Source organism: Gallinula chloropus, assembly GCF_964237585.1.
Source record: "Gallinula chloropus genome assembly, chromosome: 1".
NCBI lineage: Eukaryota > Metazoa > Chordata > Aves > Gruiformes > Rallidae > Gallinula > Gallinula chloropus.
Genome location: NC_140085.1, coordinates 93,332 through 154,279, shown reverse-complemented (window position 1 = coordinate 154,279; position 60,948 = coordinate 93,332). Strand labels below are relative to the sequence as shown.

General features: G+C 60.0%; 2 protein-coding genes across 4 annotated transcripts in view; both read right to left on the bottom strand.

The window, feature by feature from the left end:
* Positions 1 to 431: 431 nt before the first annotated feature.
* Positions 432 to 35,677, bottom strand: STRIP2 (striatin interacting protein 2). Of its 2 annotated transcripts, XM_084267989.1 has the most exons (21): positions 35,529 to 35,677; positions 33,781 to 33,850; positions 31,107 to 31,181; positions 30,864 to 30,998; positions 30,597 to 30,717; positions 28,749 to 28,817; positions 28,355 to 28,461; positions 28,133 to 28,260; positions 27,623 to 27,808; positions 21,209 to 21,432; positions 18,101 to 18,166; positions 16,832 to 16,895; positions 15,861 to 15,932; positions 15,536 to 15,610; positions 12,587 to 12,684; positions 12,001 to 12,127; positions 10,164 to 10,264; positions 7,811 to 7,877; positions 3,951 to 4,055; positions 2,809 to 3,013; positions 432 to 1,451 (listed from the first exon to the last, which is right to left on the bottom strand). In XM_084267989.1, the coding sequence occupies exons 4-21, from the start codon at positions 30,943 to 30,945 to the stop codon at positions 1,201 to 1,203; spliced, it is 2,148 nt and encodes a 715-aa protein (XP_084124115.1). In that variant the 5' UTR covers positions 30,946 to 30,998; positions 31,107 to 31,181; positions 33,781 to 33,850; positions 35,529 to 35,677; the 3' UTR covers positions 432 to 1,200. The 2 variants fall into 2 exon arrangements, with proteins under 2 accessions (XP_084124115.1, XP_084124114.1); XM_084267988.1 differs by lacking the exons at positions 30,597 to 30,717; positions 30,864 to 30,998 and having other exon boundaries at positions 35,529 to 35,582.
* A 7,014-nt stretch (positions 35,678 to 42,691) lies between these two features.
* Positions 42,692 to 60,948, bottom strand: part of LOC311197858 (putative adenosylhomocysteinase 3) — a gene marked incomplete at both ends in the record, with an annotated part of 92,312 nt that continues 74,055 nt past the window's right edge. The window contains 10 exons of one of the 2 annotated variants that reach the window (XM_084271691.1): positions 42,692 to 42,871; positions 45,440 to 45,560; positions 47,092 to 47,170; positions 47,242 to 47,310; positions 48,397 to 48,495; positions 49,190 to 49,284; positions 49,818 to 49,888; positions 52,103 to 52,191; positions 53,302 to 53,365; positions 59,751 to 59,867. In XM_084271691.1, the coding sequence (XP_084127817.1) occupies positions 42,865 to 42,871; positions 45,440 to 45,560; positions 47,092 to 47,170; positions 47,242 to 47,310; positions 48,397 to 48,495; positions 49,190 to 49,284; positions 49,818 to 49,888; positions 52,103 to 52,191; positions 53,302 to 53,365; positions 59,751 to 59,867 (811 nt within the window). Of the gene's footprint in view, positions 42,872 to 45,435; positions 45,561 to 47,091; positions 47,171 to 47,241; positions 47,311 to 48,396; positions 48,496 to 49,189; positions 49,285 to 49,817; positions 49,889 to 52,102; positions 52,192 to 53,301; positions 53,366 to 59,750; positions 59,868 to 60,948 lie in introns of those variants that run through there. The other variant, XM_084271692.1, reaches the window with a different exon arrangement.

Here is a 60,948-nt window from a genome sequence, read left to right as displayed (position 1 = left end):
GTGAGGGAGCCCTGGGACAGGCTGCCCAGGGGGTGTGGAGTCTCCTTCTCTGGAGAGACCCCAGCCCCTGTCCTAGGGACCCTGCTTGGGCAGGGGGTGGGACCCCATGGGCTCTGGGGGGCCCTTCCCACCCCTACAGCTCTGTGGGTCTGTGTCCCCCGTGCTTGTCAAGGAGGGGAGCGCTGGGGGGGTGTGTGTGGTGTGTGTGTCCTTTAAGCCCTTTTGGGCAGCTCCTGAGGTGTCCAGAGGCTGCTGCACATGAAAAGCTCCTGTTTGTTGACTTCCTCTTTTGCTCTCGGGATGTTCTGGACACTGAGGCCGTTGCTACTCCAGATTGGGGCTTTGAGCTTGTAAATACTTAGGGGTGTCCCCCCCACCCCCACCCCAGCAACACGTCGCTGTCACAGCACAGGGAAAGCAGAGGGGCAGGAGATAAAGTCTATTTTCCAGCAACGTGGCATCTGAATTTCTGGGGCTGTTGGTGGGTCTGTGAGGGGACAGAAGCTTTTGGGCCAGATTTATGTATTTTTCCTTTTTTCTTTTTGCGCCCCATTCCCTCCCCCCACCCACCCCAAGAGTTGTGGGGCTGTGGCACAGGCTGCCCAGGGAGGGGCTGAGTCCCCAGCCCTGGGGGTGTTTAACAGAGGGGAGATGAGGTGCTCAGGGGGCTGGGGCAGCTCAGGACAGGGACGGTTGGACTCCAGGGGCTCAGGGGGCTTTTCCAGCCTGGGCACTCTGGGATCTGAAGCACCTCCAGGGCTGGGTAAATGAGATCAAACCGGGCAGAGCAGGGGGCAGTGGGCAGGGGGTGAAAACCTTCCACAGCTGAGCTGCTCTCCTGCATCTCATGACATGCAGGAGCCAAGCTGGGGGATGAGCCTGGACTCTGAGCTCCCACACACTGATCCCAGGCTGGAGATACAACCCCAAGTGCTCACTCAGCACCCCCCCCCCACCATGAGCTGTGGCCTCTCTGCAGGACCCCCTGTGGTCTCCCCAAAGTCCCAGGAGGGGGATGACCTCCAACAAGGTGCCAGTCACGTACTCAGGGGTAGGCTGGTCTCTTTGGAAGGGCTGTAATTCCTCCTCCAGCTGTATTTTCCACCACCCAGGTCCAACATGATCCTCCCCCCTCAACCTGCAGCCCCTGAGCCCTGTCTGAGGGCACTGGGAGGGGGGGGGGCAGGGGGTGTGGGGCTCTCACTGGGAGTGCAGCAGCTGCTCCCAGCGAATGGGCTGGGAAAACACCTCCCGCTCCAGCCAGAGCTCGTAGGAGCCCTGGAAGCCGCGGGGCAGGTCCAGGCGCTGCCCCAGCACGCTCTGCAGACAGTTGTCCACCGGCGCGAAGTCCGAGGCTCCAGCCCGCTCGTACCGGCGGCTGTTGAAGGTTTCGATGGAGGCTCTCAGGGTGCATTCCTCAGCCTGGAAATCCCACGGCCTGGCGTCGATGTCTACAGGGAGGAAGCAGAGTCAGAGGTTGGAAAAGCCCTTTGAAGATCATCCAGTCCAACCAATCCCACCCTGAGCTGCCCCAGCTCCCTGAGCACCTCATCTCCCCTCTGTTCAACACCCCCAGGGCTGGGGACTCAGCCCCCTCCCTGGGCAGCCTGTGCCACAGCCCCACAACTCTGCCAGGGAAGAACTTTGCCCTCCCAGCTGAGCTGACCCTGCCCTGGGGCAGCTTGAGCCCATTGCCCCTCGGCCCAGCTCCTGGCCCCTGGCTGCAGAGACCATCGCCCACCTCTCTGCACCCTCCTGCCAGGGCAGGGCAGGGCAGGGCAGGGCAGGGGGGAGAAGGGCTCCCCTCAGCCTCCTCTTCCCCAGGCTCAGCTCCCTCAGCCTCTCTCCATGGGGAGCTGCTCCAGCCCCCTGAGCATCCCCGGGGCTCCTCTGACCCCTCTCCAACAGCCCCACATCCTCCTTGTGTTGGGCCCCAGCTCTGGCCACAGGACTCCAGCTGGGGAGGGCAGAGCAGAGAGGGACAATCCCCTCCCTGTCCCTGCTGCCCCCCCTCTGCTGATGGAGCCCAGGATCCCATCGCCCTTCCCAGCTGCAGGAGCCTCTGCTGGCTCAGGGGGAGTTTCTCCCCCACCAGAACCCCCAGGTCCTTCTCACAGGGCTGCTCCCCAGCAGCTCTTCTCCCAGCCTGGATCCATGGCTGGGATTCCTCCAGCCCAAGTGCAACCCCTCACACCTCACAGTGTTGAACCTCACCAGGGTCGCCTGGGTCCCCCAGTTTTGGGGAAACTCCTCCAGCCCTGAAGTGAAGTTAAACCCAGCAAGTCTAGTTTGTGATTCCTCTGAGTTACTGTCACAATGGTAACATGACTATGGGAAGCACAACAAGCCTTCAAAACCCAGATTATATCATAGAATCCAGACTGGTCGGGGTTGGGAGGGACCCCAAGGATCCCAGAGCTCCAACTTAAAGTCTTCAAGATCTTAAAGGTCTGTTCCAACCCTGTGATTCTGAGGAACAGCAGAGACTTCATGAGATCCCTCATCCCTCCACGGCCACCCCAAGCACACAGCAGGCCAGTTTAATGGCATGATGAGGACCAGAAGGTGGGAATGCCAAAGCCTTGCTGGACAGTCTCACCTTGAAGACCCACACTGGGGTCCATCCTGATCTGATGACTCCCACCGGTCCTCCCCCAGTTTGTTCCCTCCTTGAACGGTGCCACCAAAGTCCCCAGTACCAACTCAAACGGGTTTATGGGGTCCTCACAGGTCCCAGCCCACCACAACCCCCCTCCATGTGCTGATGTCAGCCTGGCAGGGTGAGGATGCTTCCCTGGAGCTGCTCACCGTTGCCGTACGCCCAGTCGTCGTTGATGCGGTGCCGGACCCTCTGGTAAATGGCAGACATGGTTTTCATGTTGCTCTTTCTCCACTGGCGCCCCAGGTACTTGGTCTGGATCTTCAGCAGCTTGAGGACGTAGAGCTGCAGCGTGGCCTGCTTCACCTTCAGAGCCCGTTTCAGGATGGGCGCCGACTTAAAGACCACCAGCATCTGGCAAGGAGCCAGCACGAGGGGTGTGAGGAGCCCACGTGAGGGCTGGACCCAGCTCTGGGCTCCCCAGCACCAGGAGGACATGGGGGTCCTGGAGCGAGTGCAGAGAAGGGCAACCAGGCTGGGGAAGGGGCTGGAGAGCAGCAAAGCTTCCCAGGAGCGGCTGGGGGAGCTGGGGGTGCTGAGCCTGGGCAAGAGGAGGCTGAGGGGAGCCCTTCTCCCCCCTGCCCTGCCCTGCCCTGCCCTGCCCTGGCAGGAGGGTGCAGAGAGGTGGGCGATGGTCTCTGCAGCCAGGGGCCAGGAGCTGGGCTGAGGGGCAATGGGCTCAAGCTGCCCCAGGGCAGGGTCAGCTCAGCTGGGAGGGCAAAGTTCTTCCCTGGCAGAGTTGTGGGGCTGTGGCACAGGCTGCCCAGGGAGGGGGCTGAGTCCCCAGCCCTGGGGGTGTTGAACAGAGGGGAGATGAGGTGCTCAGGGAGCTGGGGCAGCACAGGACAGGGACGGTTGGACTCCAGGGGCTCCCAGGGCTTTTCCAGCCTGGGCACTCTGATCCCATCACACTGTCTGGGCAGCTTTGGGCTCAAAGGCCTGGGCCACACATAGTACAACCTCCCAGCAGGTGCACAGGAGTGTTCACCACAACCAGCCCTTGCTGTGGGGGGCTTGAGGGTCACAGAAATCAGTATTATTAGCAGAGGAAAAAGTATTTCTTCATGTAAAGCTGAATCTGTGGCAGAGAATCGGGCAGGTTATGGAGAAGCAGGAGATGCAGCCCTGCCAGGAGATCACAGAATGGCAGGGGTTGGAAGGGACCTCTGGAGAGACCTCCAGCCTCCCTCAGAGCCCCTCAGCAGGAAGGCTGGGCTGAAGCTGCACAGTGTGGGGCTCAGGGTGCCTCACTGGCACCCCACAGCAGGGCTGGGCTGACACACCAGCTCACCATTGTCCTGGAGTGCTTCCACTTGGTCAGCTTGTTGAGGATCCTCAGCAGGTTAATGCAGGAGAATAAATTCCTCCAGCAGAACTGGTTGTTGTCTCCAGCTTCCTGCAAAGCACAGAAGGAGAAGCAGAACCCTAAGGGCAGCGTTCTACACCCCCTCCCACCTCAGACACATCCCTGAGCAGAAAGTCCCCATCTCCACCTGTCCCAGGGACCCTGCTGTGGCAGGGGGGTGGACCTGATGATCTCTGGAGGTCCCTTCCAACCCCTGTGATCCTGTGAGTCTGGAAGTAGAAGCATCCCACAACCAGCCTCCCTGGGGATGAGTCCTGCTTAATTTACAAACCACTTAGGAGAAGCTACAGGCTTCACTGCCCATGACCAGAACTGAGCCTGATGCACGATTCCAGGCTCTGGGCATCCTTCAGAGGAGGGTTTGGGGATGGTCCCAGGGACCCCCTTCTGTCAGTGTGTAATCAGGTCAGGAGTGGTGTTCCCCAGGGCTCGGTGCTGGGGCTGGTGCTGTTCAACATCTTCATTAACGCTCTGGATGGGGATGGAGTGACCCCCAGGACAGGGGCTGGGGTCTCTCCAGAGAAGGAGACTCCACACCCCCTGGGCAGCCTGTCCCAGGGCTCCCTCACCCTCACTGGGAAGAAGTTCTTCCCCACATTGGGGGGAACTCCCTGGGCTCCAGCTTGAGCCCATCGCCCCTTGTCCTGTCCCCACAGACACTGAGCAGAGGCTGCCCATGGCCCCTGGGTCCCACCCTTCAGCTCTTGAGAACCACTGATCAGATCCCCTCTCAGGCTCTTCTCTGCAGGCTGAACAGCCCCAGCTCCCTCAGCCTTTCCTCCCAGGGGAGATGCTCCAGCCCCTTCAGCATCCCTGTCCCTCCTCTGGACTCTCTCCAGGAGATCCCTGGCTGGTTGATCCCAGGGAGCCCAGACCTGGACACAACACTCCAGTGGGGCCTGAGCAGGGCAGAGCAGAGGGGGAGGATCCCCTCCTGTCACCTGCTGCCCACAGAGATGTTCTTGGGGCTCTGGGGGATCCAGCTGAGGACCAGTGCTCACTGCCCCATCCTCACCTGCTCCCTCTGCACCACACAGCTCTTTCCCAAGACAACCCCTAGAGAACAAGCTGGTTGACACCCTGTGGGGACAACAGTCCCCCCACAGCCAAAGGCTCCCTTCTTTGGGGCACTCCTGACCTCATCCACGGTTCAATCCAACACCCACCAGCCTGTCTTGGCCCCACTGCAGCCATAATCATGTTACATCTGCCAAGAGAGGGATGTGGGGCACCTGAGGCGTGAAAACGAGCGCAGCAGAGTAGTGAAAAAAGGAGGAACAGCCCAAAAAGCACCTGAAACGTTGGCTGAAGGAACTTAAACACACCCAGGCACCTGCCCTGAGGCCCAGGGCACGGCTCCTCTCGGTCACCCCCCGTGTTCAGGGGTGTCCTGCCCAACACAGACACACCTGGGAAGAGCCACGTTGGTTTCTGTTGGTTTTCTACCCAAACTGGTCTCCCACGAGGCCACCAGCCGGTCTGCTGGAGGAAGGCAACGAGGCTCAGCTCCCAAACTGGGAGCCAGGTGCTACTGGGAAAGGGGGACTGGGAATATTTTGTCCCAACAGGTTCCGGCTCGTGCAGCCCCAAAGCTCCAGGATCAGCAGGAGCCACGGGGATGCTCAGGGACCTGTCGCTAGGTGTCCCCATCGGGCCAGGAGCGAGACAGGACACAGCACTGGTGTCCCCATTGGGCCAGGATGGGGATGTCACAAATCACAGATGTCCCCATCGCACCGGGATCGGGACATCACAGGTCACAGATGTCCCCATCATGCCAGGATCAGGACATCACAGGTTGCAGATGTCCCCATCACACTGGGATCAGGACATCACAGGTCAGAGATGTCCCCATCACACTGGGATCAGGACATGACACATCACAGATGTCCCCATCACACTGGGATCAGGACATCACAGGTCGCAGATGTCCCCATCACACTGGGATCAGGACATCACAGGTCGCAGATGTCCCCATCAGGTCAGGATCGGGACATCACACCAGGATAAGGACATCAAACATCACAAATGTCCCCACTGGGCCAGGAGCAAGGCATCACAGGTCACAGATGTCCCCATCAGGCCAGGATCGGGACATGACACATTGCAGATGTCCCCATCACACCAGGATGGGGACATCACACATTCCAGATGTCCCCCTTGGCCCAGGATCAGGACATCACAGGTCACAGATGTCCCCATCAGGCCAGGATGGGGATGTCACACACCGCAGGTGTCCCCATTGCACCCAGACTGGGACATCACAGGTCGCAGATATTGGGCCAGGATCAGGACATTGCACATCACACATGTCCCCATCAGGCCAGGATGGGGAGATCACAGGTCACAGAGGTCCCTATTGGGCCAGGATCACGACATGGCACATCACAGATGTCCCCACTGGGCCAGGAGCAAGGCACCACGGGTCACAGTTGTCCCCATTGCACCAAGATCAGGACATCACAGGTCACAGGTGTCCCCATCAGGCCAGGATGGGGATGTCACACGTTGCAGGTGTCCCCATTGCACCCAGATTGGGACATCACAGGTCGCAGATGTCCCCATCACACTGGGATCAGGACATCACAGGTCACAAATGTCCCCATCACACCAGGATGGGGACGTCACACATCCCAATGTCCCCATCACACCAGGATGGGGATGTCACACATCCCAATGTCCCCATCACACCAGGATTGGGACATCACAGGTCACAAATGTCCCCATCAGGCCAGGATCAGGACATCACACATTCCAGATGTCCCCCTTGGGCCAGGATCAGGACATCACAGGTCACAAATGTCCCCATCACACCAGGATGGGGATGTCACACATCACAAATGTCCCCATCACACCAGGATGGAGATGTCACACATCCCAATGTCCCCATCACACCAGGATGGGGATGTCACACATCCCAATGTCCCCATCACACCCAGCCTGGCCAGGACACCCAGCCTTTGGTAAGCAGCCCATGGGCCAGCACAAAGCACAGGCCTGATGCTGCTGGTGAGGAAGGGGGTGGTGTCCAGGAGCAGCACCCACAGGGAGGGGAGAGGTGCTGGTGGAGAGGCACAGGACAGTGGCACAGGACCCAGCCAGCACAGCAGCCACGTGGGATGATCCCAGACCCACCCCCACCCTCCAGAGAGGGTCATTTATACATGGTGGCAGCAGCAGCTCTCAGCAGAGATTTGTGTCGTGGTGCCACGTCAGGAATGGGCTGCACCATCAGCTCAGAGGGGCTCAGGAGCAGCTTCAGCTCAGAGCAACCAGGGGAAACCTGTCATACAAAGAGTTGGGTGGGAAGGGCCCTTTGGGTCCCACCTCATCCCACCCTGCAGTGACAGGGACATCCTCACTGCAGCAGGTCCCTCAGAGCCCCATCCAGCCTGACCTTGGGTGTCTCCAGGGATGGGGCCTCCCCCACCTCTCTGGGCACCCAGTGACCCACCCCCCTCAGAGGGAAGAGCTTTCCCCTCATCCCCAACCTCAACCTCCCCTTTCTGAGTTGAACCCCTTACTCAGGAATCTTGAGTGCTCAGAGCAGTTTAGACCTGGGAGGCAGCAGCCCCTGGGCAGCTCCTGCCCTCAACACAGGCTCCCTTCCCTGGAGAAGGGAAATCTCTGAGCCCAACTGGTTTTATGGGCTGCACACCACCAGCAGAGCCTTCCCCCCCTCTCCCCATCGCTGCCAGCCTGGCAGAGGAGCACAGGGAGGGCTTTCCAAGGCTGGAGGAGGGAACACCACACTGGTGGGGTCAGCCCCTCTCTGTGCTGCTTACCAGGCTTTCAGCAGTGAGCTCGGGCAGGTCACACACTGTGCACTGGGGATAATCCAGGACAGAGATGCTGTGGAAAGGCAGGAGAGAGAAAGGGCTTGTTAACACCCAGGGAAACCCAAAAGCTGTTCTTAAAGAGCATAGAATCAGAGAATCCCAGAGCTGTAGGGGTGGGAAGGGCCCCCCAGAGCCCATGGGGTCCCACCCCCTGCCCAAGCAGGGTCCCTGGGACAGGGCACACAGGTCCTACAGCCCTGGGCTGGGCAGGAGAGCTGAACCTCCCTGGACCAGCTCATCCAGCTCCAAACCCCACCTCATCTCCCAGGAGCTCGTCCTGCCTGTGAACCCCCAGCAGAAACCAGAAGAGGATTCTGAGAGCTCCTGGGCTGCGTTTCCAAGGGGATCCTGGGGGCATCAGGAGGAGTGTGGGCAGCAGGTGACAGGAGGGGATCCTCCCCCTCTGCTCTGCCCTGGCCAGGCCCCACTGGAGTGTTGTGTCCAGGTCTGGGCTCCCTGGGATCAACCAGCCAGGGATCTCCTGGAGAGAGTCCAGAGGAGGGACAGGGATGCTGAAGGGGCTGGAGCATCTCCCCTGGGAGGAAAGGCTGAGGGAGCTGGGGCTGTTCAGCCTGCAGAGAAGAGCCTGAGAGGGGATCTGATCACTGGGGATCAAGAGCTGAAGGGTGGGACCCAGGGGCCATGGGCAGCCTCTGCTCAGTGTCTGTGGGGACAGGACAAGGGGTGATGGGCTCAAGCTGGAGCCCAGGGAGTTGCCCCCAATGTGGGGAAGAACTTCTTCCCAGTGAGGGTGAGGGAGCCCTGGGACAGGCTGCCCAGGGGGTGTGGAGTCTCCTTCTCTGGAGAGATCCCAGCCCCTGTCCCAGGGACCCTGCTTGGGCAGGGGGTGGGACCCCATGGGCTCTGGGGGGCCCTTCCCACCCCTGTGATTCCTCCTCACTTAGGTGCCTTCAAAGCACAGGACCAGAGTGGGACTCATCACCAGCACCAGCACGACTCTCATTCCTTTCTGGTTCTCCATGTGTGCCAACTCACACATCCCCACCCCAACCACACCAGGCAGGAGACAGACCAGCCCACACACAGCTGAAGAGCAACGAAAAGAGCAGCAGAAAGCAGGAAAAATGGATCTTTGCATCATCCCAACAGCAACATCCCCTGCAGTGCTCCCCTCTGAGCAGGGACATCCTGCCCCATCCTTCCCAAGCTCTGTGCTCCTGCTGCTCCTGCCCTGATGTGCTGCAGTCCAGCCAGGCCCTATAGGGACTTGACATGGGGATAGTGTCCCCCTCAGAGCAGGAGGGAGAGGCAGTGGCAGCCATCCCAAACCTGAGGAAGTCAGGAAAGCTGAATGATAGCTATAAAAAAGGGGAAAATCATGGAATCCCAGCCTGGGCTGGGCTGGGAGGGACCCCAAGGGTCCCAGAGCTCCAACCCCCTGCCACAGGCAGGGACACCAACCTCCAGGCCTGGAGCTACACAAGGTTGCCCAGGGCCCCAGCCAACCTGGCCTTGGACACCCCCAGGGACGGGGCACCCACCCCCTCTCTGGGCAGCCCCTTCCAGCCCCTCACCACTCTCTCTGCACAGAACTTCCCCCCAGTCTCTCCTCTCCCCCTTCCCTCCTCCAGCTTCACTCCAGCCCCTTGTCCTGCCAGTCTCTGCCCTTGAACAAGCCCATTCCCCTCCTGTTCCTGGGGTCCCTTCAGGGACGGGGAGGCTGCAGGGAGGTCCCCCCACAGCCTTCTCTTCTCCAGGCTGACCCAGCCCAGCTCCCGCAGCCTCTCTCCCTAGGGGAGCTGCTCCAGCCCCCTGAGCATCCCCAGGGCTCCTCTGACCCCTCTCCAACAGCCCCACATCCTCCTTGTGTTGGGCCCCAGCTCTGGCCACAGGACTCCAGCTGGGGAGGGCAGAGCAGAGAGGGACAATCCCCTCCCTGTCCCTGCTGCCCCCCCTCTGCTGATGGAGCCCAGGATGCCATTGGCAGGAGACTCTACCCCTCTCCAGGCTTTGTGAGGCTGTGGCCCCCAGATGCCCAGCACCACTGCACTGCTTTCCAGGAACCCACTTAAAGATGAAAACAACTCTGCTGTCAGCAAGATGGGTCTGTGTGCATTTTAGTCATCCAGCAAGGGATTGGAACCCCCTCATCCAGCCCTCCCCACTAAGCAGAAGGGATTTGCTCCCATCCAGCATGTTCCTGCAGTGGGGAACATCCTGCCCCACAGCCACGCTTGGGACCAGAGGCCCCTTGGTCCCACCACGTGTTTAGGGTTCCCCATGCACAAAGCCTCCCTGCTCCATCATCTCTCTCCATCCCCCCCAGAAGGGGCTGTACCTGTTTTTGGCAGTGATGTAAGACATGATGTTCTGATTGAAGAACTTCAGGATCAGGGGGATGCAGTTGGCAAACACCAGATGCTGGGACACGTACTCAAACTGAGGGAGAGAAGTGAAATGAGTCGTAGAATCCCAGAATCCCAGACTGGGCTGAGCTGGGAGGGACCCCAAGGGTCCCAGAGCTCCAGCCCCCTGCCACAGGCAGGGACACCAACCTCCAGGCCTGGAGCTACACAAGGGTGCCCAGGGCCCCAGCCAACCTGGCCTTGGACACCCCCAGGGACGGGGCACCCACCCCCTCTCTGGGCAGCCTGTCCCAGGGCTCCCCCCCCTCAGAGCACAGAATTCCTTCCCAATGTCTGACCTCACCCTGTCCTCGTTCAGCCCGAAGCCATCGCCCCGAGTCCTGTCCCTGCACCCCCTGGTGACCAGTCCCTCCCCCACCTTCCTGCAGGACCCCTTGAAGTACTGGGGATTGAGGGGCTTCCCATCACAGATGACTTTGTATCATGCTGACACCTCTAGAAGAAAGAATCACAGACTCACAGGGGTGGGAAGGGCCCCCCAGAGCCCCTGGGGTCCCACCCCCTGCCCAAGCAGGGTCCCCAGGACAGGGGCTGGGATCTCTCCAGAGAAGGAGACTCCACACCCCCTGGGCAGCCTGTCCCAGGGCTCCCTCACCCTCACTGGGAAGAAGTTCTGCCCCACATTGGGGGGAACTCCCTGGGCTCCAGCTTGAGCCCATCGCCCCTTGTCCTGTCCCCACAGACACTGAGCAGAGGCTGCCCATGGCCCCTGGGTCCCACCCTTCAGCTCTTGATCCCCAGTGATCAGATCCCCTCTCAGGCTCTTCTCTGCAGGCTGAACAGCCCCAGCTCCCTCAGCCTTTCCTCCCAGGGGAGATGCTCCAGCCCCTTCAGCATCCCTGTCCCTCCTCTGGACTCTCTCCAGGAGATCCCTGGCTGGTTGATCCCAGGGAGCCCAGACCTGGACACAACACTCCAGTGGGGCCTGGCCAGGGCAGAGCAGAGGGGGAGGATCCCCTCCTGTCACCCGCTGCCCACACTCCTCCTGATGCCCCCAGGATCCCCTTGTCTCTCTCAGCCCCAGGACACTCTGCTGGCTCATGGCCACCCTGTCACCCACCAGCACCCCCAGGTCCTTCTCCTCAGGGCTCCTCTCCAGCAGCTCCCCCCAGCCTGTCCTGATTCCAGCCCTTATCCCTTCCCAGGGGCCAGACTCTCCACTTCTTTTCTCAAACCCCACCTGGTCTCTCCCTGCCCAGCTCTCCAGCCCCTCCAGGTCTCTCTGGATGGCAGGGCAGTGTCCTGCCTGCCAGCCTCTCCTCCCCAAACAAGACAATTAAACCAGACAACACTAATTGTTTGGCTTGTGGGGTGGGTGGAGTCCCAGCCACAGCTCAGATCAGCCCTTGGTCCTATTTTCATCACCCTGACTGGTGACCACAGATGAAACCCAAGTCAGATGCACCAAGGGTGAGGAGCTCAGGCTCTGCTGAAACCAGAGCCCCAAGAACTTGATCCTGCCAAGGGACAGAGGACCAGATTAGTTGACCTCACGAGGTCCTACCCAGCACTATTTCTGGCTGTTGGAGATGAGACAGAGCAAAAGGGTGCCCTTGTCTGACCCCCCTCCCCTCCTCCCTCCTGCCAGGGCGGGTCACACTCGTTGGGTCTCCCAAATATCAGCCATGGCATGAAGTTTTCTCCTCATGGAAACTGCTCCTGGGGAGATCTTTGAGGAGAAGGAGGTCTGTTGGGACACAGGGGCTTCAAGAGCAGCGTGGTGATGGCCAACCCCTCCTCTGGGCTCACCTGGTAGACGTGGTTCAGCTTGAAGTGCTTGAGGAGCAGCAGCAGCGACGCTGAGATGCTCTTCACAATGATCTCTTTGTGCCTGTTCACGTCCATCCCCAGCTTCATGCTCTGGAGAACCGTGATGCTGGGTTGGGGGGAGAGAAGGTGACCCCACGGTGGGTGTGGGAACAAGGACAACTGAGGGGCTGGTGAGTTCTCAGTCACCTGGAGAGGCTCTGAGGCAGCACAGCCCCCCTGGGGCTCCCACTGGCAGCCCCTCCTGCCTGGGGACACCCAAGTGCATTGAATAAAAGCTGATTGTCCCCCACCAGGGATCCTCAGGGAGTGGGATGAGGGACACCTACCATATGCTCAGGTGTCTTTATGGTTTGTGTTAATTAGCATGGTTGGTGTTAATTAGCACGTGTCACTTAGCTGAGCACGGCAGCTCAAACCCAGCGTCCCTCCACCCCCAGCAACAGGAGCTTGCACCCATCCAAAGAGACATCCCCAAATCTGGAGCCCCCCCAAACCCAACTGGCAACCCCCAGCTGGCTCTGTAGTGAAGCTGGGCTGGCTGGTGGGCACCTCCTCAGGGACTTACGGCATCTCCTCGGGCAAGACGTCTGCCAGGATGTTGATGGAGTCGGTCTTGGCTTTGGAGGTGGGTGCTGCAGCAAGGAGGATCTTCAGCAAAGCTATCTGCAGGCAAGGACAGGCGTGGGGGGATGCTCCCAGGATGGGACAGGCGTGGGGGGATGCTCCCAGGGAGGGACAGGCGTGGGGGGATGCTCTCAAGGGGGGATGCTCCCAAGGAGGGATGCTCCCAGGAAAGGACAGGCGTGGGGGGATGCTCCCAGGGAGGGACAGGCAGGGAGGGATGCTCCCAGGCAGGGAGGGATGCTCCCAGGGAGGGACAGGCAGGGAGGGATGCTCCCAGGCAGGGACAGGCAGGGAGGGATGCTCCCAAGGAGGGATGCTCCCAGGGAGGGACAGGCATGGGGGGATGCTCCCAGGGAGGGACAGGCAGGGAGGGATGCTCCCAGGAAGGGACAGGCATGGGGGGATGCTCCCAGGGAGGGACAGGCATGGGGAGATGCTCCCAGGGAGGGACAGGCATGGGGGGATGCTCCCAGGATGGGACAGGCAGGGAGGGATGCTCCCAGGGAGGGACAGGCAGGGAGGGATGCTCCCAAGGAGGGACAGGCATGGGGAGATGCTCCCAGGGAGGGACAGGCAGGGAGGGATGCTCCCAGGCAGGGAGGGATGCTCCCAGGGAGGGACAGGCAGGGAGGGATGCTCCCAGGGAGGGACAGGCAGGGAGGGATGCTCCCAGGAAGGGACAGGCAGGGAGATGCTCCCAGGGAGGGACAGGCAGGGAGGGATGCTCCCAAGGAGGGACAGGCATGGGGAGATGCTCCCAGGGAGGGACAGGCAGGGAGGGATGCTCCCAGGAAGGGACAGGTGAGGGGGGATGCTCCCAGGGAGGGACAGGCAGGGAGGGATGCTCCCAGGGAGGGACAGGCATGGGGGGATGCTCCCAGGGAGGGACAGGCAGGGAGGGATGCTCCCAGGGAGGGACAGGCATGGGGGGATGCTCCCAGGATGGGACAGGCAGGGAGGGATGCTCCCAGGGAGGGACAGGCATGGGGAGATGCTCCCAGGGAGGTACAAGCATGGGGGGATGCTCCCAGGGAGGGAGGGATGCTCCCAGGGAGGGACAGGCAGGGAGGGATGCTCCCAGGCAGGGAGGGATGCTCCCAGGAAGGGACAGGCATGGAGGGATGCTCCCAGGAAGGAACAGGCAGGGAGGGATGCTCCCAAGGAGGGATGGTCCCAGGGAGGGACAGGCAGGGAGGGATGCTCCCAGGCAGGGACAGGCAGGGAGGGATGCTCCCAGGGAGGGACAGGCATGGAGGGATGCTCCCAGGAAGGGATGCTCCCAGGAAGGGACAGGCATGGGGAGATGCTCCCAGGAAGGGACAGGCAGGGAGGGATGCTCCCAGGCAGGGACAGGCAGGGAGGGATGCTCCCAGGGAGGGACAGGCATGGAGGGATGCTCCCAGGCAGGGACAGGCAGGGAGGGATGCTCCCAGGGAGGGACAGGCATGGGGGGATGCTCCCAGGGAGGGACAGGCAGGGAGGGATGCTCCCAGGGAGGGACAGGCAGGGAGGGATGCTCCCAGGAAGAGACAGGTGAGGGGGGATGCTCCCAGGGAGGGACAGGCAGGGAGGGATGCTCCCAGGGAGGGACAGGCATGGGGGGATGCTCCCAGGGAGGGACAGGCAGGGAGGGATGCTCCCAGGAAGAGACAGGTGAGGGGGGATGCTCCCAGGGAGGGACAGGCAGGGAGGGATGCTCCCAGGGAGGGATGCTCCCAGGAAGGGATGCTCCCAGGAAGGGACAGGCAGGGAGATGCTCCCAGGGAGGGACAGGCAGGGAGATGCTCCCAGGGAGGGACAGGCAGGGAGGGATGCTCCCAGGGAGGGACAGGCAGGGAGGGATGCTCCCAGGAAGGGATGCTCCCAGGAAGGGACAGGCATGGGAAGATGCTCCCAGGAAGGGACAGGCAGGGAGGGATGCTCCCAAGGAGGGATGGTCCCAGGGAGGGACAGGCGTGGGGGGATGCTCCCAGGGAGGGACAGGCAGGGAGGGATGCTCCCAGGCAGGGAGGGATGCTCCCAGGAAGGGATGGTCCCAGGGAGGGACAGGCATGGGGGGATGCTCCCAAGGGGGGATGCTCCCAAGGAGGGATGCTCCCAGGGAGGGACAGGCAGGGAGGGATGGTCCCAGGGAGGGACAGGCGTGGGGGGATGCTCCCAAGGGGGGATGCTCCCAAGGAGGGATGCTCCCATCAAGGGACATTCCTCCCTTCCTTCTCCTTCACTTGCTGAAACTGGACAACTTGAAGCCAAGTCTCCAGGGTTTCCCCACCCCAAGCTCTGCTCAGGATGGACTGACTTCTCCTTTCATAGCCTGGACAGACAGACCAAGGGTGGGGAGCAGGGCAGCTCCTTCTGAGCTTTGAGGCATCAGGAGCTCTGGGGGCACAGGTGGAATAACCCCAGGGGCACGTGGAGCTGAATGGGGTCGGGTGGGTTTGTCTCTCCACAGGGATGGAGAGCACCTGACCAGCATCCAGGGTTCCTGGAACCTTGAAGGTTCCAGCATCATGGAATCTCCAAGGTTGGAAGAGACCTCCAAGAACATCCAGTCCAACCATCAACTCACCCCCCACCATGTCTACTAAACCCCCCAGGCTGGTTGGAGTTGGAAGGGACCTCCAAGCCCACCCAGTGCCACCCCCTTCCATGGGCAGGGACACCCCCCTCCACCACCCCCTGGCGCCCCAAGCCCCATCCAACCTGCCCTTGAACCTTTCCAGGGATCTGGGGGCAGCCACAGCTCCTCTGGGCACCCTGTGCCAGGACCTCAGCACCCTCAAATCTCACCATGAAGTCCTTGAACACAGCCCAGCAGCCCTGTAGCTCACAGATGGACACCACTGCCCCCTCAAAAGCCCTTCTTCACTCTGGAGGGACACAGACTTACCATGTACTGGGGGAGATGGTACAACATTGCTCGATACAGGATCTCACAGGGGGTTTCTTGGACTTCCTCTTCCCCCTGGCACAGAGAAAGGTGAGAAACAAGGGAAAATGAAGGATTTCCAGTCCACACAACTTGAGATAGGTCAGTCACCTCCACTACACCCCCTCAAGCACCTAAGGATGGGCACAGCCACGTGGTGACTGCAGGAAGCCCCAAGCTCCTCTCCACTCCTACATGGACAGATAGAGCCTCCAAGGTGTGCCCAAGGACAACACCTTGGGTATCCACACCTCTGCCTAGAGATGGGGAGCCAGCAACTTCTTACCAGAGACATGGGGCACTTCTCTAGCTCCTCCTCGTTCTTGATCTGGATGTCTGAGATGGAGATGTACTTGTGCTGGCCAAGGAAAGAGGCAGAGCAACGTCATAACCAAGGATGAGGCAGAGACAGCGATGGCATTTGGTGATCTCAGTCTGAGTTAGGTTTACAGGTCACAGCAGATGAGAACTCATCGTTGTATGGGACATCCCTCCATCCCTGAAGCCCCTCAGGTTATTCCCACCTACTCCTCTTGGTAAGTAAGGAGGAAGGAAATGGAAAGGAACAGGAGGGGAATGGGCTTGTTCAAGGGCAGAGACTGGCAGGACAAGGGGCTGGAGTGAAGCTGGAGGAGGGAAGGGGGAGAGGAGAGACTGGGGGGAAGTTCTGTGCAGAGAGAGTGGTGAGGGGCTGGCAGGGGCTGCCCAGAGAGGGGGTGGGTGCCCCGTCCCTGGGGGTGTCCAAGGCCAGGTTGGCTGGGGCCCTGGGCACCCTTGTGTAGCTCCAGGCCTGGAGGTTGGTGTCCCTGCCTGTGGCAGGGGGCTGGAGCTCTGGGACCCTTGGGGTCCCTCCCAGCCCAGCCCAGGCTGGGATTCTATAAAACAAACCCCTGCCAGGGTGCAGCAGAGTTACACCCGGGGTAAAGGGAAAGTCCAAGAGCTGGACAATCTACTTGGAACCTCAGAGGACTCAGCTTTCCATTTTTTCTGGCCCCAAATCCTGCAAGAAGCTCCAGTAGCTTCTCCTGGGACAGTTAACAAGAAGGAACCCCCTAGATGGCTGCACCATCAAGTGTACGTGAGCGAGCCTTGATCTCACTTCCATGAGATCCCTGTGGGTCTGACCCCACCTCAGAGCACCTGCTGAGTGCCAGGGAGCCAAAATAGCCAGGGCTGAGGTGAGACAAGCTGGGTGCTGCTCAGCAAGGCCTTCCTGGGCTGCTCCAGCCAGGGCTGCGCACGGAGCCACCACCTCACCTGCTTCAGGGTCCTCACGCTCTCGTGGATGGGCCGTGGCAGCCCGATCAGGGTCTCGGTGTCTCTGTGGAGGGTGAGAGAGGGGAGACAGGAGGCTGGGAAGAAGACCTGGGTTTAACACCTCCAGGTCATACGAAGTTGAAGTGAGATCCTGGAGCCTGCGGAAGCTGCTGAAGGAATCCCAGCTCCTTCCCACCTCCTTCCCACCCTTCCACCTCCTTCCCACCCTTCCACCTCCCTCCCACCCTCTTCCCACCCTTCCACCTCTTTCCCACCCTTCCACCTCCTTCCCACCTCCTTCCCACCCTTCCACCTCCTTCCCACCCTCCTCCCACCCTTCCACCTCCTTCCCACCCTCTTCCCACCTTTCCACCCTCTTCCCACCCTCCCACCTCCCTCCCACCCTTCCACCTCCTTCCCACCTCCTTCCCACCCTTCCACCTCCTTCCCACCCTCCTCCCACCCTTCCACCTCCTTCCCACCCTCTTCCCACCTTTCCACCCTCTTCCCACCCTCCCACCTCCTTCCCACCCTCTTCCCACCTTTCCACCCTCTTCCCACCCTCCCACCTCCTTCCCACCCTCCCACCTCCTCCCCACCCTTCCACCCTCTTCCCACCCTTCCACCCCCTTCCCACCCTTCCACCTCCTTCCCACCCTCCTCCCACCCTTCCACCCTCTTCCCACCCTTCCCACCCTCTTCCCACCCTCCCACCTCCTTCCCACCCTTCCATCTCCCTCCCACCTCCCCCCCACTCTCCCACCTCCCTCCCCAGACCAGTCTGCACCACAGAGAGTGACGTAGGGGTGAAGAACTGGGGAGAAGTCAGGTCTCTGCACTGGGAGCCCAGCACTGCACCCACACTGACTGCACCAGGATGACTCTGCACCCACACCTTGACTGACTCTCAAGCCCAGCAACTCCCTCTGGGTACCAGGTTGTCCCAACTCCCACCTGCACCAAACCAGTCTCTGGCTTGGCCCAGTGGTCACTTATTGCAGGCTAGGCCTGATTTTTAATAGGAAGAGCTCCTTGGAGACCAACATCTCCAAGAGCACATCTCCAAGAGCACATCTCCAGGAACACATCTCCAGGAGCACAGGGTGCACTGCAGCAGCCCCAGCAAACCCAGCGCCGCATCGTCCCACGAGCCCCTTAGGCTGCAGGGGCTGACAAACCCCAAGCCCTGCAGACACCTCCCACCAGTCAAACTGCAGGGATGGGAGCTGAGGAGACAGACTTTGGAGGTCCTACAGCCACGACACTCACTGGCCCAGCGTGAAGCCGATGAACTTGTTCCTGCTTGCCTCCAGGAACTGCTCGATGTCCTTCTGTCTGGGGGGAGCAGCAGAGAAACTGCACTGAGAAGGTGGGAAAACAGACGTACACCAGGCTCAGAGAGGACAACAGCAGGGACTAAAGACCAGTTGTATCTGCTGGGCAACTCCCCAGGAGCATCCCCCTCTGCTCTGCCCTGCTCAGGCCCCACTGGAGTGTTGTGTCCAGGTCTGGGCTCCCTGGGATCAACCAGCCAGGGATCTCCTGGAGAGAGTCCAGAGGAGGGACAGGGATGCTGAAGGGCCTGGAGCATCTCCCCTGGGAGGAAAGGCTGAGGGAGCTGGGGCTGTTCAGCCTGCAGAGAAGAGCCTGAGAGGGGATCTGATCACTGGGTGTCAAGAGCTGAAGGGTGGGACCCAGGGGCCATGGGCAGCCTCTGCTCAGTGTCTGTGGGGACAGGACAAGGGGCGATGGGCTCAAGCTGGAGCCCAGGGAGTTCCCCCCAGTGTGGGGAAGAACTTCTTCCCAGTGAGGGTGAGGGAGCCCTGGGACAGGCTGCCCAGGGGGTGTGGAGTCTCCTTGTCTGGAGAGATCCCAGCCCCTGTCCCAGGGACCCTGCTTGGGCAGGGGGTGGGACCCCATGGGCTCTGGGGGGCCCTGCCCACCCCTACAGCTCTGGGATTCTTTCTTCTAGAGGTGTCAGCATGATACAAAGTCATCTGTGATGGGAAGCCCCTCAAGCCCCAGAACTTCAAGGGGTCCTGCAGGAAGGTGGGAGGGGGACTGGTCACCAGGGGGTGCAGGGACAGGACTCGGGGCGATGGCTTTGGGCTGAACGAGGGCAGGGTGAGGTCAGACATTGGGAAGGAATTCTGCACTCTGAGGGTGGTGAGGCCCTGGCACAGGCTGCCCAGAGAGGGGGTGGGTGCCCCGTCCCTGGGGGTGTTCAAGGCCAGGTTGGCTGGGGCCCTGGGCACCCTTGTGTAGCTCCAGGCCTGGAGGTTGGTGTCCCTGCCTGTGGCAGGGGGCTGGAGCTCTGGGACCCTTGGGGTCCCTCCCAGCCCAGTCTGGGATTCTGGGATTCTAACTGTGATTCCCAGAGGTGCTGTGACCATCGCTGATGGGTTGGATGGGGCCTTGAGCAGCCTGGGCTGGTGAGAGGTGTCCCTGATGGTCTCTGGGGGTCCCTTCCCACCCCTACGGCTCTGGGAGCCTGTAAAGCAAACAGAGAGGAGTTCTCTCCAACCAGCATCTTTTCCTCCACCTTCTGTGCTCCCAGCACACGCCTCTTGGAGCAGCATCTGCTTGCTTGGAGGGAACAAATGTTATCTGCAGTGTCTGGCAGAGCTCCTGCTGCTCCAGGAGAAGGAGCTGACATCATGTCCACCCCGGGTGTCTTTCAGGAGCCGGTCAGGATCTCAGCACTGCAAGCAGGCTGTGAGCTGTGAGCCAAGGCTCTCACAGGAAGAAAGAAACCCAGCTGGAGCCCCAGGCACCAGCCAAGGAAAACAGGGAGCATTTGAGGCTGAGAGCGTTCGGTTACCCGGAGCAGGATGAGACCCACGTGGGAGCCCAAATCCTGCCATGCTCTGCTCAGACACACTTAACCCCATCACTGCTCCTCTGCTGAAAAGATGGATTGGCTGCTGTGATTCACAGATACCACATTAAATCCCAGGATCCCCAGGCTGGAAAAGCCCCGGGAGCCCCTGGAGTCCAACCATCCCTGTGCTGTGCTGCCCCAGCTCCCTGAGCACCTCATCTCCCCTCTGGTCAACACCCCCAGGGCTGGGGACTCAGCCCCCTCCCTGGGCAGCCTGTGCCACAGCCCCACAACTCTGCCAGGGAAGAACTTTGCCCTCCCAGCTGAGCTGACCCTGCCCTGGGGCAGCTTGAGCCCATTGCCCCTCGGCCCAGCTCCTGGCCCCTGGCTGCAGAGACCATCGCCCACCTCTCTGCACCCTCCTGCCAGGGCAGGGCAGGGCAGGGGGGAGAAGGGCTCCCCTCAGCCTCCTCTCCCCAGGCTCAGCACCCCCAGCTCCCTCAGCCGCTCCTGGGAAGCTTTGCTGCTCTCCAGCCCCTTCCCCAGCCTGGTTGCCCTTCTCTGCACTCGCTCCAGGACCCCCATGTCCTTCTGGTGCTGAGGAGCCCAGAACTGGACCCAGCACTCCAGCTGCAGCCTCCCCAGTGCCCAGCCCAGGGGCACAAGCCCCTCCCCAGCCCTCCTGGCCACGCTGGCTCTGACACAAGCCAGGCTGCCCTTGGCCTTCCTGGCCCCCCGGGCACACTGCTGGCTCCTGGGCAGGCTGAGCTCACCCCACACCCCCAGCTCCTTCTCCCAGCAGCTCTCCAGCTGCTCTGCCCCAGCCTGGAGCTGCCGGGGGTTGTTGTGTCCCCTGGGCAGGACTCTGCCCTTGGCCCTGGTGAACCTCATCCCCTTGGGCTCAGCCCATGGCTCCAGCCTGGCCAGACCCCTCTGCAGACCCTCCCCACCCCCAGGCAGACCCACACATCCTCCCAGCTCAGTGTCACCCCCAAACTGACTGAGGGAATAAATCCAGGCTTCAGGTCAACAACAAACTCCTGGCACAGACTAGAGGGAGGGGACAGAGGATTTCCCCCCCTCTTCCCAATCCTCCCCCTGTATCACAGGTGACAGAACCAGTGTTGGGAAGAGAAGGCACCGAGTTCTCCGTCCTCAGATGTTTCCCTCCCACTCAAGAAGCAGGAGGTGATGTCATTAACCAGTTCCCCAGGTGATTAGCCCAGGACCCTGCCCTCTGAGGTCCCTTGGTGATGGTTGGGACAGCTGACCCTGCTCCCACTGTGTTCCAGCACAAGCCTCCTTCCCAGTACAACCTCCAGACTGGGATTGTCACTTACTGGCCGAGCTTGGTCCTGCTTGGTTTTGTAAAGCCTGAGGAAGGGCCCAGCTAAACCCAGACCAGACAGGACCAACTGAGACAACAACAAGAGAACCGGACTCACTCCAGTTCAACTTGCCAGAGGCCAACACACTGGCCCATCTCATGTTCCACCTGCAGTGAACTCCAGGACACAGAGAACTGGGAGGGTGGCAACGAAACCAGAGGCCTTTACCTGACTTTGGGGGCCCAGGGGAGCCCTTTGGGGAACGACACCCTCTCGATGGGCGGGCGCTGAGCGGGGACTGTGGGGATAACGGTGTCGCGGTCCAGCAGGTCCAGCTCCCCCTCCATCCCACTGTCCACATCATCGTTCTCCTCTTCGTCAACTCCTCCGTCGTCGCTCTTGAAGGGGTCTCTCTCGTTGTAGATGTCCAAACTGTCCTGCTTCACCAGGGGCTGCAGCAGAAGGGGAAGGAGAAAGTCCAAGTTCATCCGTGGATCTCATCTCCCTGCCAGCTGCTGGACCACACCTCCCCACCCTGGAAGGACCGAGCTCCTGGATGGTCCTCAGGTGAGGGGTGGCTTCCCAGCCATTGCCAGGAGAACGTGGACACGGAACAGCCAGCTCTGTCCATCCAGCCTTGCTGCTCTGGGAGGTGTGACCCCGTTTTCCACCTTAGCTTTCAGAGCTCCTGTCCTCTTGGAAGAGGCACGGGGATTGGAGCCAGTGCTGGGGGACCCAATGGGGCTGGAGCTCTGTGATCCTTGGGGTCCCTTCCAACCCATTCCATTCTATGACTCTATCTCCTGGGGTCCCTTCCAACCCCTACGATTCCCTGACTCTCTGATTTCCCACCCTGGGCCCATAACACAGCAAGTCCAAGAGTGGAGCTGAGAAGAGATGAGCTTGCTGTGAGAGGTTTGCTCCTCAGTGCTTGTCAGCCCTCCACCACAGGGCCAGGATGGCCTCTTGCTTCCTCCAGACCAAGCGCATCGCGGGCCTGATCCACCACAACTGAAATCAGGGGGTGACAAGGGCAACCTGGCCCAGCAACGTGTGCTGGAAGCCCAGAAAGCCACCAGTGTCCTGGGCTGCGTCCCCAGCAGTGGGACTGGCAGGGCTGGGAAAGGGGGATGCTGCCCCTGGGCTCTGCTTGGGGACACAGACCCCCCCCCAGTAGCTGCCTCCAGCTTAGGGGACCCCAGGACAAGGGGGACATGGAGCTGTGGGAGTCCTGAAGAGCCCCGGGGATGAGGAGAGGCTGGATGGAGCCCCCCTGCTCTGGAGCCAGGCTGGGGGAGCTGGGCTGGCTTGGAGGAGAAGGAGAGAGAAGGAAGGAGGAGAGAGAAGGGAGAAGGAGAGAGAAGGGAGAAGGAGAGAGAAGGGAGAAGGAGAGAGAAGGGAGAAGGAGAGAGAAGGGAGAAGGAGAGAGAAGGGAGAAGGAGAGAGAAGGGAGAAGGAGAGAGAAGGGAGAAGGAGAGAGAAGGGAGAAGGAGAGAGAAGGTTGCTTCTGGGGAGATCTCAGGGTGGCCTTTCAACACTGACAGGGGGCTAAGCAAGATGGGGAGAGACTTTGTGGCAGGGCCCCTGGGGATAGGACAAGGGGTTGTGGTTTTAAGCTAAAAGAGGTTGGATTCAGACTAGATAGAATCATAGATTGGCATGGGATGGAAGGGACCCCAGGGGTCCCAGAGCTCCAGCCCCCTGCCACAGGCAGGGACACCAACCTCCAGGCCTGGAGCTACACAAGGGTGCCCAGGGCCCCAGCCAACCTGGCCTTGAACACCCCCAGGGACGGGGCACCCACCCCCTCTCTGGGCAGCCCCTTCCAGCCCCTCACCACTCTCTCTGGGAAGAACTTCCCCCAGTATCTAATTTAACCCTTCCCTCCTGGCTGGATGTCAGCAGGAACTTTTCTATGAGGGTGGTGAGACCTCACACAGCTTTGCCCAGAGAGGTGGAAGATGCCCCATCCCTGGAAACACTCAAGGCCAGGTTGGATGGGTGGCTTGGACTCGATGATCTCTTGATGTCCCTTCCAACCCCCCCCCAGTTCTGTGATGGGGCTCTGAGCAACCTGGTGTAGTCAAAGATGTCCCTGCCCATGGCTGGGGGTTGGACCAGATGATCTTTAAGGTCCCTTCCAACCCAAACCGTGGAAGGGTTAGTTGGAAACACCCATTTCCATGGTTCCCATGGGAAAAGCACCCTGGTCCATGCACCAGGAGCTGGAGCCATGCACCAGGAGCTGGAGCCACGCACCAGGAGCTCGAGCCACGCACCAGGAGCTCGAGCCATGCACCAGGAGCTCGAGCCACGCACCAGGAGCTCGAGCCACGCACCAGGAGCTGGAGCCATGCACCAGGAGCTCGAGCCATGCACCAGGAGCTCGAGCCACGCACCAGGAGCTCGAGCCATGCACCAGGAGCTCGAGCCATGCACCAGGAGCTCGAGCCATGCACCAGGAGCTGGAGCCATGCACCAGGAGCTCGAGCCATGCACCAGGAGCTGGAGCCACGCACCAGGAGCTCGAGCCATGCACCAGGAGCTGGAGCCACGCACCAGGAGCATGAGCCATGCACCAGGAGCTCCAGCCACGCACCAGGAGCATGAGCCATGCACCAGGAGCTCCAGCCATGCACCAGGAGCTCCAGCCATGCACCAGGAGCTGGAGCCACGCACCAGGAGCTCGAGCCATGCACCAGGAGCACGAGCCATGCACCAGGAGCACGAGCCATGCACCAGGAGCTCGAGCCATGCATCAGGAGCTGGAGCCACGCACCAGGAGCTGGAGCCACGCACCAGGAGCTCGGGCCATGCACCAGGAGCTGGAGCCACGCACCAGGAGCTGGAGCCACGCACCAGGAGCTGGAGCCATGCACCAGGAGCTCCAGCCATGCACCAGGAGCTGGAGCCATGCACCAGGAGCTCCAGCCACGCACCAGGAGCTGGAGCCACGCACCAGGAGCTCGAGCCATGCACCAGGAGCTCCAGCCATGCACCAGGAGCTGGAGCCATGCACCAGGAGCTCCAGCCACGCACCAGGAGCTGGAGCCACGCACCAGGAGCTCGAGCCATGCACCAGGAGCACGAGCCATGCACCAGGAGCACGAGCCATGCACCAGGAGCTCGAGCCATGCATCAGGAGCTGGAGCCACGCACCAGGAGCTGGAGCCACGCACCAGGAGCTCGAGCCACGCACCAGGAGCTCGGGCCACGCACCAGGAGCTGGAGCCACGCACCAGGAGCTGGAGCCATGCACCAGGAGCTGGAGCCATGCACCAGGAGCTCCAGCCATGCACCAGGAGCTGGAGCCATGCACCAGGAGCTCGAGCCACGCACCAGGAGCTCCAGCCATGCACCAGGAGCTCCAGCCATGCACCAGGAGCTCGAGCCACGCACCAGGAGCTGGAGCCATGCATCAGGAGCTGGAGCCATGCACCAGGAGCTGGAGCCACGCACCAGGAGCTCGAGCCACGCACCAGGAGCTCCAGCCACGCACCAGGAGCTCGAGCCATGCACCAGGAGCTGGAGCCACGCACCAGGAGCTGGAGCCATGCACCAGGAGCTCGAGCCATGCACCAGGAGCTGGAGCCATGCACCAGGAGCTGGAGCCATGCACCAGGAGCTCGAGCCACGCACCAGGAGCTGGAGCCATGCACCAGGAGCTCGAGCCATGCACCAGGAGCTCGAGCCATGCACCAGGAGCTCGAGCCACGCACCAGGAGCTGGAGCCATGCACCAGGAGCTCGAGCCATGCACCAGGAGCTGGAGCCATGCACCAGGAGCTCGAGCCATGCACCAGGAGCTCGAGCCACGCACCAGGAGCTCGAGCCACGCACCAGGAGCTGGAGCCACGCACCAGGAGCACGAGCCACGCACCAGGAGCTCGAGCCATGCACCAGGAGCTCCAGCCATGCACCAGGAGCTCCAGCCATGCACCAGGAGCTGGAGCCACGCACCAGGAGCTCGAGCCATGCACCAGGAGCTCGAGCCATGCATCAGGAGCTGGAGCCACGCACCAGGAGCTGGAGCCACGCACCAGGAGCTCGAGCCACGCACCAGGAGCTGGAGCCACGCACCAGGAGCTGGAGCCACGCACCAGGAGCTGGAGCCACGCACCAGGAGCTGGAGCCATGCACCAGGAGCTCCAGCCATGCACCAGGAGCTGGAGCCATGCACCAGGAGCTCCAGCCACGCACCAGGAGCTGGAGCCACGCACCAGGAGCTGGAGCCATGCACCAGGAGCTCCAGCCATGCACCAGGAGCTGGAGCCATGCACCAGGAGCTCCAGCCACGCACCAGGAGCTGGAGCCACGCACCAGGAGCTCGAGCCATGCACCAGGAGCACGAGCCATGCACCAGGAGCACGAGCCATGCATCAGGAGCTGGAGCCACGCACCAGGAGCTGGAGCCACGCACCAGGAGCTCGAGCCACGCACCAGGAGCTGGAGCCACGCACCAGGAGCTGGAGCCACGCACCAGGAGCTCGAGCCACGCACCAGGAGCTCGGGCCACGCACCAGGAGCTGGAGCCACGCACCAGGAGCTGGAGCCACGCACCAGGAGCTCGAGCCACGCACCAGGAGCTCGAGCCATGCACCAGGAGCTCGAGCCATGCACCAGGAGCTGGAGCCACGCACCAGGAGCTGGAGCCACGCACCAGGAGCTGGAGCCATGCACCAGGAGCTCCAGCCATGCACCAGGAGCTGGAGCCATGCACCAGGAGCTCCAGCCATGCACCAGGAGCTGGAGCCATGCACCAGGAGCTCCAGCCATGCACCAGGAGCTGGAGCCATGCACCAGGAGCTCGAGCCACGCACCAGGAGCTCCAGCCATGCACCAGGAGCTCCAGCCATGCACCAGGAGCTCGAGCCACGCACCAGGAGCTGGAGCCATGCATCAGGAGCTGGAGCCATGCACCAGGAGCTGGAGCCACGCACCAGGAGCTGGAGCCACGCACCAGGAGCTCGAGCCACGCACCAGGAGCTCCAGCCACGCACCAGGAGCTCGAGCCATGCACCAGGAGCTGGAGCCACGCACCAGGAGCACGAGCCATGCACCAGGAGCTCGAGCCATGCACCAGGAGCTGGAGCCATGCACCAGGAGCTGGAGCCATGCACCAGGAGCTCGAGCCACGCACCAGGAGCTGGAGCCATGCACCAGGAGCTGGAGCCATGCACCAGGAGCTCGAGCCATGCACCAGGAGCTCGAGCCACGCACCAGGAGCTGGAGCCATGCACCAGGAGCTCGAGCCATGCACCAGGAGCTGGAGCCATGCACCAGGAGCTCGAGCCATGCACCAGGAGCTGGAGCCACGCACCAGGAGCTCGAGCCACGCACCAGGAGCTGGAGCCACGCACCAGGAGCACGAGCCACGCACCAGGAGCTCGAGCCATGCACCAGGAGCTCCAGCCATGCACCAGGAGCTCCAGCCATGCACCAGGAGCTGGAGCCACGCACCAGGAGCTCGAGCCATGCACCAGGAGCTCGAGCCATGCATCAGGAGCTGGAGCCACGCACCAGGAGCTGGAGCCACGCACCAGGAGCTCGAGCCACGCACCAGGAGCTCGGGCCATGCACCAGGAGCTGGAGCCACGCACCAGGAGCTGGAGCCACGCACCAGGAGCTGGAGCCATGCACCAGGAGCTCGAGCCATGCACCAGGAGCTCGAGCCATGCACCAGGAGCTCGAGCCATGCACCAGGAGCTCGAGCCATGCACCAGGAGCTCGAGCCATGCACCAGGAGCTGGAGCCACGCACCAGGAGCTGGAGCCACGCACCAGGAGCTGGAGCCATGCACCAGGAGCTCGAGCCACGCACCAGGAGCTCCAGCCATGCACCAGGAGCTCCAGCCATGCACCAGGAGCTCGAGCCACGCACCAGGAGCTGGAGCCATGCATCAGGAGCTGGAGCCATGCACCAGGAGCTGGAGCCATGCACCAGGAGCTGGAGCCACGCACCAGGAGCTCGAGCCATGCACCAGGAGCACGAGCCATGCACCAGGAGCTCGAGCCATGCACCAGGAGCTCGAGCCATGCACCAGGAGCTGGAGACATGCACCAGGAGCTCGAACCATGCACCAGGAGCTCGAGCCACGCACCAGGAGCTCGAGCCATGCACCAGGAGCTCGAGCCATGCACCAGGAGCTGGAGCCACGCACCAGGAGCACGAGCCACGCACCAGGAGCTCGAGCCACGCACCAGGAGCTCCAGCCACGCACCAGGAGCTGGAGCCACGCACCAGGAGCTGGAGCCACGCACCAGGAGCTGGAGCCATGCACCAGGAGCTCGAGCCATGCACCAGGAGCTCGAGCCATGCACCAGGAGCTGGAGCCACGCACCAGGAGCACGAGCCACGCACCAGGAGCTCGAGCCACGCACCAGGAGCTCCAGCCATGCACCAGGAGCTCGAGCCATGCACCAGGAGCTGGAGCCACGCACCAGGAGCTGGAGCCATGCACCAGGAGCACGAGCCATGCACCAGGAGCACGAGCCATGCACCAGGAGCTCGAGCCACGCACCAGGAGCTCCAGCCATGCACCAGAAGCTGGAGCCATGCACCAGGAGCTCCAGCCATGCACCAGGAGCTCCAGCCACGCACCAGGAGCTCCAGCCATGCACCAGGAGCTGGAGGCTGCTCTTACCCTGCGGCTGCGGTGACCACGCTTCTGCTGCTGCTGCTCCAGCAGCTCGATGGAGCAGGCGGGCGGCGAGGCGGCACGCATGCTCCTCACCACCTGGATGCTGTCCTCTGGCAGGGGGGGCAGCCCCAGCTCCTCCCTCTTCCTCACCTTCATCCCCTGGAGGGCTTCAAATCCACCCAGAGTGAACTAGGGACCAATGAGAAGGTGAGGAGCAGACAGCCCCCCACCCCGGGCTGAGCTCCCAGGGGAGCAGCAGGCTGAGGGCATCAAACTGGAGGGTTGAGGATGAAGGCACCATGGCAACTGGTTCACCCCCCCCAGGCTTCTCCCCAGCCCCACGTCCTCTGCGTGGCTCAACCCACCCTCAGCCAGAAGCTTTGGGCCAGCTTTCCCACGGCACCCTCCATGACCTCGTCAAGGCTGGATCGAGCGGTGGGTGGGAGCATCCAGGCTGCACCAGCACCGCTCCCAAAGCAACCCACTGCCAGAGGAGGAAGAAGTCACACCCACCAGCAGCACCTTCCAGAGCAGGAGCAGGACCTTCTTCATGGGGAAGTGTGGAGCGTGGCCACTGCAGAACTTGGTCACCATGGTGAAGAGCAGGAGAGCAAAGGGCTCCTCGGTGTGTACAGGGAAACCTGGGGGGGAGAGGGACCAGGAGCAGGTCCAGATCACTTCCCCCCATCCCTGAGGGCTGCTCCAGCACAGGGAAGGGACCTCGTTGGGGCTCACCCAGTTCCAGCCTGAAGGTCTCCCGGCAGGTTCTCCACTCGGGGGGATCCCCCTCCTGCTCCACACGGATGTTCTCCACCATCAGGTACATGACACTGAGCAGCACCCTGATGGCACAGGGAGGTGACACTGCAGGGTAGAGCCCACTTCTGTCCCCAGGAGCTGCCCCACAGAATCCCAGAATCCCAGCCTGGGCTGGGCTGGGAGGGACCCCAAGGGTCCCAGAGCTCCAGCCCCCTGCCACAGGCAGGGACACCAACCTCCAGGCCTGGAGCTACACAAGGGTGCCCAGGGCCCCAGCCAACCTGGCCTTGGACACCCCCAGGGAAGGGGAATCCACCACTTCTCTTGGCAGCCCCTTCCAGCCTCCACTTGACCTGCTTGGAGGGGTTACCTGAGCTCCGTGCTGTCGGCCAGGGAGATGGCTGGCTTCCTCAGGGCGCTGCTGCAGGCCTGGCTGTTGCTGTGGGGAAGGGGACAAGGTCAGGGCAGGGTCCCAGGCATGGGTGGGTCCTCGCCCTGACCCCCCCCAGCCTACGTCTGCAGCAGTAGAAACACCACTCTGGGGGACCTGCCATGGCTGGAGCACCTCCCCGGGCCTTGGTGAGGAGGAGGAGGAGGAAGAGAAGGAGAGAGAGGAAGAGGACAAGGAGCACAGGTACAAAGAAAAGGGAGAGGAGGAGGGTGATGGAAGAGCTGGAGGAGGACAGGAGAAGAGGGTGAGGAGAATGGAGTGCACAAGAGGCTGGGGGCAGAGTGCCTGGAAAGGTGCCCAGCAGAGCAGGACCTGGGGGTGTGGGGTGAGCTCAGCCTGCCCAGGAGCCAGCAGTGTGCCCGGGGGGCCAGGAAGGCCAAGGGCAGCCTGGCTTGTGTCAGAGCCAGCGTGGCCAGGAGGGCTGGGGAGGGGCTTGTGCCCCTGGGCTGGGCACTGGGGAGGCTGCAGCTGGAGTGCTGGGTCCAGTTCTGGGCTCCTCAGCACCAGAAGGACATGGGGGTCCTGGAGCGAGTGCAGAGAAGGGCAACCAGGCTGGGGAAGGGGCTGGAGAGCAGCAAAGCTTCCCAGGAGCGGCTGAGGGAGCTGGGGGTGCTGAGCCTGGGCAAGAGGAGGCTGAGGACAGAGCTCAGGGGGTCTGTGGGTTCCTGCCCAGGGCAGCGCCGATCTCTCTCCTCTCCATGGGGCCCAGGGATGGAACCCCAGGGGCCGGCGTGAAGCTGCCAGGGGAGGGTCAGGCTGGACAGGAGGAAACATTTCCTCACTGAAGGAGTGCTCAGGCCTTGGCCTGGCTGCCCAGGGAGGTGGTGGAGGCCCCATCCCTGGAGGGGTTTATCAGCTGTGGTGCTGAGGGACATGGTTGAGCTCTGGGCTTGGCAGTGCTGGGTTCACAGCTGGGTTTGAGGATCTCAGGGGTCTTCTCCAACCCAAGTTACTCCGTGGTCGTAGGAAGAAGATGAAGAGGAGGAGGGCAAGAAGGATGGGGAGGAAGAAGATGAAGAGGAGGAGGGCAAGAAGGATGGGGAGGAAGAAGATGAAGAGGAGGAGGGCAAGAAGGATGGGGAGGAAGAAGATGAAGAGGAGGAGGGCAAGAAGGATGGGGAGGAAGAAGATGAAGAGGAGGAGGGCAAGAAGGATGGGGAGGAAGAAGATGAAGAGGAGGAGGGCAAGAAGGATGGGGAGGAAGAAGATGAAGAGGAGGAGGGCAAGAAGGATGGGGAGGAGGAAGATGAAGAGGAGGAGGGCAAGAAGGATGGGGAGGAGGAAGATGAAGAGGAGGAGGGCAAGAAGGATGGGGAGGAGGAAGATGAAGAGGAGGAGGGCAAGAAGGATGGGGAGGAAGAAGATGAAGAGGAGGGGGGCAAGAAGGATGGGGAGGAAGAAGATGAAGAGGAGGGGGGCAAGAAGGATGGGGAGGAAGAAGATGAAGAGGAGGGGGGCAAGAAGGATGAGGAGGAAGAAGATGAAGAGGAGGAAGGAGATGAAGAGGAGGAAGGAGATGAAGAGGAGGAAGGAGATGAAGAGGAGGAAGGAGATGAAGAGGAGGAAGGAGATGAAGAGGAGGAAGAAGATGAAGAGGAGGAAGGAGATGAAGAGGAGGAAGGAGATGAAGAGGAGGAAGGAGATGAAGAGGAGGAAGAAGATGAAGAGGAGGAAGAAGATGAAGAGGAGGAAGAAGAGAGCAAGGACAAAGAACAAGATGAAGACAAGGAGGAGGAGGAGGAGGAGGAGGAGGAGAGGTCTTCTCACTCAATCTCCATGTTGAGGAGTTCCAGGAAGGCAGTGAAGGTTCCCAGCTGGTACAGGAGGAAGCTGTTGTGTCGAGACCAGTGCAGGACATCCCCTTCCTTCTCACAGTCTCCAAAGACACCTGGAGATTCCCAGAGGGAGGCACTGGTTAGGAAGGAGCTGCCCTGGAGCTCCAGCAGAGGAGCTTCTTCCTGGGCCAAGGGAAGGCTCCTCCCAAACCCTGGTGAGGAAGCCAGGCAGGGGGGTCGTGGGGGGTGTGCTCCTTACCCTGGGCCAGGTAGAGGATGGCCCGTGCTGCTTTCAGCCTCTTGTCCCTGTTGACCACCTCCAGCCCATCCAGCAGGCGCATGACATAGGCCTTCTGCTGAGCCCCATCCAGCTCCAGCCACCTCCTGCCCTGCACTGCACCAGGGACAGGACAACCCGCTGGCTGCCTCCTCGGGGGTCCCACTCTCACAGGGGGGGCTGCCCTGAACCCCCCCCCAGGAGTGCTGAGCCCACAGCTGGTACCTTGAGTGTGAAAATCCTCCTCGAAGCATCTCTGGTTGGTGCTGAGCTCGGGCTCCTCGGTGTAGCTGTAGAGCTCTGATGGAGAAAGGGGTTAGCAGGGACCCTGGGGTAGGGGCTTCACCCTCCTCCTCATCCCCAGATTCCCTGGGGTGCTCTGTAACATCCCTGCACACCTGAGGAGACCCGGGGCAGAGACCCAGATGTGGCCCTGAGCCCTTCTGCACCCCTAAGGGGGGTCTTGGAGCCCCCTAATGTACCAAATCCATCACTTTCATAGCATCCCAGACTGGGCTGGGAGGGACCCCAAGGGTCCCAGAGCTCCAACCCCCTGCCACAGGCAGGGACACCAACCTCCAGGCCTGGAGCTACACAAGGGTGCCCAGGGCCCCAGCCAACCTGGCCTTGAACACCCCCAGGGACGGGGCACCCACCCCCTCTCTGGGCAGCCCCTTCCAGCCCCTCACCACTCTCTCTGCACAGAACTTCCCCCCAGTCTCTCCTCTCCCCCTTCCCTCCTCCAGCTTCACTCCAGCCCCTTGTCCTGCCAGTCTCTGCCCTTGAACAAGCCCATTCCCCTCCTGTTCCTGGGGTCCCTTCAGGGACGGGGAGGCTGCAGTGAGGTCCCCCCACAGCCTTCTCTTCTCCAGGCTGACCCAGCCCAGCTCCCTCAGCCTCTCTCCATGGGGAGCTGCTCCAGCCCCCTGAGCATCCCCGGGGCTCCTCTGACCCCTCTCCAACAGCCCCACATCCTCCTTGTGTTGGGCCCCAGCTCTGGCCACAGGACTCCAGCTGGGGAGGGCAGAGCAGAGAGGGACAATCCCCTCCCTGTCCCTGCTGCCCCCCCTCTGCTGATGGAGCCCAGGATCCCATCGCCCTTCCCAGCTGCAGGAGCCTCTGCTGGCTCAGGGGGAGTTTCTCCCCCACCAGAACCCCCAGGTCCTTCTCACAGGGCTGCTCCCCAGCAGCTCTTCTCCCAGCCTGGATCCATGGCTGGGATTCCTGCAGCCCAAGTGCAGCCCCTCACACCTCACAGTGTTGAACCTCATCAGGTTCACCCAGACCCACCTCCCCAGCCTGTCAAGACCCCTCTGGGTGTCTCTTTTCCTTCTGCTGTGTCACCCACCCCACTCATCCCTGTGTCCAGCCTGGGCTGTTCCCACTCTCCTGCCCACAGCGCTGCTGCTCGAGCTGCCTCTCCAATCCCACAAGGTGGGGTGTTGGGTGGGGGTTTTTGGGGGGGGGGGGGGGGGGATCTCGTGCCCCAGTTAAGCCAGTTTGCAAAGGGAGGGACTACAGGAGCACCCAGGCAGGACCTGCAGTGACTGCACACGTAGCAGCTCGGATATTTTGGAACCTGCAAAGGGGACAAGATGCTCCTGTAGAATTTCTACCTGTTCCTACAGAATTCTTGTAGGTCCTGCAAATGGTCCTGCAAGGGAGGGGGAGGGATCCCCCAGAGGGAACACACGTGCTCCAGCCTGGCCAGCTCGTGCTGTGGGGACACGTGGAGCTAAAAATAGCCCCTTGTCTGGGTGAGATAAACTCAGGACTGAGCCCAAGGGGATGAGGTTCACCAGGGCCAAGGGCAGAGTCCTGCCCATGGGACACAACAACCCCCGGCAGCTCCAGGCTGGGGCAGAGCGGCTGGAGAGCTGCTGGGAGAAGGAGCTGGGGGTGTGGGGTGAGCTCAGCCTGCCCAGGAGCCAGCAGTGTGCCCGGGGGGCCAGGAAGGCCAAGGGCAGCCTGGCTTGTGTCAGAGCCAGCGTGGCCAGGAGGGCTGGGGAGGGGCTTGTGCCCCTGGGCTGGGCACTGGGGAGGCTGCAGCTGGAGTGCTGGGTCCAGTTCTGGGCTCCTCAGCACCAGAAGGACATGGGGGTCCTGGAGCGAGTGCAGAGAAGGGCAACCAGGCTGGGGAAGGGGCTGGAGAGCAGCAAAGCTTCCCAGGAGCGGCTGAGGGAGCTGGGGGTGCTGAGCCTGGGCAAGAGGAGGCTGAGGGGAGCCCTTCTCCCCCCTGCCCTGCCCTGCCCTGCCCTGGCAGGAGGGTGCAGAGAGGTGGGCGATGGTCTCTGCAGCCAGGGGCCAGGAGCTGGGCCGAGGGGCAATGGGCTCAAGCTGCCCCAGGGCAGGGTCAGCTCAGCTGGGAGGGCAAAGTTCTTCCCTGGCAGAGTTGTGGGGCTGTGGCACAGGCTGCCCAGGGAGGGGGCTGAGTCCCCAGCCCTGGGGGTGTTGGACAGAGGGGAGATGAGGTGCTCAGGGAGCTGGGGCAGCACAGGACAGGGACGGTTGGACTCCAGGGGCTCCCAGGGCTTTTCCAGCCTGGGCACTCCGTGAAATGAGGCAGCAGCCGCCGGGGTCGCTGCAGAGCTGGAAGATGCAGGATGAGGACTCAACCCGTGGTGACTCCCAGAATAAAGGGTGACACCACCCAGCTGGACACGCCACCCATCCTGCCAACCCCCTGCGTGCCTGTCCCCGTGCCCTGGCTCGCTGGGGCTGTGGGGTGCCCCCTGTGCCCCCACACGCCCCTTCTGCTCACAGAGCAGCTCTATTAATAAATCCTGTGACACCAGCTCCCTCCCCCATCCCAAGGGTTGGGGTTGGGGGGTGGGTTTTCCCCCCTCTCTCCCCTCCAGGCCCCTGTTAGAGGCACCAGCACCTCCCAACCCCCCTTCACCTGCCAACTCAGCGCCGTGGCCGTCGGCGTCGCCGTATTCGAACTCCAGGCTGGGACAGTCCACCGAGCCCTGGGGAGAGCAGGTTGGGGTCAGTGAGGAGCAGGGGGAGGGCAGCACGGCCCCGGGGCTGGCTGGGGAAGCAGGAGGGCTGCTGGCCCACTCAGCCTTCGCCTTAAAGCTCCTCCAGCCCCCGGGGTGGTTGACTCGTGTGGGGATGATCCAGATCCCCAGGGCTCCCCACGGGACGCGGGCGTGATGCTACCTGGACCCCAGCACAAAGCTGGGAGGTGAATGTACCAAAAACACCCCCAAAGGAGCATTTCTTCAGCCTCAGAGGCAGCACCCCCAGCGCCAGGGAATAGTGATGCAGCTCAGAGCCCCACAGACCCTCCCAAACCCCAACCCTGGGGCTGGCTCGAAGCAAAGACCCCCAGGAGGATGCAACCCCCCCCCCATGCACCACACTCAGCATCCCAAGGAGGATGCAATTCCCCCCCATGCACCACCCTCAGCATCCCAAAGAGGATGCAATTCCCCCCCATGCACCACCCTCAGCAACCCCAGGAGGATGCAGCCCCCCCTCCCCCCCATGCACCACCCTCAGCATCCCAAACCCGACAGATTCCGGGGCCCAGCCGTGCCCTTTTGCAGCCCCACAGGGCTGTGCTTCCCCCTCTCCCATCCCCCTGCAGATGAGGAACTGGAGCATGAAACTTCACCGGAGGACCCGGGCAGCGCCAAGGACCCGGCAGCCGCAGCCAGACCGCCCAACGCCACGGGGAAGGACCACAAGGATGGATAATCAACCCCATTAACGTCCCGAGCCCCAGCATCCCTCCCCAGCATCCCTCCCGGAGCCCATCCGCATCCTCACAATTCATATTGGTGACCCCAGAGGCTGATGAGCGGCTCCGGGCTGAGCCTGATCTGCCCAGAAACGCTGGTTTCTCACCCAGTTCTTGCAGCCGAGCCGGGCAGGGGGGTGGTTTGGGGAGCTAAAGCCGCTGAGGAATTTGGGGAAGCTCGTGCAGCTCTAATCCGCTTTGGGAGGCTGAGCCGGGGCGGGGGGAGCATCCCCCAAATTCCCGGGGCTCGGGGGCGGGGGGGGGGGGGGGGCGAGGACTCGGGCTCAGGGACTCGGGTTTGGGTCAGCTGAGCCCAGGGAGCCCCTCGACCCGCAGCGCCTGGGTGGGGAAGGGGGGGTCTTCCCGTCCTCGGCTCACGAGGGTCCCTGGGGGTTGGGTGCTGGGAGGCTGAGCCCGGTCCTGCTTTCCCAGCCGGGGCGGGGGTCACAGAGCAGCGCCAGACACAGCCCGGGGGGGGGTCGGTGGGTATTTGGGCAGGAGGGGTGAAGGGTGGCGGAAGGGATCGCAGCCCCCAGACCCCGGTGAGGTGGGGGATAAGCGGGTGCCTGGGGGCTGAGGGGGGCCCTGGAGCCCAGCTAGGACCCCAAAACCCTGCTCCGGGGCTGTCAGCCGCCCTGGGGACCCCCCCACCAGACTGGGCACCCCCAACCCTCGCAGGACCCCGCATACCCCGGTAGGATGGGGGGGGCGGGGGGGGTGGGGGGGCACCCCCTGCCACCGAGCCCCCATCCCCAAGCCCGGATCGAGCTCCTTCCAACCACGGCCCCACAGGAACCCCAACCCCCGGGACAGGGACCCCCCACCCCACCCGGAGCCCCCCCCCTCCGCCGCCCCCCGCCCAAGCAGCGGGGGCAGCTGACACGGCCGCCCCCCGCCCTCACCTCGGACTCCTTCCGCTGGCTCCTGAAGAGCTCCCGGCCCTTGGGCGGCGGCTGGGGCTGGGGCTGGGGCTGGGCCGGCCGAGCCCTGCCCGGGGCCGGGGCCGGGGCCGGGGCCGGGGCCGGGGCCGGGGCCGGGGCCGGGGCCGGGGCCGGGGTCGCGCCGCCCGCCGCCTCCATGCGCGGAGCCCGTCGCAGCGCCGAGCACGTGGGGGCCGGGCCCCGCGCCCCGCCCCGGCCCCGCCCCCTGCGCGCCCATTGGTCCGCGGCTCCGCGGGGCGGGGCTGGAGGACACGCCCCCTCCGTGGCATTGGGCGAGGGGCGGGGCCAGGAGGGACTTGGCCGGGGGAGGGGGCGGCGGTAATTGGGGGGGCGGCACTTGGGGGGGGGGGGGCGGGGGGCGGGCGGGCGCCCAGAGGTGACTCGGGGGGTGGCACGGGGTGGGTCCCGGAGGTGACTGGGGGGTCGGGGTGTCTCAGGTGTACAGGGGCATGGGGTACCCCCGGGATGGGGTGCTGGGGGGGGGGGGCCCGGAGGTGATCGGGGGGAGGCCCTGAGGGGGCCCCGGAGGTGATTGGGGGGTCGGGGTGTCTCAGGGGTGCAGGGGCATGGGGTACCCCCGGGATAGGGGTGCTGGGGGGGCGGGGCCCGGAGGTGATCGGGGGGAGGCCCTGGGGGGTCCCGGAGGTGATTGGGGGGCGGCACTGGGGAGGGGGGCCCGGAGGTGACTCGGGGGGCGGCCCTGGGGGGGGGCCCGGAGGTGATTGGGGGGTCGGGGTGTCTCAGGGGTGCAGGGGCATGGGGTACCCCCGGGATAGGGGTGCTGGGGGGGGGGGGGGCACGGAGGTTCGGGGGGGGATGCGGGATGTCCTGGGGGTGCTGAGGTGGCATGGGGTACCCCCGGGATGGGGGTGCTGGGTGAGGGGGGACACGGAGGGTCGGGGGGGGGGGCGCGGGATGTCCCAGGGGGGTGCAGGGGCAGGGGGTACCCCTGGAATGGGGTGCTGGGGGGGGGGGGGGCACGGAGGTTCGGGGGGGGACAGGATGTCTCAGGGGTGCGGGGCATTGGGTAACCCCGGGATGAGGGTGCTGGGGGGGCATGGAGATTTGGGGGGGGGGGGGGGGGGGTGTCTTAGGGGTGCAGGGCCATTGGGTAACCCCGGGATGGGGTGCTGGGGGGGGGGGTGGCACGGAGGTTCGGGGTGGGGAGGGTCTCAGGGATGCTGAGGTGCCCCTGGGGATAAGAAATCCGGGGGAGAAGGGGGGGGGCTACGGGGTGTCTCAAGGGCTGCAGGGAATTGGGGTGCCTGTGGGGTGCTGTGGGGGATGTGGGGTGTCCGCAGGGATGATGGGCTGGCGGGCGGGGGGGGCTGGTGCCGTGGGGCTAATTGGGGGGGGGCTGAGTCCCGCCGGCACCGGGCAAGAGGCTGAGGGGCCCGAGCAGCCCCCCCCCGGGATCCCCCACCCAGCTGGGTTCGGGTCCCAACAGCCTCTGTGGGGTCTGGCGAGCAGGGAGAGCCCGGCGCCCCCTCCCCGCTCCGCTCCTCCCTCCCTCTGCCCCCGCTTTGGGGGGGGGGGATGGTTATTTTTAGGGGGGGGGGCCAGGCAGGGGAAGTGCCAGATGCCCCATCCCGGAGCTGCTCGTGCCCAGCATCCCCCCCCCCCCAGCCTCTCAGAGGAGCCCCCGAGCTGCCGCTGGGTATCCCCCCCCCCCCCCCCCCCCCGCGGCGGTTCCGGGGCTCGGGCGGGCGCCGCTCGGCTCCGTCTCCTCGGGGCCTCAAGAGCCGAACCAGCCCCCGGAGCCCAAACACCCCCGGGCAGCCCAAGGACACGCAGCGGTCCCAGCCGGGTTTTACACGGCAGCGGGGGGGGGGCTCAGGGCTACGACATGATGCTGGGGCTGGGAGGCAACAGCCCCCCCCCCCCGCCCCCTCCCCCCGTATCCCAGAGCATCCCCAACCCCCTCCCCCCCAAAGCATCCCCATCCCCCAGAGCATCGCCACCCCTCCAGGGCATCACCATCCCCCAGAGCACTCCCACCCCCCAAAGCATCCCCATCCCCCAGAGCACCCCCACCCCCCACAGCATCCCCACCACCCAAGGCATCCCCATCCCCCAAAGCATCATCACCCCCAAAGCATCCCCATCCCCCAGAACACCCCTGTCCTCCAGAGCACTGCCACCCCCCAAGGCATCGCCACCCACAGAGCATCACCAGCCCCCAGAGCACCCCCCCCCCCCGCCCCCCCCCGTCCCCCAAAGCATCATCATCCCCAAACCATCCCAATCCCCCCCAGCATCCCCCTCCCCCAAGGCATCGCTGTCCCCCAAAGCACCCCTATTCCCCAGAGCACCCCCATCCCCCAGGGCATCACCATCCCCCAAAGCATTGCTGTCCCCCAGAGCAACCCCATGCCCCAAAGCACCCCTGTCCCCCAAAGCATTGCCACCTCCCAGGGCATCCTCACCCCCAGAGCACTCCCACCCCCCAAAGCATTGCCACCCCCCAAAGCATCCCCATCCCCCAGAGCACCCCTGTCCTCCAGAGCACTGCCACCCCCCAAAGCATCCCTGTCCCTCAAAGCATCGCTGTTCCCCAGAGCATCCCCATCCCCCAAGGCTTCCATGTCCCCCCAAAGCATCCCCATCCCCCAAAGCACCGCCGTCCCCCAGAGCATCACCATCCCTCAAGGCATCCCTGTGCCCCAAAGTACCCCCATCCCCCAGAGCACCCCCATCCCCCAGAGCATCCCCATCCCTGTACCCACTCCTCCACCTCCTCCCCTCTCAACGCCCCCCCCCAGCTCCTGCCAAACCCAAACCCTCTCCAGAGCAGCCGAGTTTTCCACTGTTTTATTTGTCTTTTGAGCTTACAGAGTGGTTATTGCTGCTCTAACACGATCACTCAGACAGGAAGAGTTCAAACAGCCTTGGAAAACACTTTGCAAAGGTTTTGGGGGGGGTTTATTGTTTCATTTCCTCACTGCAGGTCAACAACAGGGTTTTTCTCTTCATTCTAAAGTTCAGGATTAATTAATCCTCCCACAATGTTGCTGGGGTTACCTAAAATCTTTTTTTTAAAAAATGTGTTTTCCTAATTCATTAAAAATCAGTTAAACTTAAAAAAAAACAACCCCAAAAAACCAAACTGACCCCCAAAAGGGATAAATTGACCCCAGAAGGGATAAATTGACCCCCAAAAGGGATAAACTGACCCTAAAAGGGATAAACCAACCCCAAAAGTAATAAACTGACCCCAAAAGGGATAAATCCACCCTCAAAGTGATAAACCAACCCCAAAAGGGATAAACCAACCCCCAAAAATGATAAATGACCCCAAAAATTGATAAACTGACCCCAAAAAGGGATAAACTGACCCCCAAAGGGATAAACCGACCCCAAAAAAGGGATAAACTGATCCCTAAAAATAATAAACTGAGCCCCCAAAGTGATAAATCGACCCCAGAAGGGATAAGCTGACCCCAAAAGGGATAAATCCACCCTCAAAGGGATAAACTGACTCCCAAAAATGAAAAACCGACCCCAAAAACTGATAAACTGACCCCAAAAAGGGATAAACTGACCCCCAAAGGGATAAACCGACCCCAAAAAGGGATAAACTGATCCCTAAAAATAATAAACTGAGCCCCCAAAGTGATAAATCGACCCCAGAAGGGATAAACTGACCCCAAAAGGGATAAATCCACCCTCAAAGGGATAAACTGACTCCCAAAAATGAAAAACCGACCCCAAAAACTGATAAACTGACCCCCCGAAGGGATAAACCGACCCCAAAAAAGGGATAAACTGATCCCTAAAAATAATAAACTGAGCCCCCAAAGTGATAAATCGACCCCAGAAGGGATAAGCTGACCCCAAAAGGGATAAATCCACCCTCAAAGGGATAAACTGACTCCCAAAAATGAAAAACCGACCCCAAAAACTGATAAACTGACTCCTAAAAGGGATAAACTGACCCCCCAAAGGGATAAACCGACCCCAAAAAGGGATAAACTGATCCCTAAAAATAATAAACTTACCCCCCAAAGTGATAAATTGACCCCAGAAGGGATAAGCTGACCCCAAAAGGGATAAATCCACCCTCAAAAGTGATAAACTGACTCCCAAAAATGAAAAACCGACCCCAAAAACTGATAAACTGACCCCAAAAAGGGATAAACTGACCCCCCAAAGGGATAAACCGACCCCAAAAAAGGGATAAACTGATCCCTAAAAATAATAAACTGAGCCCCCAAAGTGATAAATCGACCCCAGAAGGGATAAACTGACCCCAAAAGGGATAAATCCACCCTCAAAGGGATAAACTGACTCCCAAAAATGAAAAACCGACCCCAAAAACTGATAAACTGACCCCCAAAAGTGATAAACTGACCCCCAAAGGGATAAACCGACCCCAAAAAAGGGATAAACTGATCCCTAAAAATAATAAACTGAGCCCCCAAAGTGATAAATCGACCCCAGAAGGGATAAACTGACCCCAAAAGGGATAAATCCACCCTCAAAGGGATAAACTGACTCCCAAAAATGAAAAACCGACCCCAAAAACTGATAAACTGACCCGAAAAAGGATAAACTGACCCCAAAAAGGGATAAACTGACTCCTAAAAGGGATAAACTGACCCCCAAAAGTGATAAACTGACCCCCAAAAGTAATTAACTGACCCCCCAAAGTAATTAACTGACCCCCCAAAGGGATAAATCGACCCCAGAAGGGATAAACCGACCCCAAAATGGATAAACCGACCCGTCACACCCTGAATTTGGAGCTGATCACCGAATCCGACTCCAGATTAGTCAGGGAATTGAAAGCCAAGCGAGCGGAGCAGCTTACGGAAGCGGCACGACATGGACAGAGCTCGGCACTTGGGGAGGAGGAGGAGGAGGAGGAGGAGGAGGAGAGGGGGTTAATTATTAGTTGTTAATGATTGACTGGGGTTTGCTTAATTCTCCTGGCTACCGGGAAGATAAAAGGGGCTTAAAAAAGAAGGGGCAGGAAGGACTTGGCGGCTGAGGGCGGCACCAGCGGAGGCTGCGCGAGCGACGGGCGCGGGGAGGGAGGCGGCAGCGGGAGCAGCACCCCAAGGTCACAGGGTGGAAGTGGCTGTGGGTGGGGACACCTCTTCTTCCACAAGCTGCTTCGCTCAGCGGGACCCCCGGCGGCGTTTCACCTCGGAGAACGAGGGGAACTCTTGGGGGGTCGCTGGGTGTCCCACTCCGGGGTCCCCAGCGTGGGGGGAAAGACCCCAATGTGATGTTCCAAAGAGCTCGGGGGGGCTCTTCCCAAACATCTCCAGATCTGGAGGGAAATCAGGGAGGGAGTGGAGACTGTTCCAAGGTTGTGGTTAGTGATCAGACTGTGGTGAAGTCTTCTCAAAGCTCTGATGTTTCCTCAAGATCTTCTCAAGGCCCTAAGGTCTCCTCAAGGTCTTCTCAAGGCCCTAAGGCCTCCACAAGGTCTTCTCAGGGCCCAAAAGTCTTCTCAAGGACCTCTCAAGGCCCTAAGGTCTCCTGAAGGCCCTGAGGTCTCTGCAAGGTCTTCTCAAGGCCCTAAAGTCTCCTCAAGATCTTCTCAAGGCCCTGAGGTCTTCTCAAGGCCCTGAGGTCTCCGCAAGTTCTTCTCAAGGTCCTTTCCAGACCTTCTCAAGGTCCTTTCAAGATCCTCTTTCCAGCCCATGAGAAAGGTGGAACACGCCAGCGTCCGAGAGCGTTGGCTCTGAAGACGAGCGGCTTGTGGTTGACTTCAGACCTCAGCATCACGAGCCCGTAACCCCAGAGTTTCTCCTTCCTTGTGGATGAAGGAGCTGCCACAAGTCCATGAGGACAAACCAGGAACCCACAGTTGAGGAGGGACTCGGGTACCACAGCAGCAACCATGGGATCAGGCAGATTTGGTTCAGCAGGACCATGTTCTCCAGGTGAACCACAGAAGTGGTTCTGGTGAGCCATGGAGACTCAGAAAGTCACCTTGGTGGGTGTGCTGTGCCAAGGGCAGCGTTCAGGAAGGGACATCCTGGGCTGAAAAAGGAGAAGTTCTGGCAAATTTGTTCTCTGTTGGTTCTGATTCATCACGACTTGGGGTGACCGAAGGGTTTGAGCGATGCCCAACTCGTCCCTGCGCGCAAAAACCGGGGTGGGGGTTACTCTGGCGTACGTCTCATCCCCTCAGAGGGCCTCAAATCTCATCCTACAAATAGGACCAGAAAATAAAACTCCAAAGGTTTCCAATGAGGATTCCAATGCAGCTGGAGAGAGACCTCGTGTGGACACAGGTCCTCCCAGCCAGGATGGCCGATGAGCTCTGCTTGGGCTCGGAAGAGCTCCCCGGCACGTGAGCAGCATTTGTTGGTGAGGTTGCAAGGTTCTTCCACCAGCAGAGGCTGGTGGGGCCGCCCCCTTAAGCCCCACCAGGACTATGACTTTGGTTGGACCGTAGGACGTTGGCACTCGTGACGTAAGCAGCAGGAAAACACCGCGGAGCCGTGACGAAAGGAGCAGCGGCGGGTCCGAACCCCCTACCACAGCCACCTCCGCTCCGTCCTCCACGCTCCTACCGCCTGCTAGGGGCTCTCCCTGCCTGACACTAACGACCAGACCCCTTGGTTAACAGCTGACAGCAGTGCTAAGGCAGAACCATCCCTCGGGGAGCTGTTCAGAGGGGCGACAAGAAGTTTCTCCAGCGATGGACGGAGGGATTTCCCGCGTCGCTGCCCCGGTTGTGCCTGGAGCAAAGGAGGGTTTCACGATGATTCATTGAGCAGTGTCATCAAACAGCCGTGGGAAACACAACCCCAGCTGCCCTCTGACCAGCTCTCATGGCTGCCAGGATCCTGCTTGGTTGGGAAGAAGCCTTGGGAGGTGGAGGACCCCAAAAAGCAACGTTCAGCCACGAAGCCGGATCCGGCGGTTCCCACGGCGCGCATCGCCTGGGCGGTGACGCGGTTCCGCCTCCGTCACAGCCACTTCATGCCACTTCGCTTCTTCCTCGCTCCTCCCCATCCTTCCAACCCCCAAAAAAAGAGAAGAACATCCCAAAGAGGAGAACCAAAAAAACAAAAAATACCCTATCCAACCCCCAGAAACAAACAGAAAGAAATCCAGCGTCTCCCAGTCCCGCGGCAGGACGAACACCAGTGGCAGAGGCCGCATGAACAGTATTCTAATTTAATAAATAAATAACCTAAACACACTGTCTACTATGTGAGCAAGCCCAGCTCTAACTTAGGAAGCTTGCGCTGTTTCATCCTGTACAGTAGTTGAGAAAAGACTCGGGGTTCTTGTTCTTGTCCCCCGCGATTCTCCGGGTTACAGCAGCAGGAACTTAGTATCTGTGGGAAAGGAGAGGGAAATGAAGGGGGGTTGGTGACAAAGAAGAGGAGGTTTTCTGCTGGGGAAGAGGTGTGAAGCTCCAACACGGTGTGTTTTGGGAGGGGTAGACACCAAGGAAGGGAAGGGTTGAGAAAGGGGCTTGGTCCTCATCTCCACCTCCATAAATACCACGTTGTATTGAGCCACCTGCCCTTGATGCTTGAGCGCTGCCTCTCCCTTTGAGTGTGGGGAAGGGGGAAACTCAGTGGTGCCCCCCTGGGTTCAGGGATCGAGTCCCATCAGCTTGGAGAAACGGGGAGGATGGGCTGGAGGTGGAAGAGCAAATAGCTCAAACCCCAAAGCCAGGCTCAAACGCCAAAGCCTGGCTCAAACCTCAAAGCCAGGCTCAAAACCCCACAGCCAGGCTCAAACTCCAAAGCCTGGCTCAAAACCCCAAAGCCAGGCTCAAAACCCCAAAGCCTGGCTCAAAACCCCAAAGCCTGCCTCAAAACCCCAAAGCCTGCCTCAAAACCCCAAAGCCTGCCTCAAAACCCACAGCCTGGCTCAAAACCCCAAAGCCTGGCCCAAACCCCAAAGCCAGGCTCAAAACCCCAAAGCCTGGCTCAAAACCCACAGCCTGGCTCAAAACCCCAAAGCCTGGCCCAAACCCCAAAGCCAGGCTCAAAACCCCAAAGCCTGGCTCAAAACCCCACAGCCAGGCTCAAAACCCAAAGCCAGGCTCAAAACCCCAAAGCCTGGCTCAAAACCCCAAAGCCAGGCTCAAAACCCCACAGCCAGACTCAAATCCCAAAGCCTGGCTCAAAACCCCAAAGCCTGGCTCAAAACCCCACAGCCAGACTCAAATCCCAAAGCCTGGCTCAAAACCCACAGCCTGGCTCAAAACCCCAAAGCCAGGCTCAATACCCCAAAGCCAGGCTCAAAACCCCAAAGCCTGGCTCAAAACCCCAAAGCCTGGCTCAAAAGCCAGGCTCAAAACCCCAAAGCCAGGCTCAAAACCCCAAAGCCTGGCCCAAACCCCAAAGGCTGGCTCAAAGTGGCTGTATTTGTTCAGGAAAGGTCTTGTTAGGCTGAGAACTAAGAGTGGATAAATCTTATCTTGGAGAAGAGAAGGCTCTGGAGGCACCTCCCAGCCCCTTCCAGTCCCTGAGAGGTGCCTGTAGGAAGCTGGGAAGAACTGTTCCCAGGGCCTGGAGCGATGGGACCAGGGGGATGGGTTAAACTGGGACAGGGGAGATTGAGGTTGGGGATGAGGGGAAAGCTCTTCCCTCTGAGGGGGGTGGGTCACTGGGTGCCCAGAGAGGTGGGGGAGGACGAGGGGCAATGGGCTCAAGCTGCCCCAGGGCAGGGTCAGCTCAGCTGGGAGGGCAAAGTTCTTCCCTGGCAGAGTTGTGGGGCTGTGGCACAGGCTGCCCAGGGAGGGGCTGAGTCCCCAGCCCTGGGGGTGTTGAGCAGAGGGGAGATGAGGTGCTCAGGGAGCTGGGGCAGCTCAGGATGGGGTTGGTTGGACTCCAGGGGCTCAGGGGGCTTTTCCAGCCTTCTGAGCCGAGTGCACCCAAGCAGCACCCAAACAGCTCTCCATGCCATCACACCCTCCACCAAGCTTTCCAAATAAAGCTGTCACTGGAGCTGGCCGGGTGGCATCGCGCTGCCGTTTGCCAGGGCCGGGTGACAGCTGCTGCCAGACACAAAGGGCTCCTTCTCACCCTGCCAAGCGCTTTGCGTCACCGCTCCACCCACACCATCCCCTCCCCGGCCCCATCGGGTTCCAACAGGGTGATGGGAAGTGTCTGAAGTTCACAGAACCACAGAGCTGTGGGGGTGGGAAGGGCCCCCCAGAGCCCATGGGGTCCCACCCCCTGCCCAAGCAGGGTCCCCAGGACAGGGGCTGGGATCTCTCCAGACAAGGAGACTCCACACCCCCTGGGCAGCCTGGCCCAGGGCTCCCTCACTGGGAAGAAGTTCTTCCCCACATTGGGGGGAACTCCCTGGGCTCCAGCCTGAGCCCATCGCCCCTTGTCCTGTCCCCACAGACACTGAGCAGAGGCTGCCCATGGCCCCTGGGTCCCACCCTTCAGCTCTTGATCCCCAGTGATCAGATCCCCTCTCAGGCTCTTCTCTGCAGGCTGAACAGCCCCAGCTCCCTCAGCCTTTCCTCCCAGGGGAGATGCTCCAGCCCCTTCAGCATCCCTGTCCCTCCTCTGGACTCTCTCCAGGAGATCCCTGGCTGGTTGATCCCAGGGAGCCCAGCACTGGACACAACACTCCAGTGGGGCCTGAGCAGGGCAGAGCAGAGGGGGAGGATCCCCTCCTGTCACCTGCTGCCCACACTCCTCCTGATGCCCCCCCAGGATCCCCTTGGCTCTCTCAGCCCCAGGACACTCTGCTGGCTCATGGCCACCCTGTCACCCACCAGCACCCCCAGGTCCTTCTCCTCAGGGCTCCTCTCCAGCAGCTCCCCCCAGCCTGTCCTGATTCAATCAGTATCTCCTCAAGGGGTGGGATTAAAGCCCGTTCCCCCACCCCTGAGTTGTGTACGCTGGACTCATGGAAGAAGGAAGAGCTACTACCTGTAGTAGTTTGGTTTGAAAGGTCCATTCTTGTTCAGCCCCAGGTATTTGGCTTGTTCATCCGTTAGTTCTGTCAGGTGGGCATCGAAGGTTGGGAGGTGAAGGCTTGCCACATACTCATCTGAAACAATTCCAAGGCTCGTTAGCGGGGTAAGGGGAAGGCAACGAGTCCCCTCCAGGTCCCTGAAGCTCCTCACACCTCTGCTGCTCAGTCAAGGGGCTGATTTTCACCCTGAGTGGGGAAAACTCAAGTTTGATGTAAGAGGAGACAAATCTGTCTGTGAAATACCCCACTGCTGGCTCTGGGCTCTGCTGCTGGGCTATGCCAGAGCCTCAGGCAAATTGGATGCTCGACTGAACCAGGAGTCCCTGGACATTTCTGCTGGGTGACATCTCCCACAGGCTGTGTAGGAGATGGTCTTGGTGTCCCAGAGGGACATGCCATGGCTTTATGCAAGGGACTGAGATGAATCCCAGGCCAGAGAATCATAGAATGGGCTGGGTTGGGAGGGACCCCAAGGGTCCCAGAGCTCCAACCCCCTGCCACAGGCAGGGACACCAACCTCCAGGCCTGGAGCTACACAAGGCTGCCCAGGGCCCCAGCCAACCTGGCCTTGGACACCCCCAGGGATGGGGCACCCACCCCCTCTCTGGGCAGCCCCTTCCAGCCCCTCACCACTCTCTCTGCACAGAACTTCCCCCCAGTCTCTCCTCTCCCCCTTCCCTCCTCCAGCTTCACTCCAGCCCCTTGTCCTGCCAGTCTCTGCCCTTTAACAAGCCCATTCCCCTCCTGTTCCTGGGGTCCCTTCAGGGACGGGGAGGCTGCAGTGAGGTCCCCCCACAGCCTTCTCTTCTCCAGGCTGACCCAGCCCAGCTCCCTCAGCCTCTCTCCATAGGTAGGGGAGCTGCTCCAGCCCCCTGAGCATCCCCGGGGCTCCTCTGACCCCTCTCCAACAGCCCCACATCCTCCTTGTGTTGGGCCCCAGCTCTGGCCACAGGACTCCAGCTGGGGAGGGCAGAGCAGAGAGGGACAATCCCCTCCCTGTCCCTGCTGCCCCCTCTGCTGATGGAGCCCAGGATCCCATTGCCCTTCCCAGCTGCAGGAGCCTCTGCTGGCTCAGGGGGAGTTTCTCCCCCACCAGAACCCCCAGGTCCTTCTCAGCAGGGCTGCTCCCCAGCAGCTCTTCTCCCAGCCTGGATCCATGGCTGGGATTCCTCCAGCCCAAGTGCAACCCCTCACACTTCAAAGGAAGGAGATGTCTTTGGAGGAAGAAGGATGTAGAAACATGGATCGTGTTTGGTTGGAAGGCGCCTTCAAAGGGCAACTATCCACCCCCCTGCAGTGAGCAGGGACATCTTCACTGGATCAGGTTGCTCAGTCCCCATCAAGCCTGACCTTGAATGTCTCCAGGGAACCTCTCTTGGCACCTTGGTCTCAAACCCAACAAGCAACACAGCAAAGAACAACCAGCTCTGCAGCCAAAGCGCGGCCAGTCCAGCCGCGTCCTCCCAGGGGCTTCTGCTGGCAGAGCCCTTGGTGAAGGATGACGTTGTCTTTGCAGCCCAGGAAGCCAGGTCTGCTGGCACAAGCCCTGAAACTCTCCTGTCCAACCTCAAAAGCAAAGAAGAGAAGGCAACGAGTTCATCCTCACCCATCTTCTTGGGCAGCAAGTAGACGTCCTGCTTGTAGCGGCCCTCGGGAGCGTTGTACAGCTCTATCAGAGCCAAGGCCTGGGTGGAGAGGACACGTAGGTGAGGAGCACTGTGCAGTGAGACCCTGGCCCAGCCCAAACCCCACTTGCCTGCGTGGTGGCCGTGATGGACAAGACAAAGGTGGGGACGGTGGAGCAGCTCAGGTTCAGCAGGCGGCCCTGGGGAGCAGACACTGGTTGTTATCCCCACGCGGCACCGGAACCAGTTTACAGCCCTGCAGATGGCATGAGGACCACTGGGGCCCTTCTGGGATGGGACAACGTCTACTGGCTGCCCCAGTAACTCTGTAAAACCTTCTAGAAGTGAAAAATTCAGATGAAACACCCTGCAGGAGATACCCAGCAAGGGGATAAGGGGAAACAGAGTCACAGGATCACCAGGTTGGAAAAGCCCTTTGAAGATCATCCAGTCCAAGCAATCCCATCCTGAGCTAAACCAGCTCCCTGAGCACCTCATCTCCCCTCTGTTCAACACCCCCAGGGCTGGGGACTCAGCCCCCTCCCTGGGCAGCCTGTGCCACAGCCCCACAACTCTGCCAGGGAAGAACTTTGCCCTCCCAGCTGAGCTGACCCTGCCCTGGGGCAGCTTGAGCCCATTGCCCCTCGGCCCAGCTCCTGGCCCCTGGCTGCAGAGACCATCGCCCACCTCTCTGCACCCTCCTGCCAGGGCAGGGCAGGGCAGGGCAGGGGGGAGAAGGGCTCCCCTCAGCCTCCTCTTGCCCAGGCTCAGCACCCCCAGCTCCCTCAGCCGCTCCTGGGAAGCTTTGCTGCTCTCCAGCCCCTTCCCCAGCCTGGCTGCCCTTCTCTGCACTCGCTCCAGGACCCCCATGTCCTTCTGGTGCTGAGGAGCCCAGAACTGGACCCAGCACTCCAGCTGCAGCCTCCCCAGTGCCCAGCCCAGGGGCACAAGCCCCTCCCCAGCCCTCCTGGCCACGCTGGCTCTGACACAAGCCAGGCTGCCCTTGGCCTTCCTGGCCCCCCGGGCACACTGCTGGCTCCTGGGCAGGCTGAGCTCACCCCACACCCCCAGGTCCTTCTCTGCCTGAATGAGCTTTTCTCCCTTCCAGTAATTCATGGGCCAAAGAGGCCAAAGCACCCAGCCCTCCAAACCAGAGGGTCGCTGAGCTGTCGCGGCCCAAGGAGATGATTTCTGGGTGCAATTCAGCTCCCACCACTCATCCAGCTCCCAGTTTCTCCCTCCTCCAGCACAGAAGAAGCTTCAATTCCTTCTCCTTTGCAACTCACCTCTGCCAGAAGGACTATTCGCTTCCCATCTGGCCAGATGACGTGATCCACCTGGGACCTCACCCTCTCCCAGGTCAGCTCGGGCGTGCGCAGACTCGCCTGAAACACAACGTGACAGCAGCTAAGGGACAGGCAGAACTACAGGAAGAAATCAACCCAGAGACCAGAAGCTGTGGGATAGGAAGGAAAAGAGGAAGCGACTTGTCTTGTCCACGGTTTATTGTTTCATAGAATCCCAGACTGGGCTGGGTTGGGAGGGACCCCAAGGGTCCCAGAGCTCCAGCCCCCTGCCACAGGCAGGGACACCAACCTCCAGGCCTGGAGCTACACAAGGCTGCCCAGGGCCCCAGCCAACCTGGCCTTGGACACCCCCAGGGACGGGGCACCCACCCCCTCTCTGGGCAGCCCCTTCCAGCCCCTCACCACTCTCTCTGCACAGAACTTCCCCCCAGTCTCTCCTCTCCCCCTTCCCTCCTCCAGCTTCACTCCAGCCCCTTGTCCTGCCAGTCTCTGCCCTTGAACAAGCCCATTCCCCTCCTGTTCCTGAGGTCCCTTCAGGGACTGGAAGGCTCATCCCGTATCCAGGCATCACAACGCTCCAGGGGAAGGAATGAGGCTGGTGGATACCAGAGGAGTTTGCCAGGCTCGTTGGCATTCTTTGGGATCTCAGGAGTATCTGCTGCCACACTGGGGATGGATCTTGGCTCCTCCCAAGCAGACACGGCTTCCGAAGGGTCCCAAAGCACCCCCCCCCCCACCCCATCCCCGCTCCCAAGGGGTGTCCCGCACTCACCACGTCGATCTCAGTGTTGGAGTGGCCCATGTTGCAGACGATGCAGCTGTTCTTCATCCGGTCCAGGTGCTCCCTGGTCACCACGTTCTTGTTGCCTGTGGGACAGCGACACCCCGATAACTCCCCGTGTGCAGCACCTTGCCCACTGCTTTGGGCAAAGAGGGGTGCAGGTACCACAGCACCCCAGAGCCACCAGGTTGGAAACGACCTTAAAGATCATCCAGTCCAACCAATCCCACCCTGAGCTGCCCCAGCTCCCTGAGCTCCTCATCTCCCCTCTGCTCAACACCCCCAGGGCTGGGGACTCAGCCCCCTCCCTGGGCAGCCTGTGCCACAGCCCCACAACTCTGCCAGGGAAGAACTTTGCCCTCCCAGCTGAGCTGACCCTGCCCTGGGGCAGCTGGAGCCCATTGCCCCTCGGCCCAGCTCCTGGCCCCTGGCTGCAGAGACCATCGCCCACCTCTCTGCACCCTCCTGCCAGGGCAGGGCAGGGCAGGGCAGGGCAGGGGGGAGAAGGGCTCCCCTCAGCCTCCTCTTGCCCAGGCTCAGCACCCCCAGCTCCCTCAGCTGCTCCTCCAGCCCCACATTATGGGGTGCACCCCAATGACCTGCCTTGGGCACCACCTACCTGTGCAGGTGATGACGATGTCAACTTGCCTGATGACTTCATTGAGTTTCACGAGCCGGAATCCATCCATGCTGAGAGGAGAAAGTGCAGGGGGAGAAGTGTCTGAGAAGCAGCAACACCACCCCAAAAATAGGAACCTCCCCTCCCACCCCATCAAGGGATTTTTCTCTCTCTGCTGCCAGAGAGTGGAGAACAAGAAGGCAGCACGTGAAGGACCACGTACCCCAAACCTCAGCAGGGTTTTCTGGAGCCACCCCAGGGGGGATTTGGGACTGTTATGAGGAGAAACAAAGAGATTTTGGGGGTTTCACGTTTTCAGTCAAGGTCTCCACATCTGCAAATCTCCATTTCCAACAGAGACAGCTTATTTACAGCCCCAAAGTACAGCCTGAAGATGCAGCTCCACCCTCCTGCTGCCGAATCCTTGCTGATACAGATTTAGCTCATCTCATAAACCAAACCCAAACCCACCCCAAGCCCACAGACGTCTACCAGGAACTTTGCAATCCATATTTAAGCACCTACACCAGCTTTTGGAAGCAGAGAGCACCCCATGACTCTCCTGGCTTCACCAAGCAAGGTGGATCCAGCGCTTTGGGTAACAAGGACAGGGCTTTATATCTGTATTTCCTCAGGGCTTGTTGACAATCCTGCTGTGAACTTACTTCTGTGACTCTCACAAGCTGCAAAAATCCAAGTTACTATAAAAAAATAGTCATGTTCTTCTTTTTCTCCTGCTGTATGGCCCATTTATTGGTTTTGTTTTCCACCCTCCTCACTGCAAAGTCCTTCTGAGGTGGGACACAGTAGCTCCTGCTGGAAGGAGCTCTTTGCTAGGTGAAGACACTGGCTGGAAGGCTGATCCTGGAGAGCTGGAGTTAAATCCAGTTGGCTGCCAGGCACAAGTGGGCTTGGGGCTGGTCTTGTTTAATGTCTTTATCAATGGTCTGGGAGAAGGGATTGAGTGTGTCCTTCGTTGGTTTAGAGATAACACTGAGTTGGGTGGGAGTTTCCATCTGCTTGAGGGTGGGAAGGATTTGCAGAGGGATCTGCACAGGCTGGAGCCATGGGCTGAGGCCAAATGTGCAAGGTTTAACAAAGCCAAGGGCAGAGTCCTGCATTTGGGGCACAACAACCCCCACACAGTGCTACAGGCTGGGGCAGAGCGGCTGGAGAGCTGCTGGGAGAAGGAGCTGGGGGTGTGGGGTGAGCTCAGCCTGCCCAGGAGCCAGCAGTGTGCCCGGGGGGCCAGGAAGGCCAAGGGCAGCCTGGCTTGTGTCAGAGCCAGCGTGGCCAGGAGGGCTGGGGAGGGGATTGTGCCCCTGGGCTGGGCACTGGGGAGGCTGCAGCTGGAGTGCTGGGTCCAGTTCTGGGCTCCTCAGCACCAGAAGGACATGGGGGTCCTGGAGCGAGTGCAGAGAAGGGCAACCAGGCTGGGGAAGGGGCTGGAGAGCAGCAAAGCTTCCCAGGAGCGGCTGAGGGAGCTGGGGGTGCTCAGGTCAGGCCTTGACCTGGCTGCCCAGGGAGGTGGTGGAGGCCCCATCCCTGGAGGGGTTCACAACACGGTGCCCCAGGCCATGGGTTGGTGGACATGGTGGTGTTGGACTGACACTTGGACTTGATGAGCTCAGAGGTCCTTTCCAACCCTACAGGTTCAATGAAGGGGCTGTGGGCTCAAGGATCCCGATGGGTTTTGGAACTCTGCCTGCCTGGTCACATCCCACCTCACACCTTGGGATGCAGGAGCAGCATCTCTTCACCAAAACAACTCTTACCTGGAGGAAACGAGGTCGGGTCTAATTGCAACGTGCTCATGTGAGGGGAGAACCACGTGCCTCCAGCCCCACCTCAGGGTACCAGTGTCAGCCAGGAGGGGTTGTGAGAGGGGGGTGTGATCACAGAAACCAAACTATTCTGGGGTGAGGTGTGTGTGCAGCACAGTAAAGCCTGAGTTTGCTCTCCGGAGGTCACAGTTCACCTCCAACATCCTTTCAAGCCACATCACTGACCTCCTTCAAGCTGTACTGTTAAACTCTTGCCCACTGTGGTTACAGTCATACAAGCTGGGAGGTGGGGTACAGACAACTGAGGTGATGCTTTAGTGCAGGAACCCTTTCTTGGCTGGAGGAGGGAGCTGTGGATCCCTCCAAGCATGCAGGGACCCCTCAGCAGCATCCCTCCTGGGAGGGACCACTGCTGAGCCATCTCTGCTCATGGTTTTCCTGGGAGAAAACCCCAAAAAACTAAACCCCAAAGCAGCAGCTGGGCTGGGGGCAACTGCTTACCAGGCCTGGAGGGCACAGATCGGATCGATCTCTGTCACGTACACTATGGAGCCCATGGCCTTCAAAGCAGCACAGCAACCCTTTCCAACCTGGGGAGGGAGAAGAGCACAGAGGAGGAGTGAGATGCTGAGAGCTCAGGGGACACCGAGCATCCCTCCGGCCACGGGAAGCGCGGGAGGGACGTACAACCCTGAGCATCTCGTCCCTAGCGCCGTAGGAACTCCACTTCCATCTGTTGGGTATATGAAATTCCTGGCTTTGGAGCAATTTAGGAGCAGAGTCAGGCTCAGCTTAGCTAAGAGAGGTGTTGAAAAGTCTAAAAGTGCCTTTTGGGAGTTCTCCTTACCCCTGGGAACACCCCAGCACCTACAAAGCACCGTGAGAAGGAGAGATGGTGCTCAGCTCAGGTGAGTTTGAGAGCTGCTGGTAACCTTTACTCTACTTAGGAAGCTTAATGGCTTAATCTCCCAGGGTTAACGAGCTTTAACCTTAACAAAGCAGCTCAACAAGGAATTCAGGGGGCCAAGCTTTCCCCCACCCCCCCCAATAAAGTGACTGCAAATGAGAAAATTGCCCAATTACAGCTCTTTGCAATTAAAAAAATCCCCAGCTCCCAGTACAGCACCCAGCAACTGGCGCTAACTGGTCCCCACAAGAACTGAGAAGGGTGAATTATCCCAGCATTGCCTTGAGAGAGGATTCCTTCATTTGAGGGTGGGGTGAGAGCACAGGGGTAAGTCAAGGTTAACTCCTCTTTCCTGACCCCGCGGCATCATGCACCAGCACATCTGCAGGACCCAGCCTCTGAGAGGCTTCATGTTTAAACAGTATATTAAATCAAATACAACAGATGGTATGCCAATGGAACATGAGTGTAATATAGAAATAGAATTATAGGTGTTATTAGACCCTATATGCCACATTAAATTAGCACATTATAATGAAGATATTCAGCCAGTGAGGATATTCAGCCCGCTCAACGGTCACCTAGTTTAAGATTCATCTCTTAAACCTTTAAGATTTCTTAATTAAGATTAAGAAATAAACTGGAAATGAAGAAACCCTTCAGTTTTGGTAACCCCACTGGGTTTGGAGAGCCCTGCAGATGTAGGTAACGCTGGGAGGATGGAGAAGCCACGTTGGGTGAAGGATGAGCTGGTTCTCCGCGCGGCGCCGCCTGTCACACACCAGCTCCTTACCTCTCCGTAGCCACAAACCACCACCTGCTTTCCTCCAAACATCATGTCTGTGGTCCTCTTCAGGCTAAAGGGAGAGGGGGAGAAAAACAAACCCCAGTTAAACACTGAGCCACTGACAGCACTGATGGTGGAGCTCCCCTGAGCCCCCGAGGACACAGAGAGAACCAGAGACTCGTGGGGTGTGTTGGGTGGGAAGGGACCTTTGGGTCCCACCTCATCCCACCCTGCAGTGAGCAGGGACATCTTCGCTGCAGCAGGTCCCTCAGAGCCCCATCCACCCTGACCTTGGGTGTCTCCAGGGATGGGGCCTCCCCCACCTCTCTGGGCACCCAGTGACCCACCCCCCTCAGAGGGAAGAGCTTTCCCCTCATCCCCAACCTCAACCTCCCCTGTCCCAGTTTAACCCATCCCCCTGGTCCCATCGCTCCAGGCCCTGGGAACAGTTCTTCCCAGCTTCCTACAGGCACCTCTCAGGGACTGGAAGGGGCTGGGAGGTGCCCCCAGAGCCTTCTCTTCTCCAGGCTGAGCCAGCCCAGCTCTCCCAGCCTGGCTTCACAGCAGAGCTGCTCCAGCCCTGGGATCATCTTTGTGGCTCCTCTGGACACACTCCAACAGCTCCATGTCCTTCTGGTGTTGGGGACTCCAGAGCTGGACCCAGCACTCCAGGTGAGGTCCATTCAGGACCCAAAGGGCACCTAAAAATGGGTTTTTCCTGCACTGAGGGTGGCTACTACTGGTGAAACACAACAAAGAGGACAGATTTGGGCTTTGGATCCTCTCTTTCTGCTGTTTATTTATTGATTTGTTCATTTGTTGGATCCTTTGGTTCCAGGACTCAAAAAACCCCTTGAAAATCTTTCCCAATAATATTTTTTCTTCACTTTTTTTTAAGCCAAAACAGCCCCAAGGTAATAAACCCACCCCAAACCCATAGAAGGAGCAGGGAAGTGGGAATTTCTTGCCAGAATCCCTGTGCTTTCCACAAATAAAGCTCTTCCTTCCGCTCAGTTTCCTTCTAGTCTCTCCCTAAGACTGACCTACATTGGGGGCTATTTTTAGCCCCCAGCAAATAGGTTAGCAGTGCAGGGAAGGTGAAATTCCCTTCCATTTCCCAGAGAATTCAGATAAAAGCCACCACAGATTTCCCTGCGTGTCTGTGCGCTCAGCTTCCCCCTTGGCCCAGTTACTCAGTCCCCAACTTATCTCCCCGTGGTGAGGTCCATCACCCATCACAACCCAGGAGAAGAAGATTTAAAAAAAGGTATTTTTACAAGATTTTAAGGGGTTTTTTTAGCTGCTGGCATCATCCACTACAACAGGACATGGAGCTAAAAGTTTAGGGTGGGTCTTCATAGAGCAGCCAACCACCACGACAGAAGTTACCTGGGGTCTTGAACCCCACAGAGGCACAGCCATCATAAAGAAGGAAAGGCTACTTCATTGGAAGAATAAGCTCAGCAAGGTGTTTTCTTAGGATCAAAGCACAGTTTGGGGTTGGAAGGGACCTCAAAGATCATCTACTGATGAAGCTTTCTTGGTGGAATCATCCATCAGATGCAGAGGCATGGACATAATAAAGAAGGAAGGGCTACTTCATTGGAAGGGACCTTAGAGATCATCTAGTGATGAAGTCTTCATGGTGGAATCATCCATCAGATGCAGAGGCATGGACATAATAAAGAAGGAAGGACTAACTTCATTGGAAGAGTAAGTTCAGCAAAGTGTTTTCTTAGGATCAAAGCACAGTTTGGGTTGGAAGGGACCTTAAAGATCATCTAGTGATGAAGCTTTCCTGGTGGAATCATCCATCAGATGCAGAGGCACAGCCAGATTAAAGAAGGAAGGGCTACTTCATTGGAAGACAGTGTGGGGTTGGAAGGGACCTTAAAGATCATCTAGTGATGAAGCTTTCTTGGTGGAATCATCCATCAGATGCAGAGGCATGGACATAATAAAGAAGGAAGGGCTACTTCATTGGAAGAATAAGCTCAGCAAGGTGTTTTCATAGGATCAAAGCCCAGTTTGGGTTGGAAGGGACCTTAAAGATCATCTAGTGATGAAGGCTTCATGGTGGGATCATCCATCAGATGCAGAGGCATGGACATAATAAAGAAGGAAGGGCTACTTCATTGGAAGAATAAGCTCAGCAAGGTGTTTTCATAGGATCAAAGCCCAGTTTGGGTTGGAAGGGACCTTAAAGATCATCTAGCGATGAAGTCTTCATGGTGGTATCACCCATCAGATGCAGAGGCACAGCCAGATTAAAGAAGGAAGGGCTATCTCACTGGAAGAATAAGCTCAGCAAGATGTTTTCACAAAACACACCCCAGTTTGGGTTGAAAGAGACCATTCAAGGTCATCATGTCTACCCCTGTGGGCAGGGTCATCTTCAACTAGACCAGGTTTGCTCAGAGCTCCATCCAACCTGACCTTGAGTGTTTCCAGGGATGGGACATCTTCCACCTCCCTGGGAAAAGCTGTGTGAGGTCTCACCACCCTCAGTTTTCCCACTGCTGCTTCTAGAAGAGCCCAGAGAGTGATGCATCGTGTCTTGGAGTAGGCTGCTTCACATCACTTCACAGATTGTTGGTGTTTTGGAGCCCAGCTGATGATTTTGATGGAACTTTTCTGGTTCTGATGGGCAGGAAGAGCCAGAAACCCCAGGTTCTTGCAGTGTCAGGTTCTGTAATGCAACATCTTGGTGGGGAAAAGCCAGATCCCTTCACCACTGACTTGACAAAGAGCCCAAGATTCAGCCTTTTAGAACAATGTGTGATGGAAATGGGTATTTCAATACACAGGGTTGACAAACAGAACCCCAGAGTCCCCAGGTTGGAAAAGCCCTGGGAGCCCCTGGAGTCCAACCAAACCCTGTCCTGTGCTGCCCCAGCTCCCTGAGCACCTCATCTCCCCTCTGTTCAACACCCCCAGGGCTGGGGACTCAGCCCCCTCCCTGGGCAGCCTGTGCCACAGCCCCACAACTCTGCCAGGGAAGAACTTTGCCCTCCCAGCTGAGCTGACCCTGCCCTGGGGCAGCTTGAGCCCATTGCCCCTCGGCCCAGCTCCTGGCCCCTGGCTGCAGAGACCATCGCCCACCTCTCTGCACCCTCCTGCCAGGGCAGGGCAGGGCAGGGCAGGGCAGGGGGGAGAAGGGCTCCCCTCAGCCTCCTCTTGCCCAGGCTCAGCACCCCCAGCTCCCCCAGCCGCTCCTGGGAAGCTTTGCTGCTCTCCAGCCCCTTCCCCAGCCTGGTTGCCCTTCTCTGCACTCGCTCCAGGACCCCCATGTCCTTCTGGTGCTGAGGAGCCCAGAACTGGACCCAGCACTCCAGCTGCAGCCTCCCCAGTGCCCAGCCCAGGGGCACAAGCCCCTCCCCAGCCCTCCTGGCCACGCTGGCTCTGGCACAAGCCAGGCTGCCCTTGGCCCTCCCAACACGACTCTTCTTCACTTCTCCTGGTCAAGGTGGCTACTACCCTGAAGACCACTTCAAAGCCTGGATGGTGACTGAGGCATTCTACTACACACCCCATAAAGACTTGGGAGAAAGATGTTAAAGCAGAGTCCACCACCATCAGGGAAGCCTATGTTTGGTCTCTGAGAACCTCTGGTGCTACCAGGCAGTGGCAGTGCAGCCACACACCAACCAGATGGACTCTGATTAAACAGGGGGAGACATTTCTCCATGGGCAAGGAACTGTGAACTGCAGATCTCTGTGATTCTGTGATTCTGTGATTCTGTGATCTCAAGACTTGTTTAAACTCCAAGCTGGATCAAGTTATCAACCTGGGAAGAGTCTTTTCTCTTGAAGCAGGCTGTCTTCACCATAGAAGGTTCCTCCTCCACACCACAGTGACCTGGCACAGAGCAGGCAATCTTCTTTCTGGTCTTCATCTCATCAACTCTGGTCTGGAAAGTCAAGCTTCTCCTTGCTCTGGTGCTTACTTATCTACTGAGACCACCACAAGTTGCAGTATGTCACACAGTCCACCCATCTCAACTGCAAGAAGAAAACTTCTCCTAATCTCACTTGGCTTTGACAGGATTTGGTTGTGGGGGTGGTGGGGACACAGACACCCAATTCCATCAAAGTAAGGGAAAAAACCAGAGAGAAAAAACCCACCATTGAGATTTACACCCTCTCTAGATCACAACTCCAAGCATTTTGCACTGCATCTCAAGAGCAACAGCCTCAGAAGATACATCATGTTCCCAGTGCCCACGTATCCCTCAGCAACTGACTCCTATCCCATCCTAAAGAGCACAGCACCACCAGGATGCTGCTGTGCTGGTCCCAGTCCCACAGTCTGGGACCTTTTCTGGTGATGGTGGAGAGGGCAGAGGGCTGGGAACACTCTGCTGCTTGCCTGTGGCTGTAAATCCTGCAGGACCAGGGTGGGGAGAGGTGGGTAAAGCACTGATCAGCCCCACCATGCCCATCTTCTGCACCTATTTATTTGTGCTTAGCTGAAGGACAGGGTTTAATCCTCAGGCAGGATCTAAGTGATGTGCCCCATCCATACTCAGAGCAGGGTTAGAAATACTGGAGCCAGACTTCTAGAGCTGCCAGCACCTCTGCTGCAAGGTCATCATCCCACATTTGGGACATGCAAGTCTTGGTCTACCACAACCTCTTCTATTTCCTTTCAAGTTTATTGTCTATTTGCAGGAGAGGGTACAAAAGGGCCATTAGAGAGGCAAAAAATGTCAGGATGAAGCAGCTGGGTGACTCTGCTGGAGGATGTCCTTGCCCAGGATCTAGATGACCAATAAAGTCCCTTCCAACCCAAACCCTTCTGTGGTTCTATGACTCACAGATGGGTTTTATCCCAACACCACAAAGGTAAGAGGGCTGGAAGGAGTATTGTGGTCATATGTGAGGACCCCTGAAGTCCACACACAGGGGTAAAAGAAGCTGCAGGGCTTGAGCACAGCTCTGGCCATGTTCACCAGGAAGGGAAGGTGCACACGAGTCACCTACACACATGGAAGGGCACAAAGACTTGGGGAGGTGCCCTGAAGGGCTCTGGGAAGTGTCTGACATCGTGGTGGCTAATAAAAGGTTTGGCATCCTCCAGGCACTCTGGGACAAGAGAGACAAGCTCTCCACAGAAGAGGAGCAGAGACAGGATCACAGAACCACAGAATCCCAGACTGGGCTGGGAGGGACCCCAGGGGTCCCAGAGCTCCAGCCCCCTGCCACAGGCAGGGACACCAACCTCCAGGCCTGGAGCTACACAAGGGTGCCCAGGGCCCCAGCCAACCTGGCCTTGGACACCCCCAGGGACGGGGCACCCACCCCCTCTCTGGGCAGCCCCTTCCAGCCCCTCACCACTCTCTCTGCACAGAACTTCCCCCCAGTCTCTCCTCTGCCCCTTCCCTCCTCCAGCTTCACTCCAGCCCCTTGTCCTGCCAGTCTCTGCCCTTGAACAAGCCCATTCCCCTCCTGTTCCTGGGGTCCCTTCAGGGACGGGGAGGCTGCAGTGAGGTCCCCCCACAGCCTTCTCTTCTCCAGGCTGACCCAGCCCAGCTCCCTCAGCCTGTGGGGGACCAGGCTGGAGCAGTCTGGGCCTGAGGGTCTGCACCCCATGAAGTGACCCACACTGGGGCAGCTGGGGCAGAGCTGAAGCCCCGTGGGGAAGGACTCAGTTGGAGAAGCTCCTGGAGGACTGTCTGCCATGGGAGGGACCCCAGGGTGCAGCAGGGGAAGGGGGTGAGGAATGACCCCCCAGCTAAGAAGGTGAACATCTCATGAGGAACTGACCCAGCCCCCCATCCCCTCAGTCCCTGCCCCTCCCTGTGCCACAATTTGGGGAAGGAGGGAGCAAAGTCCTGACTCAAGTGAAGCCTGCTGAGAAGGGAGGGGTGGGGGGAGATGTTCACTGGAACACTTTGTCCAGAGAGGCTGTGGAAGCCCCATCCCTGGAGATGTTCAAGGCCAGGTTGGATGGGGCTTTGGGCACCCTGGTCTAGTCAGGGTGTCCCTGCCCATGGTGGGGGGTGGAACTAGATGGGCTTTGAGGTCCCTTCCAACCCAAAGCACTCTGTGGTTGTGTGGTTTACAATCTGGCTGTATTTCTCATTACTCTGGTGTCACTGTCTGAGAGTGGAGTGTAAGGAATCAGTTTGGGGTGGGGGGTTATTCCATGTTGAGTCTGTTCTGCCCATGACACTGACTGGGGAAGGATCTGATCTCTCCTTGTCCTTATCTCCACTCCTGAGCCTCTCAACAGATATTTCCTCCCCTGTCTGGCTGAAAAGGGGAGTGATGGAGCAGCTTTGGTGGGTGTCTGGCCTCCAGCCAGGGTCAAACCACCACAAGATATCACTGTCCACACGAGCCTTCTGCCCCCTAGAATGCTCTCCAGTGGCAGGCAGGACAGACCCACGGGGCCAGCTGGCCCAACACCACCTGAGCAAGGGATGCAGCCCCGTTTGGGGCTGGGTACATACCCATCCAGGATGGACTCTCTGCAGCAGTACAGGTTGTCAAACTTCTGCTTCGTGACCGAGTCGTTGACATTCATGGCTGGGACACAGAGCTTGCCTGCTTTGGACAGCTGGTACAGCCTGTGGTGAATATGGGAGGACAGAGAAGAGCAGTGGTAAAATGATCACAGAATGACAAGGTTGGAAAAGCCCTTTGAAAGTCATCAAGTCCAACCAGTCCCATCCTGAGCTGCCCCAGCTCCCTGAGCACCTCATCTCCCCTCTGTTCAACACCCCCAGGGCTGGGGACTCAGCCCCCTCCCTGGGCAGCCTGTGCCACAGCCCCACAACTCTGCCAGGGAAGAACATTTTCCCTCACATCTCCCTTGGTTGGTGCCTACAAACCACCTCCAGGTTTCTCCTCACTCTCACTGTGCCACCTGGGGACCTGCAGTCCCCAGGCTGAGCTCTCCTCACACAAGCATCACCACCACCAATCTCAGAAAACAACCCTGCTCCAGGCACAAGACCACAGGGAGCGATTTTTAACCCTGCTTTGCCCTTGTGTGTCTTTTGCCCAGCTGGGGACCGAGTCCTGATGCTGAAAACATCATCAGGTCTCCTCCTTGTTGACCCCTCTGGCTGCAACCCGGTGTCGGTCGCTTCCTTGTTTCTAATCTTTCATTTCCCTCTTTCAGGGGCTTCCTGCATCTCTGGCCAAACTCCCAACCAGCTCCAAGAGCTTCAGCCCAGCTTCTGTCCCTGCAAAAATAAGGAAAGGAATGGAGTTTGCTGGTCTTCTCCTCAGGTCCCTGTTTTCTGTCCCCTGTGATGAACTGACCACCGGTAGGAAAGCACCTCTGACACCTCTCCTAACCCTGGGAACCACCTCTCCCACCACAATTCTGCTGCTCCCACCACAATTCTGCTGCTCCCACCACAACTCTGCTGCTCCCACAGACTGGTGGATCTCACCCAGTCACATCTCTGTGGGCCGCCCTTTCCGGCCTCCCACCCCAATGAGAGACTCGTTTCCTCTTCCCAAATCTCACTTCTGCCCCTAGATTTAGGTCAGGACTAACACTTTTGACCTTCCCCCAAGCCCAGCCTTTCTTGTGCAACACCCTCACCCCATTTTTCCCACCCACAAGGTGAGAGAACCACCACCCCAGCTTCCTAGGTGGACCTGGGATGCTTCTGCCACCCACCCAACAGTCAGGAG

Bases quoted from the DNA above. Each gene is read 5' to 3' on its own strand.
- STRIP2 (XM_084267989.1), bottom strand. From the start codon at position 30,945: ATGCGCCTGCTGGATGGGCTGGAGGTGGTCAACAGGGACAAGAGGCTG. The intron at 15,933-16,831 runs GTGAGGTGGTGG...TTCCTTGGCCAG, and splicing joins GCGTGAGGACCCTGAAGCAG to CACAAGTACATCTCCATCTC. The intron at 3,014-3,950 runs GTGAGCTGGTGT...GCTCCTTGCCAG, and splicing joins GGAAGCACTCCAGGACAATG to ATGCTGGTGGTCTTTAAGTC.